The sequence below is a fragment of the Ptychodera flava genome, unplaced genomic scaffold (assembly GCF_041260155.1).
Source record: "Ptychodera flava strain L36383 unplaced genomic scaffold, AS_Pfla_20210202 Scaffold_56__1_contigs__length_877210_pilon, whole genome shotgun sequence".
Taxonomy (NCBI): domain Eukaryota; kingdom Metazoa; phylum Hemichordata; class Enteropneusta; family Ptychoderidae; genus Ptychodera; species Ptychodera flava.
Genome location: NW_027248378.1, coordinates 3087 through 75175, shown reverse-complemented (window position 1 = coordinate 75175; position 72089 = coordinate 3087).

The window sequence follows — 72089 nt, the reverse complement described above, 5'->3', positions numbered from 1 at the left end:
GATTGCAACTGTCTTTTAGTTAGCTTGCGTTTTGAAGACACATAGTTAACTCTGACTTCAGTCTGGCTAGCTTATCTTGAGGTAGCCTAACTTCAATTGCAATTGAGTCTAGTTCGATACCTAAAAATGTAATAATCTGTGCAGGTCCGCGCACCTTGGACCAACTGATATAGAAACCCAGATAACGTAAAAGACGAATCAGTGTACGTTGTGCTTGTAAGCAATCATTGTACGATTTGCTGATGAGAAGGAAATCGTCTAAATAGTTCACAATAGTAAAACCACGTTTTCTCATCATACGTGCGATGGAGTTCGAGACGCGAGTGAAAATACTAGGTGCACAGGAGAGACCAAAGCAAAGACAATTGTCAATGTAATATAGGTATTGCTTAGCATCATGAGGTCCGAACATCCATTTGAAGCCTTGCAAAGTGCGGTGCTTGGGGTGTACAGGTATAGACCTATACGCCTTTGAAATGTCCACAATAGCAAAATAACAATTTTTTGACATACTGTCCATCACATTGTCGATCGAGCTGTAGCTGGTTTTTGGCGGAGACATGTGATCGTTGATTGATTTGCCTAATGGTCGTGAGCAGTCTGTTATAGGCCTATAATCATCAGAGTCTTTTTTGGGACAGCCCCATAGGCGTGCACACAATGGGGTTTCTGTGACCCCTGACATGTAATTTTCCCTTGTTCAAGTTCGGACAAAAAGAGTTTATCCAGCTTAGGTTTGACTTCTGCATTGATGGCTGATTTGTAATTGTCACACTCGTAGCTTTCAATGTGATTGGTATCATCCACTATCTTACAGCCATGCCGAATGCCGTCAAGTAAAAAATCTTTGTCTGGGTCGTCAGCTAGTTCATTTTCCCAAGCGTGGGTATTCAGCTGAGACCATGGTAATGTATAGCGTTGAGAATCGTCGACTACGTTAGCGTTCATCGTTGGCGGAACCTTGGTGTCAAAGTGTTCACACAAAGTAGCATTTTTTGTAACTCCAGACGGGGTGTACAACACAGCGGTGTTGTCAAGGTCATCAAGACAGTGCTTTTGAAAGTCACTCCGTTCTGACAAGCAGACTTGACTTGGCTTGAATTATCACAGAGTGTTCACTTATCAGTCTTTTTCTTGCTCTCCGCCGTTTTCTTGGTATATGTGGTACAATCATCTTTTCGGTGACCGTGTTCGCTACATAGCAGGCAAACATGGGCATAACGACATTGTGATGAGTTGCAAATCCCGGTGTGAAGCGTATACAAGCGTTCGTTTTGTCGTCTTTCTTCCCCTTGGAGGATTCTTTCCCTTTACGAGTACGAAATCGTGCGAGAGTGTCACTTGGGCCAAAAGCGACGTTGTTAGCATCTGAATTTAAAGGCCCCCATTTGGCACCTGTACACTCGAGGTCGTCACGGTACGTGTTGTCATATAACATGCAGGAACTGGCTTTGTGCTGAACGTAGCCCCGAATTTCGTCTGATTTCTGGTCGACCAGAATACTTAAAATCTTCATATTTCCTTCCCATAATTGAGCCCAATGATTTCATCAAAGCCTTTCGCTGGTTTGCCGTTTTCAAGGCGAATGAATTTATGAGGTCGTGGTACAGATCGACGTTTTGGCGCGAAAGTTGTAGCATTGCAAATGTAACTGAATTTTGATAACTCACCAGCGTCGCTTTTCGATGACGTTGGAAGGCGACTCAGTAACCCTTCTATATTATCCAGTTCCTGTAGTGAGGGCACATCACTTTGTGGCTGATTCTGACCTTTCTCCCGTTTGCTGGGGTTCATGTTCTCAACGTCGACACGGTTGGCCGACGCGCCAAATTTGTCATCGATGGCTGAAGTTTTGGCGGGCTGAGCTGCGGTCGAACCGACTGATGGTGGATGACCCGTTTTCTCCATCTTCCTGGTTCTAGGTGTACTCGCCTCATCGGTAGTCTGTAAGGAAGTAACCGCCTCACGTACTAGACAGCGCTGTCCAGGCAAAATATCCAAGTCACAAAGATCTTGCTCTTGTATCGCTCTCAAAGTTCGGAAGGTAGTGAAGCCATTCCGAACAAGGCATGCGATGGTATCTTCAGACAGACCAAATTCATCCTTTGCAAGTTTCTCCATTCGTGTCAGTTCCGAATTCAATTGGTTGAGCTGCCTCTGATGACGATGGCTTCATTACTCTTCGACGACTCCTGGCAATTTTTGTCGTCATTTTAGCGTATTGATAACGCATAAACTTCTAAAGCTGAACAAGACTCACGCCATACAGGCAAACAGATACAAATCACGTGACCAAATATAAGACGTCATCATGAATAATCAGGCTCATTATAATATTATAAGCAGGCTTATAGTACTCATATGTGGAGGGGTGATTTTCAGCGATGTAGCATTGTAAATAGGCTGTTTTATTTGTTGCATAAAATGTGCAATATCTGAAAAATAATTTATGTGAAACTAAACAAAATTGTTGGATTGGACACTGGACAAAGTGCTTGATATGTGCTTAGCATATTTACGTATATTGACGTATATGGAACACAATATTAATTGCATACGTAACGTATCTTTGTATATGGAACATTCCAATGCATTGATATGTGTAGCTTACTTCTATGCAGATCATTAGTATATGCAATGCAGATCTTCGCACACTAAGTGTACACTGTAGGTTTGCAATTTATTAGTATACATACTTGTATACATGACGTATTTGACACATGTCCATAATCAGTATATGTGTATGTATTGTTGTATATCAAGCATTTTACCCGGTGGGAATAATTCTACAAAGTATGCATAAGGCGTGGTAATTACTTTTAAGTTTGCGACAGCTTAAACTGTTATTTTGGAGGGCCTGAGAAGTGATAATGTAAATTCTTATGTGGTTCACATTAAATAAAGAAAAAGTGCAGCCTTTCAAGAAAGGAACTGAACGTAAAATATCGAGTTGGACAACACGTAATTTTGACAAAGGTTTTTTCTCCTTCCGTGCCATGTATTTGTCCTTTGACAGTGTTAAAGGGCAAAGACCAGCGCCGTTAGCCCACAATAGGCAACGTTGTAGTGACGTTGGTTGTTGGCAAACACTGGGCGGGATTGTCAAACACTGGCCGAGCTGTCAGCTTATCAAAACGTAAACTATCTGTTACACCCGGGCTCGATTATCACCTTTGCCTGAATATAACGGAGGTGTGACATCGACACGCACGATTCAACTCTAGCTCTGAACAAGGTAAGGCGAAAAAAGTAGTGACCGTGTCGGAACAGTTTCTTCAATGCTGTAATCAAAGAGTGTCGCTGACAGACCTTTCTCGATGAATCGAGAATCTTGTCCGAAAGTGAACTTCAAAGTGCGGGGATTAGGACATAATGTGAGCTTCTAAAGGAAGAAAGACTGAAAATCTCGGCCGTTGTGGCCCTATGGGCATTGTGGTCCTACGAGAGTCTCGTTATCGTGTTCGGTACAGCAGTCATGTCCACTCTGACCGTTCCGTCTGTACAGAGTAGACAGATCGACCCCATTGTACAGTCACAAGCGTGAACACTGGAGCGCCGGCTCGTGCGACGATTAGAAGCCAGCCAACAGGGCTCGTTTGTCTTTACATGCACGCAAACACAACAGGAAAAGCCAACGCACGGCCCGATGGCTACAATAATAAACAAGCTAGCGGAAAGTCTAGCAAAAAATGTACAGTCTCTAATGTACGGCAGCAGATCAAGTAAAGTGTTTAGCTACTACTAGAAACAACTTTGCAAACCAATTCCAGTAGTTGGACAACATAGTGATCAACTTAGTCGTTCGTACTTCCATGAAAGCAGTTGAAACGCGATTGATTTGCTGCAGAAATTTGTAGCAGATTACGCTAAACAGAAACAATGAATAGAAGAAAAATAAAATTAAATTCGAGACAATGTGATAACACAACGATCTATCGACCAATCTATCTATATATCGACCAATTTCTGAATCGATTGATCGATTGATCATTCTATCGATATTCTATCGATTAATTGATCTATCATTTCATAGAATTGATAGATCTATCGTACGGGGGATCGTCTGTCGATCAGTCTACTGACCATCGAACATCAATAGATAGATTTATGGATTTAGTGACCGAGATATCTATCGATAGATCGATCGACCTATCCATCTATCTATCTATCTATCTATCTATCTATCTATCTATCTGTTTGTCTGTCTGTCTGTCTATCTGTCCATCTAGCTATCTATCTATAAATTGATCGATCTGTCGCTTCTGATAAATCGCTTGATAACGTACGTTATCGATAAATAAATGTTTTAAATACTGAGGTAAGTAAGAAAGAAAAATTGACAGAAGTTTAATCGTTTTACAAAGTCAATCAAAAATGAACTTTTTGCTGACTTGAAAAGGGCTATCTTTTCACTCTTCAACACACTGCACGAATCAACTAGATGTACAAAAGCCATACCAAATATACCTATAATATCATACATTCGCAACAGACATCTTTGCGATGAGAAACTCGGTCTGGCAGACCAGGGTATAAACTCCTCATCACAGCATTTGACTTATATGTATTCTATGTTGAAAATCCCCGAAATCAAAACAAACCCATATCGCAAATGACTCTGAGAAATTTAATGCTCCTCTGAAGACATTTCGTAGCAAAAGAACTGGAGGGTCACAGTCAGTAAAATTGTAACAACTATAAGCTCGAACCATATTTTTGATAGTAGGGATTTAACTGAGCGGCACTATCTGTTGCTGCGGTGTTAGGTGACTGGAAACCGTATCGCGAAAAAGCACTAATTTTACACCTTGGGAGTTATCTCATGGTCGATGTTTAAGAGGATCAATAAATATGATCAAGGAGCAGTGGACTGAGAAAAGATCACCGACGGAAAACTTTTGGCAATAGTAAATAACCATGCACAAAAAAAGGAATCGTCAGAGAGAACATAGCAAAAACCTCAGGCTGACAAATAAGGTTGTGCGTTGATAAAAAATCGTTAAACATTCTTTTAAAAAAGCGGGGAGCTAGTACTCTTACCCTTCTCCTTTGATTACACATTCAGCAAGGATTTTATCATACTAACATGCTAAAAGTATGCATGATAGGAAAAGAAATTAGTGCATTTTTGAACTTTTGATACTGTTTGCGAAAAAGGTAAAATATATATGTAATATACACCAAAAGATCAAGCAAGAGAATTGTAGAGGAACAGCTTGCACAATTGCTATGCTAACAGGAGGAATACAGACGCGTTTTTCTGGTGTACCTAGTTCTTCTGGTAAGTTAGGAAATGTATGTGACAAATACTGATAAACCCTCTAATTGTCACAAGTCATGTTGTCTATCCGGGGCAGCTGAACAGACGGATAAAGGATAAACTAAAGGAAAGTGCTGGCCACAGGAAACAATTCTGAGTCAGAATGAGCATTGGCATCGTATATTCTGTTGGTCAAGAAAGATTGTGCTGTAAGCACAGTGGGCCAAAAGGATGCCCGAATAAGAAATATTCCATGAAGCATTTCTAGTTGACAGCGATTTCAGCCATCGCTTTTGATGACAGCGGACACTGTATCAATTCATTTTCAACGGAAAATCGATCAAAATCTGCTCGCATTCCGCTCGTGTGTTAAGGAACATCATAAATATTTCCACTGTAACCCATATATTGACTCATGTACTGTAACATTAACGTATCCATTATTTTCTTGCACTCAAATTAAATCGACGACACTTTTTTCAGCTTTGGTGATACTTATTTTACAGAATAATTTGGCGCACTTTGGCTAAGTTTGGCGCAATTGTGATCTGGGAACGACATGCGAGTGAGCAAGACAACAATACATCAATTTCGGATAACAGACTATCGATCGATAACGTTCACTACAGAATTACAGTCGACGTTCTGCGCCCGTTTGCCTCCGTTCTGTGTTATTTTTCCAATTTACTTCATTTTTTATATTTCATATTCCCCGAAATTGGTATAAATTACAATAGCGTGACTGGTATTTGGTCTGTACAACTCACGAGACACTTACGTCAAATTAAGAGTCGTGTTCTGCATGTTCAAACGCCGTCAGATCGCAATGTTATTTAGGGCAGGAGTATGTTTTAGTGATCGGGATAAAAACATTGAAAATAAAACAAGTTGAGTAAAAAAATTCAAAATCTAAAACCATAGGAATTCTGAATGTCAGTCAAAGAACAACCATGCCACATTTTACCGTTATTGTTCAGCATTGTGAATTTTTAGCTTGCGAGAAGTGTGCAATATGTTCGGTACATCAGACGCAATGGTTTTTTTAAGGGATATTGAGCTTATTTGCCAGATTGTAAAATGAAAATACATCTGAGAAAAACCGTTAGGTTAACATTTTTCATTGCGCTGTTATTTTTTACAACATTTGAGATTTTACATCTTATGAAGATTAACTACGAGTCTAATGTTTAAATTTTTTCTGAGTTTTGTCTTATTTTTATGAAATGACGAGTTAACGATTGCTTGTACTGTCGGCTGTGTTTTCACCTATTTTTCATATGACTATTATCGCGAAAGCATTTTCGGAATTCCGCCGTGCAATTATTGCCAAAATATCATAAAGGATTGGTTACATATAAGGGAAATGGAATCTGCAACTCTTTCATCAATATTCAGCTGTGCGGGAGGAAGATCGGCAAAATTTACAACATGACGCAATAAGTTGATCTAACTCTCTGTACGCGAACACTACTTACGTGTGGCAAAAAGTTGGGACGCTATTAAATGGGATGCCTTCAGACCTCAGTGTATGGATTTTGTTGACAATTGAATAATGTAATTGGGTTATAGTATCGTGCGTATATCGTATGCCTAGACCAGATAAATTGGTTTGGGGAAATTTGTGTATAGAATGATATGTTTAGTGTCGATCTCTTTATGGTAATGTGCAAATTTCCCTGAGCAAGCATACATGGGAGAGGTCAACCTCCTTCATGCCTATTAGACTACAATTTTACAGTTATGTCATTTTGGATTAGAAATACGCCAGCCATATTCAAGAGGCTAATGTACAATAAATTTAATCAGAGAGAGAGAGAGAGAGACAGAGAGACAGAGAGACAGAGACAGAGAGAACTAACTTAAAAGGCTTGGTAAAACAAGATCAACAGTACTTAGTTTAAGGAGCATTCCATTCGGTTGTAATGTGATGCCACTGCGACCTCTTTGCCATTGATCATTATCCAGAGGATAGGGTTCCACAAACGGGTCGTCTATGTCTTCCAATTCGTGAAAATCATTGATCAGGCATCTAGTAGCAGAACTTGTTGTCTGCGATAAACTTGATATTTCAATATTTATAATTTCAATTGTTTTATATACGTTATAATGTCCATCAGCTTATAGAAGTCCTTCTAGAGTGTGTCACAGGCCTTGCTAAGCATATCATTGTTAAGCCTGATATTAAGCTGTTTATGAAAAATCATGAGTAAAGGTAATGCTGATCTTTGTACACCAAGTGTACACTGTATTTTTGCATTTTATTAGTATACGTACATGTATACTTAACGTATTTGACACATGTACAGAATCAGCATATGTATATATATTGTTGTATAAGCATTTTGCCCAGTGATGTTTCCTTTAACTAGTAAATGTCTATCTTAGCTTCTATCTTGTTAATACATAGCCTTGTACAAACCATTTCAAAAACAGAAAGAATCCGCCGACATATTCAGGGCCATTCCAGATAGAGTCCTTGAAAGGTACATGAACCAAGTCACCCGCAACCACGAATGTGGCTACTAACAAAGGATTATACATCACAACAGAGTCAGTGCAATCCAGCAGGGACATTGGCACTAACAGCCTCTTGATATCTGCGTCGATTACATTATGGGTGCCAGAATTAAAGAGATAATGCTCGAAAAGCTTTAGGCCCTCATAATAGGGTACGCAATGACATTGATATCACACTCTGAGCTTCAAGTCAATCATAGTTTTTATGAGTCCAAAGTGCTTCAGGACTATGAAAACTAAGCATGCACCATGGACATCAGAGTAATTTATTATGGTTTTTCTTTGGAAGGGTCAGTGCCTTTGTGCACTAGGTAACTGCAATGAAGTGCATTCAGGCATTAGCTGGGAGGACAGTGGCTAGCATCTTTATTAAATGGACTAATTCACATGAAACACAGAATTATTCATCCTCAGCGAAGCAACTCCCTGTTCATCTCTGGCATATAGCATAAAGTATACTCCCAGCATATGTAGTGAAGTATCTTCCGTTTGGGCTGATCTTTGAAGCTGCGATTACGAGCTGGGAAAACTGACGCCTGACCAATTAAAATAGTTTGAGTGTTTATCATAGAATTACTGTGACTCACGGAATATGATTGCTGTTACATCAATGTGGAAACTATCAGGGCCCAAGCTGCCAAGTTCTTGTGTCACAGCATTTTTATTCTTTAACCAGTCCAGAAGTGCAACTAAGGTATCCCAACTTACTTTTACTGCAGTTCCGAATCAAGATAGTGTACGTATATAAAATATGGTAATATTGATTGCTGTATCTTGGCCATTGTTCCAATATATGCTTCTTGATTTCCCTGAGGACATGGGCGTAGTCAATACCTTGGTAAACTCGTTATTCAGGAAAGTTTACATCTTGTTCAAGCTCTAAATAGGTCTACTGGGTAAATCTTAAGAAATATTTCATCAACACAACCACGGATAGTTCCATCTCGTTCGTAGTACTTGTGAAATACACTGTTGGGTAATCTAGTGGGAAAATTGCTGAGTCCATTCAATGGGACATAATTGGGTAAAACATTATTATTACGTATGCCTCACAAGATATGCTATCTTAGTACTTTGTTATACTCACAAATAATATTGAATAACAGTGCATAATCATCTGTGTAGATAGAAAGACTGAAGTTAACAGTAAGGGGTTAACCACTCTAAGTAATGATGTACATCAGTATGGTCACATACAACTGCTTCGGTGCATTATAACTCATGGTGAAATAAATTTCTTACAGAAGCACGATAAAGGTGAAGGTTGGGCTGGTCAGTGCACTATAAAGACACTTCTACAAGGAAGCTGTAACACTAATTCTCTGGCAGATGCAATAGGCCAAAGAAATAAAAACCATGTATCAATCGTGCCAAAGACTTGAAAGTTGACTAAGACTGGCATAAGCTTGTCTGGTTAAATTCATTGTTTTCTAAACTAAAAAAAATGATGTAGCGGGTGTTTGGATGTAAAAGTGGAAAAAGGCTCCACAGCTAGCTATGTTTTGTGTTGCATTGCTCTCTATTTATTACACATCACAAATGATAATCAGTTCTGCCATATCATCGAAAATTTCCATAAAAATATTTCAATTACAACCTAAAGTCAGGATAAGATTCAAGCAAATAAGATGTTAATAAAGCAGACAGTGTTGTAAAAATATAACTGTAGTTTTCATTTAGTGTACTCACTCTGTAAAATTTGTTTGCAAAGATGCACCTCATTTAAACACATTGTTGATGAAATATGAATACGGCTACTGACGAGACTAAGAGAGAATCATTGGTCTTATAACTCAGCCGGTAATCCGTCGAGTACAGTCCGCATATTCACACATTAACAACTTTGGTAGTCAGCTTAATCACTGTTTATGACTCAGTCGGTGTAATAACATATAGAAAGTTTTCCCAGCTGAACTCTCATTAGTACAGCCTGTGTCTGGTCAACAACTTCAAAAGCTGAGTTGTCTTTGTTTGAAACAAATGTATCACTGAGTTTTAGCAGAATCAAGAAATGCAAAAAATATGCTTGTACGGTAAACATTGTCCAGCACAGCTGGAATTGCAATGTGTCTGTATAACGGCCAGTGGCCCACCATCCTCAGGCTCTGGTCTGCTTTATGTCAGGCCGTCAATACAAGGTAGCCTCAATATGCATTTCCTTCCGTGCAAGTGTTTTTCCATACAAAGTTTCACTTCTTTCTCTATCGCATTGCAAGAGTCTCCCAATAAAGGCACTACCCTTCCACTTCTGTCGTGCTCAGTGTCATCAGAAGAAACACACACAACTATTAAAATATCTTCAGCTTCATGACAGAGAGTCCTTCATGCTAGTCCTTGGATAGCCCAATTTGTACGTTCTTCTGTTCATGTAAATAATGATACACAAAATAAATCATCAGAATTGTACATTATCTATTTTGTTTGCTTTTGTTTAAATCTGCGTATTTATAGACGTTTTAAGAGTCCATTTAAAGTTCTTCATTAGACTAGAATGGTTAGAAGTTGTTATGTATGCAAGAAATTCGATTTCTGAATTTCACCGAAATGTAGACTAAGTACACATTTGAGTCTATGAGAAAACTATGAATATTTTTTACAATGCTTAACAAACACAATCTGTAGTTTCTGAGATGTTTGACAAGTGATACAAATGTACTTGATTCAAAAAAGGGTGTTTGAAGGTTTACATATGTACAACAATTATGATATTGGAATTTCAACTAAATGTATTTCACTTTTCAAGGTACAAGTAGTCTACAGGTCACTGTTAAATATTTTCCCTGACAAAACTTGCTATATCTCTAATACGTAAGTAATATAAATTGTTCATTGCCCTCTGTGAGCTCGATTTACAATGAGACAAGTCTCAGAATCGACAAGGCAAGATGTTCATGTGACAGATATTTATACTTTTGTTTAGATTGACAGTTAAATGGCTACAGGGAATTATATTATCTCCAAGAATATTTTTGAACACTGAAACTGCTTTTTAACAGGACAAATACTTATGAACATTAAGTGACCCCAGAGCTGTTTGAAAAATACAGATCATCCCTTTGCAATTTTTAGATTTAAGGTGAACCCCTCCCCCTCCAACTTTTGCTGGCTTACCACCGGCTACAATAACTGAATGCTCCCTTGTCGAATAAACTGGTCATCTATGTACTGATTCACATCAAACAGACAAGTTTATGCCTAAATATACAAATATGAAGACAAAAAGTCTTTTTTTTCACTGATCCATTTACTTTGTTATTGACTAAGTGTTCCTGTTTTTGTTAGGAGAGACTGTAACATCAATGTATCTCCCAGACTTACAGAGTATGGTCATGCTTTCAATATTAATTTTGCAAAACATATCATCAATTATGCGCTTTAGCGAATGGACTAAGTCTTTGTACGTTGGTCGAGAACTAATACAGTGGGACCTATATGTTAGAATGGCTTTGATCTACAGTGCCTTGTAACATACACATATATTGAACTAAAAGAGGGAATGTTACGCTGGGGAAGCACCCAAATCAAAGACTGAACTGACGCGTATTGGTGCCAGTGTGGATTAATAGTTAATCCGTCGGTACTTGATCGAGAAGTCATCGCTGATGACATAGTCCCCGCTGGATAATGGCGTTTGAATTACGGTAATTGAATAACATGCTTGATAGATTCATTACATGGGAGAGGGGGGAATATGTTAAATGTTGGGAAATTACATGATAGTGGTCTATGGGGGTCATGTTTGTGTACTTGGAAAAATTAAGTTATAACTGTTGGTGTTTTCCATTGCAAGATCAAAAGTAACATTCACTTAATTAATGTGTACCAATATTGAATGGAAGTGGTTCTGGGATGGTTGAGTAATGATTCAAGAAACATGACAAAACATGAAATTTGACATGGCTAAGCTCCATAACTATCCATTAAATCTGTAGCTTCAAGAGAAGATTATGAAAGCAGATTTTGTCGTGTTAGGTTGTTAGGTGCTCTGCAAATATAACCAAACATAAAAGTTCAATTTAGTAAAATTGTCATACTTGTGTCGTAATGGTTCTGCTTGAACATGGTCATGTACTATAATTCACTAACACTAGTGTTTTGATTACCTCGACGTCCTTCAACGTTCACGACTGTAGACTAAAAACTTATCAGTGCAGACTTTGTATTACATACCCCTCTTATTCTTCCCTGTTGTTGGCATGCAATTTTGTATGACTCTGTCTTTCTTGGCGCACTACCCTTTCCCTATTTTTCAACACATAATAAATATCTTCAGGGGACCTGCAACTTGCAAGGATATAAATAAAAGACTTAAAAATCCTACAGTGAAAAATCAAATTATCTCAAACGCAGATGGAGAATCATCATATTTCAAGCGACAATACTGACGATGAAAAACCATATTAATCTGACAGTTCATTGACACACACTTGAATCAGACAATATAAAGCATTTGCATGGCCTAAAAAGGCTCAACATCATTGGATTCACACTGCAATATGCATTCCTCAGAATCTCAGAACCGTGGATGAAAAATTGACTTTTTACATCCATGGTCATATAAAAATCTTAAATGTGCATGTTGAAAATAACACCGCATTTCATTTTCAACAGAAAAAGTTCGAATTTAGAAAGTTACAAATGAAATGATGCAAAATAAAATGACATATCATGTTTACGTAAGATCAGAAATATTTTCATGTTAACTGAAAGCCCCACTAGCTGTATCTTTAAAGAGGCACTCCCACTTGGTAATATTTTTAAAACAATTTTTTTACTGCCAATGGTCGATATTTGATGTGGCAACTGCGCGCGGATCGCGAGATATCGATAAAAAACATGTCCTCAAAAAAGTAGAAGTTTGAATTCCGATGGCCTACCTAGATTTAGCTTCCGAACATCGAAGTTCGGCACTGGTGCCATTGTCAACTAAGCTATGGAGTACGAGTCTACGCTGACGCTGTTTTACGCCACAGTACTACTCGCATCGGTGATGATGGTGGGAAAAGCTGAGTCTTACTGACTTGGCAAAAACCGTCACACAAAGTTTGATCTTTCAACCAAATTCGCATAGGTGACTAGCACATTTACGTGCGGTTGAGCAGTCGCCGCGTGGGATGCATAGATGCATACCACGCAGCAGCCGCTATTTATCGAACCACACCTGACCATATGTAACAATGTGGCAGACGACAAAATGTTGTCATCAGAGGTGGCTAATATTCTACAAGTAAAAATTGATATCAATGTGGTATTGGTTAAAAATATAATAAAACAGATTGAGAATAATGAAAACGACAGAAACTAAATAGAAGTTTTAAAAAAGCTTGCCTGAGGTAAAGGCACAATGCTGTATATAAAGTATGAGCAGTGGGAGGAAATTAACTGCGTCGTTCGAAGTTATTATGGACTCCCTAGAATATCGTCAATCAGCACTGCAACAAACCTTGGGAGGACTTCGGGTCATAATCAGAAAGGATCGTAAAACTTAAGGATGAGAAAAATACTCTCGGAAAATTAGATGTTTTTATCGATATCTCGCAATCCGAGTGCAGGCGCCACGTCAAATATCAACCTTTTGCATTTAAAACATGTGTTTAAAAATGTTACCAAAGGGGAGTGCCACTTAAAGCATTATTTTTATGATTTTACTTACAAGCTGAAATAAGTTTGAGAACGTATAAGGTGGTGCGTAATCAGCTAGGTAGATAGGACTTGTGTAGGGTCAACAGTGCATTGGAGCTGTGGGCTCGTGACATGGCCAATGACTGTAAACAACGCCAGTAGCCTTTACATAATGGGGATAGGCTAGTCGCGACTGGAAGTTTTAATGCAAGTGTTTGATGAACCCCTTTTTTAGATAAAGATGAAGAGGCATGCCGTCACATGGAAACGCCTGCAACTTCTACTGTCCATACAACCGTTGAACAGTACAAGGAAAACACTAAAATGGTCCCCTTGGGACAGGAGTAGGTGCCCACAGTGGCCCAGTTTTGACATCCTAGATTGAACACTGACAGAGATGAATGTTTTCAAATGTGAAAATTGCATGTTTTGTTTCCTTGGTAATATTGCCAATGTTTGAAAATTGGGGAAAATCAAAACAACTGTTAAAATTTGAATTTTCTCATTATATATCTCATTAAGTGATGGTTTCCTTCTGCAGTAAAAGCCAATATCCTTCAGAGCCGAAATAAGTTTGTGAAAATATACTACTTTTGGTGTGTGTGTGTGTGTGTGTGTGTGTGTGTGTGTGTGTACACTTATTATTAATTACCATCTGGGACAGTATATGATATTTTGCACAATATAACGATTGCGCTGTGATTAAATATTTCCAAAACATGCAAACACCACTGATACTGTGCATATCTACACTAAATTCTTCTCATAAACTGCACAGAGTAGTCCAATGTAATGCACAGCAGTGAATGTTTTCAACTGAGACATTGTATGTTCTATTTGCCTTGTAATATTACCAATTTTTTTAAATAAGGAAAATCACATTTAAGGTTAAAATATTAATTAACTCGTCAATGTTTCACACAGGAATGGTTTCCTAAAGCATTAAAAGCCCATATTCCTTCAGAAGGTCGAATTCAGAGAAGATTAGAACAGAATTAGAAGATTTTTTGAGGTCAACAAATTTCAAGAGTTGCAGCTAGTGGGGCTTTTAACATGCTACTTCATCTTACTTTGCATTATTTCTAACCTTCTTAATTAATACTATTTCCACGACAAAGGAAATAAATGGACAACATGGATAAAATATCCCCAATGATCATTGAAAAAGATCAAGGTCAAGGGCTCTTTTCCATCATTAAGCCATAATACATACATAAAATGTGAGCTACAAGAATCAGGAGGCTTGTGGGATTCAATTCAAATTTCTACCAACATATTCAAATAATTGCAGTTTCAAAAGAACATGAAGGATAACAACATCTCATTAATTTCGAATTCAGCCATTTTGAGTAGATGTTCAACAAACGATAGAAGGTAAAACAATCATGTATTCCTGTGTTTACTTTTTATGGGGCTTGCACAGAAATACAGGGAGGGCACAGCTTTTGGGGTTGCTATTGTTCACAACAATATTTTTGAAGGGTCACAGATGCCTTTGGGGCAGGTTCATCATTTTTGCGCACCTATCGCAACTATACGAAAACAAGATGTGACCGATACAGTCCTTCACTGAAAAATATCAAATCATAATTCATTGGAATCTGTTTGGCAAAATATTGACAATTTTGCTCTATAAAACATGCGTTATATGTACATTTATACATGTTTGATTATTTATGTAGTGTTTTTATTTTGAATGTGGGGGAAATGCATCTGTGTACAACGAATTTGGATTTGCCTTCCATCAAAAATGTTTATTCGTTATACATTGTAGTCTATGAGGAAACTACAAAATCTTATTTTTCAATACAAAAACACCCACATCTGTGTATTTACAGATGATTGCTTATTGATATTAATGTACTTGATTAGACTGAACTGCTAACTAGGGAATATTTGTGCAAGAAATTTGATTTTGGAATATCAACAGAGAGTTGATTCACTATACATATACATTCTCATCTCTGAAAAAAACTGAATAGATATTTTAAATACATCACAAGTTAAAGCCACACTTTTCAATCCCCTGTTCTTGCATTAGTGGAGTTCTCCTTCCAGTCAAACACTTGGCCAGTACGATGTTTGATTTCTATGACCTTAATTACATAAACTGCTCTCAACTTTTTGTCACCTTTTGCTTATCCTTCAAACAGAGTTTATACAAGCGTTTGATTAACGGTCGTTTTAAATCGCAAACGGTCATTGATTCCCCACCAGAAACGCTCGAGTTTCCTAAACAATTATCTTCCAGTCACGTTAGACCTTGAATATAACAACAGAGTTCGATCGGTAGCAACTTCACACTGACTGCTTGGCAGTCTGTCTGCGTTTTTGTGGCAGATGAAAACTAAAAAGTGGCATTTTCTGGAGCTTATGCCCGCGTGTTGCCTGTTTGGTGTCCACTTACACAATGAACGCCGCCATAGCTTCGCGTCCTTTTAAAGAGAAGTTCCACCTTTAAATTTGTCCTTTTACAAATGTTTGATAATTGATAGAAATGCACATGGTAAGAAAAATGTTTGAAAGTTGATGTGAACGACAAATATGATATTAGACTTTCAGCCAAGTGATTACATTGCATTTCTAAAGCTTTAAAGGTATTCTTTGAAAATTCAAAGGTCAAATTAGAAAATTATATGTCAATTGTTAAGATATCATTCATACAGAATGTGACATACAGGCTGGATGAAAACTGGGGTCAATCTTTTTCCTGAAAACACTTTTGAAGGGTCATTATTCTTCATTTTCGAAAAAAAAACAACAGCTCCCCCCCCTTTAATTTCTGTACAGTCCCTGACAGGGATCAACACTCATCCCGGATCTATTGCACGATGAACACGAACAGGTCATATTAGCATAAAGTTCCCTGGGAATTAGATGTTCATCGTTCATTTGAAAGTATCAGCAATATCGATGATTTAAACAAAACAAACTTTAGATACTTTGCCAGATAAAGACATTTATCCGATAAGGAGTAGACGTATCTAAGGTACTTGGGATGGTTAAGAATAAGAGGGCAGCTATGCATACCTGGTATACTGGACACGACCGCTGTCCAGCTCAAGCAGGACTATACAGTGATCGAAGCCTTAAAGTGTGTGTAGACCTGTCGCTAGTGTGGAAAAGTTGCTCTCTTCTGTTCATTTGCTAAAAATGGGTTGTCGAAATTCGTCCCGGTTAAATGGAGAATAGTACTAGTTGCTTGTCGAACCATGGAGCTTTTCATAGCTTTAAATTTGTCCTTTTACAAATGTTTGATAATTGATAGAAATGCACATGGTAAGAAAAATGTTTGAAAGTTGATGTGAACGACAAATATGATATTAGACTTTCAGCCAAGTGATTACATTGCATTTCTAAAGCTTTAAAGGTATTCTTTGAAAATTCAAAGGTCAAATTAGAATTATATGTCAATTGTTAAGATATCATTCATAAAGAATGTGACACACAGGGCGAATGAAAATTGGGGTCAATCTTGTTCTTGAGAACACTTTTGAAGGGTCATTATTCTTCATTTTCGAAAAACCAACAAACAACCCCCCCCCCCGTATTTTCTGTACAGTCCCTGACAGGGATCAACACTCATCCCCGGGGCTATTGCAGGGCGAACACGAAATGGTAACATTAGCATCATGTTCCCTTGGAATTAGCTGTTCATTTTCCTTTTGAAATTATTAGGAATATCGATGATTTGAAGAAAACAAACTTTAGATACTTTGCCAGATAAAGACATTTATCCGATGAGGAGTAGACGTATCTAAGGTACTTGGATGGTTAAGAATAAGAGGGCAGCTATGCATACCTGGTATACTGGACACGACCGCTGTCCAGCTCAAGCAGGACTATGCAGTGATCGAAGCCTTAAAGTGTGTGTAGACCTGTCGCTAGTGCGGAAAAGTTGCTCTCTTCTGTTCATTTGCTAAAAATGGGTTGTCGAAATTCGTCCCGGTTAAATGGAGAATAGTACTAGTTGCTTGTCGAACCATGGAGCTTTTCATAGCTCTATGGTCGAACTGGATAACGTAGCTTGTGATGACACAATCTACAACTCACCACTGGCACTAGATTAAGATTTACAGAATAGTCGTCAAGATGGTGCAGGATTTCAAGGGTAGACTCTTTAGCACATATTCCTAAACACCAGTGGGACATGTCAGTAAACCCTAAAAGATGACAACTGAAGATTTTGATATTAAGAATATGATTGTTGACGGTACGGCGTAAGCTATGCAACGCTAACAGCTGGCATGCTGTCAACTTGACCTTTGACCGTTATTCTTTACAGCTCCTTAAAGCCGCCATTCTCACTCCCAGGATCGCGCATTAGCGGAACTCCACCCTGTCAACATAGTATCATTTTCACTATTGTGCGTCAAACGCCGCTATATTAGCAGAATTATAAACATAGATTGTCATCTGCCTTGAAACTGTTTGTATGATTGATAAGGATTTTAGAGATCAGGGTCGCTGCAACTGTAGTTGAAGCCAAACAAGTCTGATGTCTTCGAAGACATGCGTACGTGGCAAGCTATTCTGTTGGACGCTAACTATGTGGCGTTCTATGGGAAACCATGCTACCTCCATGGGGAAACATACACTGAGAAGCCACGAGATAGTCCTGTAATAGATATGAACGCGTTGGAATACATACATTTTGGCAGTTTTCACCGTACGTGGTAGGTTCCAGTTACAGATTTCACTAGCCCTTCGTACTGTGCCATGTGTTTCCAGTGTTATACGGCCTCCCACCAGCGATAATGCCGGGAACACACAGCAGGGTACGCATGGCTACAGTATGTCGCTAGAGCCGGACAGTTTCCTCGAAGTACAAACTGACCACTACCGGTATGCTATCCGCATCGCTCTAATAGCTCCAATTATTGGAACTATCGTCTGTTTTCATTCAATTTGGAAACGTGATGTCGAAATAACATTAAAACGACTAATTTCGGAAGATTGAACTGGGGCAATGAAGTCTATAGTGCCTCGTACAGTATTATCCATCTCTCGACGTAAGTTACGAACCCTGAAACCTGCCTATTCTGATCTCCCTGTTCCATTTTCAAAGTTTAAATCTAAATTCTAAAATCTATCTTTAAAAACAGCTATAAAATAAACTTTTTGCTCAAAATCAAAGAAACTGTGATAGCGATAAAAATATTGATATGCTGAAAAACGAAACAGCGTAATTTAAAATACTACCAAATAAGACTAGATTACAAAGAAAAAATTGCAAAGCAAGTAAATAAACTCTTGGTAAAAAATCACAAGTACTAACTAACTTCAACTTTCAAAAGTATATCTGACAATAAGAGCGTTTTATGATAAATTTACCTTGTAGCAAAACAAGCATACAGTGATGCAGGGTGAAGAGATCACGGATGAGTATGATGCAAACTTGGTTTTTATGTTCTAAATTCAAGTCTCTCACGTGACTAACAAAAGTATGAAAAGTCGCGATTGCCTTTCATTCAGCCTGGCGCCAGTTTTATCATGGACCCTGGGCCCAGGGAAGTGACGGTAGTACGATAGAACAAAACAGAGGAAGTAAAATAAACATTCGGTTGATTAGGGCACAGACAAGTCCTTGTCTGTGATTAGGATACTCAAGGAGCCTGAGGTCCAAGCGACACTCCATGGGAAACTAAACTCTGATATCGTACAGCTTCACACCTCTGTGACGGGGTATAGCGCAGTTTGCATTTGAAGGTTTTTTTACTACTGGTAAATATAGCTGTTCACGTGCGACATCGGACAGTTACTGTTGCTTGAAATTCGGACAAATTTTATCAATGTTGAATTCATGGCTTTTTTTGCACCTTGTACTCTGATTCGTGAATATGTCTTTGAGTATTCATAACAGTCTCCTAATAGCGTTGATCGTGATTTAAGGGTTGTTACTAAATATAGCTGCACGCGCGCGACTTTCGGACAAGGCTGCCTAAGAATCGACAAACTTTGTTTTTGTATGTGCCGCTATTGTTGCAGGTTGTAGTCTTAGCCATAAAATACCACAAACTAGCGTGACATTTAGTAATTATTGTAACGCAAGCAGGTTTTATTGTCGTTGTTCATGCTGAAAATGCAGACTAATATTTATGTTTGCATATTTATGATAGAGAACAGTGACGTCATTTGTGATCAGTGCTATTGGATGTATTTTCGTCGTTCTTGCATGCGTAATTTTCAAAAGCGTGATGTAAAAATCCGGATGCACCTTTTAAATTCCTCAATCAAAACAAGCTGTCGTAATTTGTCATAATTCTGACTGACCTTTTCAGAAGAACACCAACGATCGTACAGTTGTTCTTTTGTACGAGCAAATTCAACATAGGTTTGATCTTCACCTTCTCACAATCCCTAAATTTCTGATGGTAAGCTTCAGGCACCAACTCATAGCCCTTGAGAATTAATCCTTCACAGAATCATAATCTGAAGCCGCTCTACTGACAACTGAATGTAAATTTCTCTGGCTTTACCCACCAAAGCACTCTGCAAAAGTATGGACCAGGACTCCTTAGGCCAATTCAGACTCTGAGCAATTTTCTCAAAATGAAGGAAATAATTATCAACATCCTTTTCTTGGAAAGGGGGAACTAACCTGAAATGCTTAGTGATGTCAAAACTGTCTGAAGGAAGAATTTTCCTGACTGTCCAAGCTCTAAACGTCTCATTTCTAACTGTAGTCGATGTTCTGCTAATTGTCTTTCCTTTTCTTTTTCCTCTCTTTCTTTCTCTCTTTGTCTTTCTTCCATTTCTAATCTTTCCTGCCTATCTTTCTCTCTCTGTCTTTCTTCCATTTGCAATTCTTTTTCTTTCATTTGTAATTCTTTTTCTTTCTGTCTTTCTTCCATTGCTAACTTTTCACGTGCCAAATCTGCCTGTATTTCTAACTCTAATTCTCTGAGTTCAAAGGAAGACTCAGGTTCAGAATCTTTTAGGGCAGGACTCCTCAAAATGGCCTGAATTAACTAAATGTTTTGCAATCTTGAACTGTATTTCTCGCTTGCGCATAGATCTTTTAACTTCTAGTTTAAGGAAATCGGCCAGTGCGATGAGATTGTCTTTTTTGAGGGAATCAAATGCGTCCTGATCAAGGTCATCCATAAATTCGTCTGGCTTGAATTCCGCCATGATTGGATTTTGATGAGTTCACAGTATACAGTAGTTTTGAAAAAGGCAGGCAAAATGTTGTAAAACGGCTCAAAATATTCGTATCCCGGACAAGCTCCCAATTTGTTACGTGCAGAGAAAACGAACAAAAGGGTGAACTCAACATTTTCCGTTTAAACAAAAAACCTCTGATTTTTGCCTTTAAATTTCTGCAGAAAAACAAGAGGGTTGTGATCAATATAAACCACTATTGGCTGATTTGAAGAAGTGACATAAACTTCAAAATGATGTAAAGCTAATACCACAGATAAACACTCTTTTTCAATTGTAGAGTAGTTTCTCTGGGATTTGTTAAATTTACGTGAAAAATAGCAAACAGGATGATCTATACCATGACTCTCCTCTTGCAATAAAACAGCACCAGCAGCCATATCACTAGCATCTACATTAATTTGAATGGCAAAGTGAAATCTGGTGCAGACAACACTGGGGCACTTTGCAGTATGGCTTTAAGTGTATCAAATGCCTGTTGGCATTGCTCTGACCAAACAAACTTTACTTTCTTTTTAAGTAAGTTAGTCAAAGGCTCAGTAATTGTGGAGAAATTTGGACAGAATTTTCTGTAGTAACCAGCCATACCGAGAAAGCGAATCAGTCGTTGTTTGCAGTTTGGTATGGCAACTTGAAATGGCACTGATTTTGGCATCAACAGGTTTTACCTCACCCTGTCCTACAGTATGTCAGAGGTAAGTCATCCTCGCCCCGACCAAACTCAGATTTGGCAAGGTTGACAGTCAACATTGCTTAACTCAGTCTCTCAAAGAACTTCCTTATGAGCTTGATGTTTCCTCCCAAGTGTCACTATACAGGACGACGTCGTCAACATAAGCTGCACATTCGTCTTGCCCGGATATGACGTCGTTGATCATCCGTTGGAACGTTGCTGGAGAGTTCTTCATTCCGAATGGCATCACCTTGTACTGGAACAATCCATCTTGTGTAACAAGGCGGATATTTCACGAGCACGATCCGTCAGAGGGACTTGCCAAAATCCCTTCAGTAGGTCAAATTTCGTCACATACTTGGCTTTTCCCACTCGGTCGATGCAGTCATCAATCCTCGGGATTGGGAAAGTGTCTGTCTTTGTTAAAGTGTTGACTTTTTTAAAGTCCGTGCACATACGATAACTGTGATCTGATTTGGGAACAAGTATGCACGGCGAACTCCAGTTACTTTTACTTGTTCAATAAAGTCATTGTCGAGCAGGTATTTGACTTCTTCCTGGAGATATTTCGCTTTGTTGGATTCAATCTGTATGGATGTTGTTTTACAGGCTTACTGTCCCCAACATCAACGTCATGGTAGATGACGTTTGTCCTCGTCGGAACATCTTGAAATAGGTGTTTATATTCGTGGAGCAGTTCTTTCACCTGTTGTTGTTGTTCTGGCTGGAGGTGTGCCAACTTTGTAGACTCCAGCTTCTCCAGGATTTCTGAGTTCTGAAGCTTGACCGAGCCCAGCTTTGAGTTTAGAGTATTTTCACTCAAGTCAGTTTCAGTATCATTATCTTCATAATGGTTTGAACTGACTGCACTGACAGGCTTTGTTTTAGTAGGATTATCCCTATCCAAATATGGCTTAAGCATATTTATGTGACATAGCTGTTTTTGTTTTCGCCTGTCAGGTGTTATTATGATGTAATTTAAATCACTCAATTTCTTATCAATTAGATATGGCCCAAAGTAACGAGCATGGAGTGGTTTGCCAGGAATTAGAAGTAGAACAAGAGCCTTTTGACCTGGTTCAAACTTCCGTTTTGAGGTGCTTTTATCATATTTGATTTTCATTGACTGCTGAGATGACTCAAGATTTTCTCTGGCTAATTCATATGCTTTAGAGAGTTTTGTACGAAAATCTGACACATATTGCAAAATATTCAGACAATCATCATCGCCTGATAGGAATTTCTCTTTAACGAGCTTAAGTGGGCCACGACTGTATGTCCAAATACAAGCTCAAATGGGCTAAAACCAAGAGACTCTTGAATTGACTCTCTAACAGCAAAGAGCAGAAAATGAATTCCTTCATCCCACTGTTCTCTGTGTCAAAACAGTAGGTCCTAATCATGTTTTTCAGGTTTGATGAAATCGCTCAAGAGCACCCTGACTTTCTGGATGATAGGCGGATGACCTATACTGTTTAATGCCTAGCTGATCCATTACTTGTTGAAAAATACCAGACATAAAGTTGGAGCCTTGATCGGACTGGACACATTTAGGGAGGCCAAATGAAGTGAAAAATTGGACTAAAGCTCTCACTATAGTCTTTGTGTTTATATTTCTCAGTGGTATGGCTTCGGGGAACCAAGTTGATGTACACATTATTGTCAGCATGTACTCATTTCCTGATCTTGTTTTTGGTAGGGGTCCAACACAGTTTATGAGTATCCTACTAAATGGTTCTTGAAATGCAGAAATTGGCTGTAAAGGGTCATTTGGAATGGTCTGATTTGGCTTTCCTATCATTTGACATGTGTGACAAGTTTTTCAGAAATGTGCTACATCCTGCCTGAGATTAGGCCAATAAAAGTGACTGAGAATTTTATGATAAGTTTTCCTGACTCCTAAATGACCAGCCCAGGGGGTTTCATGGACCAGGCGCAATATTTCAGCACAATAGGGCTTTGGAACCACAATTTGATGTTTTATAGCCCAATCGTCATCAACCAAAACGTCTGGAGGTCTCCATTTACGCATGAGAATACCAGATTTTGTATAATAGGAAACAGAGCTATCTGAAGTTTTACCTTCATCATCTACCCTGTCAAACAAAGACAAAATATCTGGGTCTTTGTGTTGTTCTGCAATGAGATTTGATCTAGAAAATGTCTGACTTTTGTCAGCAGAAGTTTTACTGGAAGTTTCAAATCCACGAGGGATAACGGAATGATCCGTGTCAAACACCTGACTGAGAAAGGTGTCATTTAAGTCAACATCTGTGACATTATTTTTGAGAGTATTTTGATTCTCAGACGTTTTCTTTGATATGGCACATGAAGGGAAAACACCGGGAATTTCTTCCACTATTGGCTCTGGATTCTGATCTAAACTAGGATTATCAATCACAAGTCGAGTTAATGCACAGCAGTGAATGTTTTATATGCGATTGTGATTACTAAAAGACATGTGTTAGCTGTGGTTACGCAGCGGTGTGTGGCATATCGATCGCGCTCGGGTCAAGGGTCATCGCCACAGTTTTGCGGTGATGACCCTTGACTCCAGTGCGATCGATACGCGTTGGCCAAAAACAACGCTGCGTATTCACAGCTAGTGTATGGTATACCAGCCACTGAAAGAAAAAAAAGGTTTCTTCACGTATTTTAGCAATTCAAAGTACTACACAAATAATTTCAAAGGATAATAATACACATCTTTTACTATTTTGGAGAGAAAACTTACCCTTCTGGTATTGCTTCGGCACGATCACGACTTTAGCGTGCGTGTACAAGAAAAATATCGCAACTTCCGTTTTGATGCATGACGGGATAAGAAGAGGCACCAAACTTGAACACCAAGTTTAAGGAGTAGAACGCCTCTTGCACGCCGATGTTAAAATTAAAACGTTCATGGTGGTTTTCTGATTTTCTTTTCCAAATTTCAACCCGTAATAAATGTGTACAATTATTTTGTATCCTTTCTTTTTTAGAAAAAAAACATGTTTTCAGTAATTTTAGACCGGAGATATTTTCACTTAGTGGGAAATTCGTTACATCAAAATCCGTGTACTTTTGCCTAACAGCGATGTAGTAGTAAATTTAATATAGCCATAGTTATGTAAAAACCATTAAAGATTGTTAATTGTTTTATAGTATTGCAAAATTTCTGTAATGCTGAGTTTTTGAACACTTGAAGGAGATGGTTGTTAACACTACGTATTCAGGTTTAGAACATCATTGTTAATAATATGAACACTAGTGTTAACAATATTAACACTAGCCGTTCAAATTTGAACACCTACATCTACATTTTGAACGCGTAAAGACGCGTCCGCTATTTTAGTCGCCACGGACACCGTCCGGGGGGACTTATAGGTTTGGTCATGTCCGTGCGTCCGTGCGTCCGTCCGTCCGTCCGTCCGTGCGTCCGTCCGTTCACGCAAATATCTCAGAGACGCCTGGAGCGATTTCGTTCAAACTTGGTACAAGGATAGTACCATACCTCATACAGATGCACGTCGATTTGTTTCACAATGCGATCAAATTTGGCCGTGGTAGAGGACTTTTTAGTTTTCACCTCCATAGACTCCCATGTATAAGGCAGACCATAGACTCCCATGTATAAGGCAGACCATAGACTCCCATGTATAAGGCAGACCATAGACTCCCATGTATAAGGCAGTCCATAGACTCCCATGTATAAGGCAGTCCATAGACTCCCATGTATAAGGCAGTCCATAGACTCCCATGTATAAGGAAGTCCATAGACTCCCATGTATAAGGCAGTCCATAGACTCCCATGTATAAGGCAGTACATAGGCTCCCATGTACCGGTATAAGGCCAAGATAAATAAAAATTTAGTTTCTCATCGTATTCATATTGCAAAAAGGATGCAGTGACACAGTTTTTAGTCCCCACAGATAAAGTCCAGGGGGCTCATAGATTGGGTCATGTCAGTCCGTGAGTCCATCCGTTCACACAGATATCTCAGACACTTTGACAAAATGTCATGTGACCTTGGTGACCTTTGACCTCGAATATACATATTTGTCCATAACGCAGTAACCACAAGTGGTAAACCTTTCATATATGGTATGATGGGACACCCTATGACGCCACATATTGTACCTCATTAATTATGTGCATATCTAATTTTGAGCGAGCCAATAGAGCTAGAGGTCTGATTTTTGGTATATATGGATGACTTAGCAATACAATTTTTTTGACAAAATGTCACGTGACCTTGGTGACCTTTAACCTCAAATATACATATTTGTCCATAACTCAGTAACCACAAGTGCTACACCCTTCATATTTGGTATGATGGGACACCCTATGACGCCACATATTGTACCTCATTAATTATGTGCATATCTAATTTTGAGCGAGCCAATAGAGCTAGAGGTCTGATTTTTGGTATATATGGATAACTTAGCAATACAATTTTTTTGACAAAATGTCACGTGACCTTGGTGACCTTTAACCTCAAATATACATATTTGTCCATAATTCAGTAATCACTTATGCTACACCCTTCATATTTGGTATGATGGGACACCTTATGACGCCACATATTGTACCTCATTAATTATGTGCATATCTTATTTGAGCGAGCCAATAGAGCCAGAGGTCTGATTTTTGTATGTAGGGATAACTTAGCAATAAATTTTTTGACAAAATGTCAAGTGATGTCAATGACCTTTGACCTCAATATACATATTTGTGCATAACTCAGTAACCAACCAGTGTGCGAAATTAACGTCGGTCCGACGGTCCGAGACCGACAGATTTCTCGTCGGGCCGAAAGTTTTTAGCAACATGTCGGTCCTTATGACCGACGGAAATTTGGAATAAATGATGAAAATTTCTCCGTCAAGACCTGTAACAGATGCAGATGATGACTGACTTTGAATCATGTGATTCAGACTTGAATGCCATGCATCTATCAATGTTTTCCGCCGAGGGAGTGCGGGGCAACAGGGGATATTAATCGCACTTCATGTCCTGGTAGTGGGGAATTCAATCTCTATGGTACGCCAGACTGGGGGGTTGACAATGTCGCAACTTAGTAATTTTTTGTCTTGCGACTTTTTACATTTACGAAGAGTCTAATCCCTCCGATCGACGCGCATAGCACGGTGCAGCTGATTACATTCAGGTCAGTGTGAATTACGTCCGTGCATGCAGATTCTAGCAATGGAATGGATTGATTTTGGTGCCACAATGCGATACAATATTATAATAATACTCGTCTAGTGAGTGTAACCCTGGTAATGTTAGCATATCTGTGTCATATGACAACAACACCCAGTATCACTTCACTAGTTCCACACTTTAAGTGTTCGGAATTTACATGTACACAAATGTACATAATACATCCCTTCATTTTATCAAACTGACTCCGTTTTCTTTGCTTTGATTTTCAATTGAAGCGTTCAAAACATAAACGGTTCATAGAAGAGTTTAAGACAAAAACCTACTACGAGAACAGTGCTGTTGATTACTAATAAACATATTTGATTTTGAACATGGAGGTATTTTTTACCTCTATGGTTTTGAACTACGCCCGATACAAGGACTAGATGTTACACGACAGCCCAATTGTGCTACCTGCAGTCAAGTTCACGTTTCGCTGCATTTACGGACCGCTAGAACATCTTGCTTGCTCATTCATCTTTAACCAAAGTTCGCAAGGCCGACTGTTAGAACGATATATCGACGTGATAACAAGTGTACATTTTATAAAACAGAGCCGCCTTATCATAACCGTTTTGTCGAGTTGCACGTTCCGTCGCGTATACTCTCAGAGCCCGAGAGTATAGGGCTTCAAATTGTTTCGATGTATACCGTTTTACGACAGGCATGCAAAACTCAGCGTCATCCTGGACTGTAGGCCTAAATGTCGCAAAAAATTGCGTTTTTTAGAATTTTACGGTATCATTAACTGATTAACCTATTAACTGATTAACTGATCGTGGTTTTCAGCAATATCGAGTGTCTGTCAAACTTTTCAGAGTCATTTTAATAACTTTATGCTTTCAAAGGGCGATGAGACCCAACAATCGCTCAGGCAAAACTTTTCGATTAGAAAATGTGCATTCATTTCCGCGAGTGGCGACGTGTTCATGTTGTCTGCAATTTCTATAATCGAGAAAAAGTTACGATACTTGTCCTTTTAATTAAAAGTATAACTTCATCTGTTTCTTCATGAATGCAACAGAAGCCACATTTAAGCATATTTATGTTTTTTGAAAATTTTGAAAAAAATCCATATGTCATATCGAAATACATACCAAGTATTTTCTCCCTTCTGTTTTACATTACAATGAAAAAGACGTAGTGATCAATGTTTGCATAAAAAAATTGTTCATATACTCCCCTTACTCATGACTGTTTCCAGAATACTAAGCTATTCACTCACTCCTCTACCACTCGCGTTTGCTAATTTCAGAAGTGATTTTCAGCTCTCCAGCCATTTTCAAATCACAATATAACATGCCCAGGTGCAGTGTACAATTGTACACAGCAATTTAGAGAACACCATTCCCCATTGAAAGTCATGAGAGACAAACTTTCTCGCTTTCATGATCCACATGTATTGCCAGTGCATGAGCCTGTATTCCCCGGCCCCTGGGTGTTTGACATCATCTTATAGTCCGAGAGTGGGGGATTTGACATGGCTACCGGAGAAAAAAATGTCAAATTCTCGTGTTAGTCCCATAGTCCCCCCATGGTGGAAAACATTGATAAATGTGTGCGCGTTACAGTGAGGAAGATGAGGTTTGTGATCTTTTTCAGATCCCAGATTATGTAGATGAATGATTCATGATTATTCACTTACACTATTCTGCAATCTATCTGAACAATAGTCCTTTTGAGTGAATACTTATTGACTGTATTGATAAAAGGACATGAAATATTACAACATTCCAAAGCATAGTATTGGTGGAGAAGTTGACTTTAATTGTCGTTAACAACTGCATTTATTGAGGACCGGCAGTTCTCTGTAAGGACCTGAAGCTTTGGCTTGGTGCTGGCCCTTATGACCTGAAGCTATTTTCTCTTAATTTCGCACACTGGTAACCACAAGTGCTACACTCTTCATATTTGGTATGATGGGACACCTTATGACGGCACATATTGTACATCATTAATTATGCGCATATGTAATTTTGAGCGAGCCAATAGAGCTAAAGGTCTGATTTTGGTATATAGGGATTCTTTCAAACTTTGCACAAAAATAAAAATTTAGTTTCTCATCGTATTCATATTGCAAAAGGATGCAGTGACATAGCTTTTAGTCCCCACGGATGAAGTCCAGGGGCTTATAGATTGGGTCATGTCCGTCCGTGAGTCCATCCGTTCACGCAGGTATCTCAGATATTTTGACAAAATGTCACGTGACCTTGGTGACCTTTGACCTCAAATATACATATTTGTGTCTGCGTGCGTGCGAGTGTGCTTCCGTCCATCCGTCCGTCCGTCTGTTCATGCAGATATCTCAGACATGCCCAGGTCAATTTCTTTCAAACTTTGCACAAGGATAGTATCCTACCCCATACAGATGCACGTTGATTTGGCCGTGTTAGAGGACTTTTTAGTTTTCATCTCCATAGACTCCCATGTATACGGCAGTCTCCATAGACTCCCATGTATAAGGCAGTCCATAGACTCCCATGTATAAGGCCAAGAAAAATAAAAATTTAGTTTCTCATCGTATTCACATTGCAAAAAGGATGCAGTGACATAGCTTTTAGTCCCCAAGGATGAAGTCCAGAGGCTTATAGATTGGGTCATGTCCGTCCGTGAGTCCATCCGTTCACGCAGATATCTCAGATATTTTGACAAAATGTCACGTGACCTTGGTGACCTTTGACCTCAAATATACATATTTGTCCATAACTCCCTTCATATATGGTATGATTGGAGAGCTTATGATGCCACATATTGTACCTCATTAATTATGTGCATATCTAATTTTGAGCGAGCCAATAGAGCTAGAGGTCTGATTTTTGGTATATAGGGATAACTTAGCAATACAATTTTTTTTTCAAAATGTCACGTGACCTCGGTGACCTTTGACCTCAAATATACATATTTGTCCGTAACTCAGTAACCACAAGTGCTACACCCTTCATGTATGGTATGATGGGACACTTTATGACGCCACATATTGTACCTCATTAATTATGCGCATATCTAATTTGAGCGAGCCAATGGAGCTAGAGGTCTGATTTTAGGTATATAGGGATAACTTAGCACTACAATTTTTTTGACAAATGTCATGTGACCTTGGTGACCTTTTACTTCAAATATACATATTTGTCCATAACTCAGTAAACACAAGTGCTACACCCTTCATGTATGAAATAATGGGACACTTTATGAAGCCACATATTGTACCTCATTAATTATATGCATATCTAATTTCAGCGAACCAATAAAGCTAGAGGTCTGATTTCTGGTATATGGGGATAACTAGGGATATACAATTATTTTGACAAAATGTCATGTGACCTTGGTGACCTTTGACCTCAAATTTACATATTGTCCATAACTCAGTAACCACAAGTGCCACACCCTTCACATATGGTATGATGGGAGAGTCTGACTTCTTGGTATATATTGTACGTCATTAATTATCTTAGATCTAATTCTGAGCAAACCAATAGAGCTGGATGTCTGATTTTGGTATATAGGGATAACTATAGGATAGGAATTTTTTGACCAAATGTCATGTGACCTCGATGACCTTTACCCTGAAATATACGTTTATGTCGATAAATACATAACTACAAGTGCTATGTCCTTTATATTTAGTAGGGTGGAAGACCTTATGACAACACACTATTTACGTCAATAATTATGCACACATCTAATTCTGGGCAAGGGAATAGAGCTAGAGGTCTGATTTTTGGCATATAGGGATTAATTAGCAATACAAATATTTTTCAAAATATCACGTGACCTTACGACCTTTGACCTTGATTGTATATATATATATATATATATATATATATATATATATATATATATATATATATATATATATATATATATATATGTGCATAACTCGGTAACCACAAGTTCTATACCCTCCAATTCTGATAGGATATTAGACCTTAAGATGTCACATCTTGTATCTCATTATTATGCGCATATGTATTTCTTGGCTGGCCAATACAGCTAGAGGTCTGATCTTTTTTCCCGATTTAGAACCATAACTTAGACATGCCTCATGTGTTTCAAATTGGGAACAACGACATAGACCTATGTGCCCATAGATCTTAACATATACACTCCAGTGATACTTCTCAGTGACCACATTTCCCTGCCCATCAAGACTAATACTCCTATTACAAGTGGGGACTATGTCATTGTCAATGACTTGTCTGTGATATGTTTCGAAATTCCTAAACTTAATGCTCAGGGCTAGATTTGAACTCTATACAGTGCCCAAGGGATTTCTCTCCTGAACTAAGTCAAGACTTCCATTTGCATCTTCCTTCCTAAGCACGTAGTTTGTCCATCTCGACGACTGGTTTCCATCACAGTGCCTTCACATTCAAATCACTTGCTGCTGTTATTGTTGTAAGAAAATAGTCGTTCCATGTTCGAAAGCTATGATTGAAAACCGGCTCCCATTGAAAATTGCAACAGAATATGCACGCGAAGTTAGCAGAAATTCAGAGATGTATTGAAAGCGATGCATCGTTGTAGTTTTACCGAGTAAATGTATAAAAATTCGTCTCCGAACACGGCGATACGTGCGCGGACATTCTCTTCCATAACTTCCTATATTTCTATTGCATACCACAGCGGCCATCGGTGTCTATCGAAACATAAACGACTGTGATTCGAATTCAGTAAATTTCGATTGGATTCAAACTCACAACGTGTGGCATCCAGTCAACTAGCGACGACATCACAGTCGAGGAAGGTCTGTTGGCCATACCACAGCCAATCGGCTACTCCACAAACCCTAGTTATAAGCTACGCTCGAATTGTGTGAACCCCGCACACTTTTGTAATATTGAGGCAAAGTGATAATCTATAGGCCCTGGTGTTACAGATATTTTATGTTTCTCTAATAAGCCAATGACTAAGCAAGTATTTAACTGTCCTGCCCAGTGTTTGCGAACAACCAATGTAACAACTACGTTGCCTATTGTGCGCCCACGGCGCTGAACTTTGCCCTTTCAGTATCGTTGGAAAGTATAAGAGCAACGCTGCAAATCAAGCCATCTAATTTGCTTGAGTTTTTAGAAGACATTAAAGGCTCTTAAATATGATAGAAGAATGTATAGATTACTGCTCAGATTTTAAAGTTCTCATAAAGTCATTTGCTAACTTAAGCAGGTCAGATATTGTCACTAGTCAACAAAAAGTTCGTGTCCATAAACTTGTGGCAAAGTTGCAGCAACATGTTAGACAATGTAAAAACTCGGCTATTTCTATACATGGGAAGTAAAATCGTTCTTGTTTTTGCTTGTCTAATGATGGCACGTTTCATTTCTTGGAACGTAATGGTTGCCATGATTCTTTGAAACGGTATAATATTTTGTCTTCGCGGAAGTCCAATCACTATGCTGATTTTTACTTTATACAAGAAACTAATTCTACAGTGGCTTATCAGGCTCAGTGGCAAGTAGTTAGGCGCGCGCCTATTTACTTCTCACACGGTACAAGTAATTCTGGTGGGGTTGCAGTGCTGTTTCCACGAAACAAAAATGTTGATGTTGTTTCCGTAAAAAGTGTCGTCCAGGGTCGTCTACTTCATTTGCATATTAAGATGGATGATGCTTCCTTTCATTTGCTCAATATTTATGCTCCTTCAAGTGGAGATGACCGTTGTATTTTCTTTCAAAGTCTTCGTAAATTTCTCCTTGATTTTGATCTTGACAATGAAAATATTGTCATAGGGGGCGACTTTAATTGTACTCAATTCCTGATTTCGATAGGTCGTCTCATATTGAACCACATTTAAAGTCTTCGCAAGTTTTTTTTTTTTTTGTTCATCGCTGTAAGCTTTCTGATGCCTGGAGTTATTTTCATAGGCAGGCTCCAAATTTTACGTGGCAGAGAGGAGAGCAAAAAAGTCGAATTGATACTGTCTTCATCAACAAGAGGTCGACTTCGAAAATTAAATTTGTGTCTATTGACTCTCCTACAGATTTATCTGATCACTCTCTTGTTTCTCTTGTTTGAACTATGAATTCGAGTGTCAACAAAAATCCAGTTGTGTGTTTCAATACAAGTCTTCTTAATGATGAAAATTGCTGTACTTTAATTAAGGATTTCTGGGAAAGTTGGCGTAATGAAAAGGATAGCTTTTCTTCTCTTCAGTCTTGGTGGGATATAGCAAAACAAAAGATTGAAGAATTTAGTCAGCAGTACAGCGCTGAACGAGTTCATCACTTTAAACGTTCAAAACAAAAGCTTATTGAGGGAATTTGTACTTTAGAAATATTGATTCATACTCAGCCTTCCCTTTAAACAAGATATCATCACCAAAAAGATCTGTTAGACAGTTTTGAGGATCTTGATACCAGAGGTGCAGTTATTCGTGCTTGTTTTCACACCTCCATTATTCTGATACTAATTCACAGTTTTTCTTTTCTTTTGAAAAACACAAAGGCTGTCGTAAATCCATTACTCATCTCCAACGTGAAGATCAAACAATTACTGAACATCAGAGAGAAATTCGTCAACTTACTCGCCAGATTTATCAAAACCTGTTTACTGCTGAGCCTGTTTCACCTGAAGCAAAAAAAATACTTTGCTTCATGATCTCCCTCAATCACCTGCGGACAAAGTTACGCAACTTGATGAACCCATTAGTCTCGATGAGTACACCTTTGCACTCAAGAACATTGCGAATGGTTAAACACCTGGTGTTGATGGCATTCCTTGTGAATTTTATAAATAATTCTGCTCTCTATTGGGGAAAGATTTTCACCAGGTTTTTCAAAAGTCAATTTCCGATGGCCTTCTTCCAACGTCCTGTCGTAGAGTTGTTATCACACTCCTTCCTAAAAAGGTGATAACTCAATTCTTAAGAACTGGAGACCTATCAGTTTGCTTTTGCTCTGATTATAAAAATTTTCACTAAAGTTTTATCACTTCGCTTGAACCAAGTTTTGCAAGATATAATTCATGTAGATCAAAGTTATACTCTTCCAGGCAAACAGATTTTTGACAATATTCATTTAATAGAGATTGCATTCATTTTCATAATGACATGAATCTTCCCTTGGTATTCTTTCTGTGGATCAGGTAAAAACCTTTAGATCGTGTGAGTCACAATTATCATTTCAAACTCTGCATGCGTTCGGGTTTGGTGAAAATTTCATCAATTTTATTAAACTCTGTATACAGTGAAGACTGCTTCAAAAATTATTGGTTGTGAACTACCGTCAGTCGAGTGACTTAATTCTGTTCGCCTTCTACGCAGATCAAAGAAAATCATCAATGACATAACTCATCCGGCACATCACTTTTTTAAACTGCTTCCCTCGGGGAAACGTTTCAGGTCTTTTAAATGTAGAACTAACCGGTTTTTACATTGCTTCTTTCCAAAAGTAGTTCAAAACTGTCGTATTTAAAATATTGTTTTAATGAAGTATTATACAGTATGGTATTAACTGTGTACACATGTCTAAATCATCAATAATGAGGCCGAAAAAATCCAGTCAAAATTATTAAAAGCTGGGTTTGGCATTCATAAATATTGTAGAAGTACTTCTTTCCTGAAGGCAATTAATGTTATGAAAATTGATACGTCTCTTGAAATCAGTTCTCTTGATTTGATAAAATCCATCTTCAGTAATAAATCTCGTGCACGTGTTTTTACCTGCATCTTTTGAATATGCATTTATGTGGTAGATTGCATGGTCACACTGATTTAGTATCACGTGTTAATAGAATTTGTGTCAGAAATGGTATTTCACTATTGCGGTATATTTTTGACAAGCGATATTCTCAGTCGATCCTTGAAAATATGAAAAACATGTTCAAGGCCAGATGGGCTGACTGACAGCATTCGCCAGTTGTTACTTGCAAAAGATTTACACAGTCGTCATCTTCTTAATATGTTATTAAGACCATTTTAAACTTGGGATTTTTTTTGTCTTGTACCAAGTGTTTTCATTTAATACCTGATTTTTAAATTGTCATTGTATTAGTTTTGTATTTCTCTTCTTTTGAAGGCTTTATAATAAAATAATAATAATAAGAAGAAGAAGAATGCGGAGTTTTTATGAATTTTGTGCGATTGTAGCAACTTCCAAAAGTCTGTATTTTAGTTAAGTATGTGGTAGTGTGCTATGGCTTTTATATGTTGATAGCTTTTTGAGTGAAAGTGATTATAGCTACGCCAAGGCACATTCCTCTCGATTCTTATATATGTGTGTACTGTGTGTGTACTGTGTCTGTGTGTCGTCTGCTCCACGCATACCGTGTTGTTCGGTCGCGCACAGAATTGAAACATCTAAGTCGGTTACTGTGACCAACTCTTTTGGGTTGGAAGCAGTGGCCAACTGGTTTTGTGTGAGGCCTAGCAGCTAGGCGATGTTGCCGTGAGTGTGTGGGGGTTCGAATCCCGTTTGGGTTATAGTAAAATTTATATTTCTTTAACCTGAGTGGACAGTTCTGCTGGTGGATATTTACTTGTCCCCGAGTCTGTCTGATAGCTCAGTAAAAAGCTTTGTGCTTTTCCGATTACTATATATGTGTGTATACTGTGTGTGTACTGTGTCTCTGTGTCGTCTGCTCCACGAATACCGTGTTGTTCAGTCGCGCACAGAATTGAAACATCTAAGTCGGTTACTGTGACCAACTCTTTTGGGTTGGAAGCAGTGGCCGACTGGTTTTGTGTGAGGCCTAGCAGCTAGGCGATGTTGCCGTGAGTGTGTGGGGGTTCGAATCCCGTTTGGGTTATAGTAAAATTTATATTTCTTTAACCTGAGTGGACAGTTCTGCTGGTGGATATTTATGTCCCTGAGTCTGTCTGATAGCTAAGTAAAAACCTTCGTGCTTTTCCGATTACTATGTGTGTACTGTGTTTGTGTACTGTGTCTGTGTGTCGTCTGCTCCACGCATACCGTGTTGTTCGGTCGCGCACAGAATTGAAACATCTAAGTCGGTTACTGTGACCAACTCTTTTGGGTTGGAAGCAGTGGCCGACTGGTTTTGTGTGAGGCCTAGCAGCTAGGCGATGTTGCCGTGAGTGTGTGGGGGTTCGAATCCCGTTTGGGTTATAGTAAAATTTTCATTTCTTTAATCTTAGTGGACAGTTCTGCTGGTGGATATTTACTTGTCCCCGAGTCTGTCTGATAGCTCAGTAAAAGTTTCGTGCTTTTCTGATTACTATATATGTGTGTACTGTGTGTGTGTACTGTGTCTGTGTGTCGTCTGCTCCACGCATACCGTGTTGTTTGGTCGCGCACAGAATTGAAACATTTAAGTCGGTTACTGTGACCAACTCTTTTTGGTTGGAAGCAGTGGCCGACTGGTTTTGTGTGAGGCCTAGCAGCTAGGCGATGTTGCCGTGAGTGTGTGGGGGTTCGAATCCCGTTTGGGTTATAGTAAAATTTATATTTCTTTAACCTGAGTGGACAGTTCTGCTGGTGGATATTTACTTGTCCCCGAGTCTGTCTGATAGCTCAGTAAAAAGCTTCGTGCTTTTCCGATTACTATATATGTGTGTACTGTGTGTGTGTACTGTGTCTGTGTGTCGTCTGCTCCACGCATACTGTGTTGTTCGGTCGCGCACAGAATTGAAACATCTAAGTCGGTTACTGTGACCAACTCTTTTGGGTTGGAAGCAGTGGCCGACTGGTTTTGTGTGAGGCCTAGCAGCTAGGCGATGTTGCCGTGAGTGTGTTGGGGTTCGAATCCCGTTTGGGTTATAGTAAAATTTATATTTCTTTAACTTGAGTGGACAGTTCTGCTGGTGGATATTTACTTGTCCCCGAGTCTGTCTGATAGCTCAGTAAAAAGCTTCGTGCTTTTCCGATTACTATATATGTGTGTACTGTGTGTGTGTACTGTGTCTGTGTGTTGTCTGCTCCACGAATACCGTGTTGCTCGGTCGCGCACAGAATTGAAACATCGAAGTCGGTTACTGTGACCAACTCTTTTGGGTTGGAAGCAGTGGCCGACTGGTTTTGTTGTGAGGCTAGCAGCTAGGCGATGTTGCCGTGAGTGTGTGGGGGTGCGAACGCCGTTTGGGTTATAGTAAAATTTATATTTATCGACTGGCAATAGAGATTATATTATTATTATTATTATTATTATTATTATTATTATTATTATTATTATTACAAGTTTAGGGGCTATAAGTATTGTATAGAAATCTAAAAAACAGTCATTGAAGCTGTGGGACTTCTGAAAAAAAGTGTTGTTACTCCTGAATGGCTGCCATGGAAACATCTCACATTAAAATGAGTGTGATTTTTTGTGTGCTACCTGAAAACCCTTTATTATCATTGTTTTACATCAATTAATAGTTCTTTAATAGGAATTAGGGAAAAAGTAACATTTCAATCCCAAAATAGTTACTATGGCAACTCGAAACATTAAAATAAGTCTGGCATTTGTGTTCTCTGACCTGAACTTCCCCACTAGATAATTTTCATATCAATCAAAGTAACTTTTCATGGGATATGAGAAAAAGTGAAATTTTCAAGACCTAAAATGTTTACCATGGGAACATGGAGCAGTGAAATCAATATCATATTTGGTCTTTTTGACCCAAAATACCCTTATGGTGAAATTGTCACGGAAACTGAAAACATTATTGTTCGTGTTATTATTTCTATATACTACTTTATTAATTATCATTACTATTATTACAAGTTTAGGGGCTATAAGTATTATATAGAAATCTAAAAAACAGTTTATTGAAGCTGTGGGACTTCTGAAAAAAAGTGTTGTTACTCCTGAATGGTTGCCATGGAAACATCTCACATTAAAATGAGTGTGATTTTTTTGGTGTGCTAACCAGAAAACCCTTTATGATCATTGTTTTACATCAATTAATAGTTCTTTAATAGGAATTAGGGGAAAAGTAACATTTTCAATCCCAAAATAGTTACTATGGCAACTCGAAACATTAAAATAAGTCTGGCATTTGTGTTCTCTGACCCGAACTTCCCCACTAGATAATTTCATATCAATCAAAGTAACTTTTCATGGGATATGAGAAAAGTGAAATTTTCAACACCTAAAATGTTTACCATGGAAACATGGGGCAGTGAAATCAATATCATATTTGGTCTTTTTGACCCAAAATACCCTTATGGTGAAATTGTCACGGAAACTGAAAACATTATTGTTCGTGTTATTATTTCGATAAAATACTTTATTAATTATCATTACTATTATTACAAGTTTAGGGGCTATAAGTATTATATAGAAATCTAAAAAACAGTTCATTGAAGCTGTGGGACTTCTGAAAAAAAGTGTTGTTACTCCTGAATGGCTGCCATGGAAACATCTCACATTAAAATGAGTGTGATTTTTTGTGTGCTAACCACAAAACCCTTTATGATCATTGTTTTACATCAATTAATAGTTCTTTAATAGGAATTAGGGGAAAAGTAACATTTTCAATCCCAAAATAGTTACTATAGCAACTCGAAACATTAAAATAAGTCTGGCATTTGTGTTCTCCGACCCGAACTTCCCCACTAGATAATTTTCATATTAATCAAAGTAACTTTTCATGGGATATGAGAAAAAGTGAAATTTTCAACACCTAAAATGTTTACCATGGAAACATGGGGCAGTGAAATCAATATCATATTTGGTCTTTTTGACCCAAAATACCCTTATGGTGAAATTGTCACGGAAACTGAAAACATTATTGTTCGTGTTATTATTTCTATATAATACTTTATTAATTATCATTACTATTATTACAAGATTAGGGGCTATAAGTATTATATGAAAATCTAATAACAGTTCATTGAAGCTGTGTGGGAATTCTGAAAAAGAGGTGTGTGTAGTCTGGCAGAGACCCTGCATGATGCGACTCGCGTTCTTCTCTGTAGAAACACACGCGCGCCCTTCAGAGACGTGATGCGAATCTTAGAGTATGCGCAATTGTAAGTGCATGCGTGTGACAGTAGAACGTCTCCCATCTCGTGCTATCGTGTCGTTGAGCTTTCACTGCAGCCCAAAAGCCCCTCATTTTGTCTGATGAAAGCGTCCCCAACTTTTTGCCACATATACGCGAAGTACACGTACAGAGGGTCGAATCCACCTTCCACGTCATGTTAAAAACTTCGCCGAATTTCCTCACTGCAAAGGTAAATATTTATGAAAGAATTGCAGATTCCATTTCCCTTACATGTTGCCCTTTCCATTATAGTATTTTGGCAAGAATTTGAAGGAGGAATTCCAAAAATACCCAAGCGATACTAGTCATGTGCAAAAATAGGTGAAAATACAGTCAACAGCGGAATGATCTTTAACTCGTCATCTCAGAAAAACAAGAGAGAAACTCAAAAAAGTAAAATCATAGACTTATAGTTAACCTCCAAGAGAATAGTAATCTGAAATATTGTAAGAAATAACAGCGAAATGAGAAAGTTAAGTCAGCGGGTTTTATAGATGTACTTTTCATTTTACGATTTGGCGAATAAGCTCGATTTCCCATAGAAAACAATGACTACTAATGTACCGAACAGGTTGCACACTTCTCTCAGGTTCAATTTTTTCAAATATGAACGAATGATGGTGAAAAACGGAACGGCGATCCTTTGATTGACATACAAATTCCTGTGGTTTTAAAGTTTTGAATTTCTTCACAAAACTTGTTTTATTTGCATTTTATTTATTCCGATCACTGAAATATACTCTTGCCCAGAATACAATGGCGATCTGACGGCGTTTACATACAAAGAATAAGGGTCTCAAATTGGCGCATTGTAATCAGTAAGCGTCTCTTAAACCGGTGTGCGGGATATAAAAGACCCCTAACTCATCGAAAATTCATAATGGTGCTTGAGTGACAACTGGCAACAGCAAGGTAGACCGCTTTGTGAAAATCAGCCGAAGCGATTCTCAAACAAACATTATTGGCACACCATAAACATAGACTGTTTCATACACACGTAGGCCATACAGGTATCCGCAAAGTTTCACAAAGTTTTTTAAAATTACGATGATAAGGGGAATTAAATCTGCAAGCAGCGTTGGCGGGGCCCAAGCGGTTAACATTGTTTTGAAGTTCTTCAACTGATCATAATATGTACAAAATTTGAGCTTGGTAAAATCTTTTGCATCTTGTTAAGAAGAAAATTGAACATGGTTTCATAGTAACTGTTGGTTTTCTAGTAAACGTAAGTTTTACGCAAAATCCAATATGACGGCAGAACCGCTTGACAGATCCAAATGTCTTTTGCAAGCATGAAAGAGATCACTCTAAGGATGACATGAGTAAAATTTCAGCTCAATCGGTGGTTTATTTTTGAAAAAGAACAATTTTGAAGATTAAAGTACGATTTCCACAAAATCCAAGATGGCGGCCAAACCATGACTAAGATATGTGCATATTTAATGGGGTGCATGATGTGGTGTCATAAGGTCTCCCAATCCTACCAAATGTGAAAGGTTTAGCACTTGTGGTTACTAATTATGGACATATATGTATATTTTAGGTCAAAGTTCATTGAGGTCATGTGACGTTTGGTGAAAAAAATATTATCCCATACTTATCCCCATATACCAAAAATCAGACCTCTAGCTCTATTGGGTTGCCCAAAATTAGATATGTGCATATATAATGAGGTCACGGATATGGCACCATATGGGTGCCTCCCATCATACCAAATATGAAGGGTGTAGCACTTGTGGTTACTTAGTTATGAACATATACGTATATTTAAGGTCAAAGGTCATTGAGGTCACACGACACTTCGTCGAAAAAATTGTATTGCTAAGTTATGCCTACATACCGAAAATCAGACCTCTAGCTCTATTGGCTTGCCCAGAATTAGATATGTACATATTTAATGAGGTACCCGGATATGGCACCATAAGGTCACCGAGCATACGAGATATGAAGGATGCAGCACTTGTGGTTCCTGAGTTATGGAGGTATAAGTATATTGAGGTCAAAGATCATCAAAATCATGTGACATTTTGGGAAAAAAATATTATCAAATACTTATCCCCATATACCAAAAATCAGACCTCTAGCTCTATTACCTTGCCCAAAATTAGATATGTGCATATTTGATGAGGTACCGGATATGCCACCATATGGTCTCCAAGCATACGAAATATGAAGGATGCAGCACTTGTGGTTCCTGAGTTATGGACATATATTTATATTTGAGGTCAAAGGTCATAAAATCATGTGACATTTTGTTAAAAAAATTGTTTTTTTTTTGTTATCCCTATATACCAAAAATCTGACCTCTTGCTCTATTAGATTGCCAAGAATTAGATATGACTCTTACATAGGCCAGAATAAGCCATTTGTATAGCTTAGCTGCAGAGGTATAGGGGAGGTCAAAGGTCATTGAAAAATCAGAAAAATAATACTTTAAAAATCTTCTTCTCAAAAACTGCCAGGTCAATTTCCTTTGAATTTATTATATAGCATCTAGTAGTATGGCCTATAAAGTTTGCGAAAAGATTTTGGTTTCAGTTCTGGAGAAGAAGATTTTTGAAGATTAAATTGGTATTTTTCGAAAATCCAATATGGCGACCAAATCACATGACCGATCCAAATGTCTTTCGCAAACTTAAAAGAGATCACTCTAAGGATGACATGAGTAAAATTTCAGTTAAATCGGTGTGTTTGTTCTGGAGAAGAAAATTTTTAATGATTAAATTGCAATTTTCGTAAAATCCAAGATGGCGGCCAAATCATGTGACCAATCCAAATGTCTTTCGCAAACTTGAAACAGATCACTCTATGGATGACATGAGTAAAATTTCAGTTAAATCGGTGTGTTTGTTCTGGAGAAGAAGATTTTCAATGATTAAATTGCGATTTTCGTAAAATCCAAGATGGCGGCCAAATCATGTGACGGATCCAAATGTCTTTCGCAAACTTGAAAGAGATCACTCTAAGGATAACATGAGTAAAATTTCAGTTAGATCGGTGCGTTTGTTCTGGAGAACAAGATTTTTAATGATTAAATTGCGATTTTTGTAAAATCCAAAATGGGGCCAAATCACGTGACCAATCCAAACCTCTTTTGCAAACTTGAAAGAGATCACTCCAAGGATGACAAGAGTAAAATTTTAAATCGGTGTTTTGGTTCTGGAGAAGAAGATTTTTAAAGATTAAATCACGATTTTCGCAAAATCCAATATGGCGGCCAAACCACGTGACCGATCAAAACGCCTTTCGCAAACTTGAAAGAGATCACACTTAAGATGTTACATGTGAAATTTCAGTCGAATCAGTGTGTTGGTTCTGGAGAAGAAGATTTTTAAAGATTAAATCACTATTTTCGCAAAATACAATATGGCGGCCAAGGTCACGTGACCGCTAAGAATTTTATTGGTCAAGTTTAAAGGGCAAAGGGCAAGCATGCCACACACCAAATTTGGAGATGATTTGCCCTGTGGTTTTTCAGTAGTAGTGATTTAGATATTTTCATGAAATCCAATTGACGGAAGAAGAAGAAGAAGAATTAAAAGCTGCAAGCAGCGTTTAGGGCCGAGCAGCTCGCATAGTTGATGAGAAACATTAGGCGTCATCTTGAGATCTGCAATCATAACAAACATGAAGGTTTTTGTACTAATTGTTGCTCACGTTTAGGTACATACGTACATTTGGGGTCAAGATTATAGCACTGTTGATTACAGAGTTATGGACAAATATATATATTTGAGGTCAAAGGTCATTGGGGTCACGTGACATTTTGTCAAAAAAATGTTTCCCATACTGATTCCCATATACAAAAATCAGACCTCTAGCTGTATTGGCTTGCCCAAATTAGATATGTGCATATTTAATGAGGCATGACATATGGTACCATAAGGTCTCCCATCATACCAAATATGAAGGATATAGCCCTTGTTGTTACTGAGTTATGGATAGATATGTATATTTGAGGTCAAAGGTCATCAAGGTCACGTGACATTTTGTTGAAAAAATTGTATCCCATAGTTATCCCTATATACACAAAACCAGACCTCTAACTCTATGGCTTGCCCAGAATTAGATATGTGCATATTTAATGAGGCATGACCTATGGTACCATAAGGTCTCCCATCATACCAAGTATGAAGGGTGTAGCCCTTGTGGTTACTGAGTTATGGACATATATGTATATTTGAGGTCAAAGGTCATCAAGGTCACGTGACATTTTGTCAAAAAAATTGTATCCCATAGTTATCCCTATATACAAAAAACCAGACCTCTAACTCTATTGGCTTGCCCAGAATTAGATATGTGCATATTAAATGAGGCATGACCTATAGTACCATAAGGTCTCCCATCATACCAAGTATGAAGGGTGTAGCCCTTGTGGTTACTGAGTAATGGAGATATATTTATATTTGAGGTCAAAGGTCATTTGGGTCACGTGACATTTTTATCAAAAAAATTGTTTCCCATAGTTATCCTACATACCAAAAATCAGACCTCTAACTCTATTGGCTTGCCCAAAATTAGATATGTGCATATTTAATGAGGCATGACATATGGTACCATAAGGTCTCCCATCATACCAATATGAAGGATATAGCCCTTGTTGTTACTGAGTTATGGACATATATGTATATTTGAGGTCAAAGGTCATCAAGGTCACGTGACATTTTGTCAAAAAAATTGTATCCCATAGTTATCCCTATATACCAAATATCAGTCCTCCAGCTCTATTGGCTTGCCAAAAATTAGATATGTGCATATTAAATGAGGCATGACATATGGTACCATAAGGTCTCCCATCATACCAAATATGAAGGGTGTAGCTCTTGTGGTTACTGAGTTATTGACAGATATGTATATTTGAGGTCAAGGGTCACAAGGTCATGTGACATTTTGTGAAAAAAATTGTTTTCAATAGTTATCACTTTATACCAAAAATCAGACCTCCAGCTCTATTGGCTTGCCCAAAATTAGATATGTGCATAATAAATGAGGTTTAGAAACATGATAGGGTCATAGGTCAAGTTCATCTTCAAAACATTGATTTGCAGTTTGATACCCTGTTGGTCATTGTTCAGTAGTGATAACCCCCTGGCCCCCAGGACACTCACATAGGCCAGAATAGGCCATTGGTATAGTTTAGCTGCAGAGGTATAGGGGAGGTCAAAGGTCATTGAAAAATCAGAAAAATAATACTTTAAAAATCTTCTTCTCAAAAACTGCCACATCAATTTCCTTGAAATTTAGTATATAGCATCTAGATAGTATGGCCTATAAAGTTTGCGAAAAGATTTTGGATCGGTCAAATTTTATGGAAATGGGACAGTAAAAAACATTTTCATTTCAAAATTGTAGCCAGGTCACATGACTAATTAAATATTCAAGACTAACATGCACTACCTCTCATTGACCTTAAACATTGTACCAAGTTTCAAAAAATTTCATTGAGCAGTTTCTGAGATTAGGACGGACAAAAAAACGGCAGAAGAAGAAGAAGAAGAAGAATTAAAGCTGCAAGCAGCGTTTTAGGGGCCGAGCAGCTCGCATAGTTGATGAGAAACATAAGGCGTCATCTTGAGATCTGCAATCATAACAAACATGAAGGTTTTTGTACCAATTGTTGCTCATGTTTAGGTACATATGTACATTTGGGGTCAAAGGGTATAGCACTGTTGATTACAGAGTTATGGACAAATATTTATATTTGAGGTCAAAGGTCATGGGGGTCACGTGACATTTTGTCAAAAAAATTGTATCCCATACTGATTCCCATATACAAAAAATCAGACCTCTAGCTGTATTGGCTTGCCCAAAATTATATATGTGCATATTTAATGAGGTACCGGATATTGCACCATAAGGTCTCCCTTCATACCAAATAAGAAGCGTCTAGCCCTTGTGGTTCCTTTGTTATGGACAAATATGTATATTTGAGGTCAAAGGTCATCGAGGTCACGTGACATTTTGTTGAAAAAATTGTATCCCATACTTATCCCCATATACCAAAAACCAGACCTCTAACTCTATTGGCTTGCCCAGAATTAGATATGTGCATATTAAATGAGGCATGACCTTCAGTACCATAAGGTGTCCAATCATACCAAATATGAACGGTGTAGCCCTTGTGGTTACTGAGTTATGGACATATATGTATATTTGAGGTCAAAGGTCATCAAGGTCACGTGACATTTTGTCAAAAAAATTGTATCCCATAGTTATCCCTATATACCAAAAACCAGACCTCTAACTCTATCGGCTTACCCAGAATTAGATATGTGCATATTTAATGAGGCATGACCTATGGTACCATAAGGTCTCCCATCATACCAAGTATGAAGGGTGTAGCCCTTGTGGTTACTGAGTTATGGACATATATGTTTATTTGAGGTCAACGGTCATCAAGGTCACGTGATATTTTGTCAAAAAATTGTATCCCATAGTTATCCCTATATACCAAAAACCAGACCTCTAACTCTATTGGCTTGCCAAGAATTAGATATGTGCATATTTAATGAGGCATGACCTATGGTACCATAAGGTCTCCCATCATACCAAGTATGAAGGGTGTAGCCCTTGTGGTTACTGAGTTATGGACATATATGTTTATTTGAGGTCAACGGTCATCAAGTCACGTGATATTTTGTCAAAAAATTGTATCCCATAGTTATCCCTATATACCAAAACCAGACCTCTAACTCTATTGGCTTGCCAAGAATTAGATATGTGCATATTTAATGAGGCATGACCTATGGTACCATAAGGTCTCCCATCATACCAAGTATGAAGGGTGTAGCCCTTGTGGTTACTGAGTTATGGACATATATGTTTATTTGAGGTCAACGGTCATCAAGGTCACGTGATATTTTGTCAAAAAATTGTATCCCATAGTTATCCCTATATACCAAAAACCAGACCTCTAACTCTATTGGCTTGCCCAGAATTAGATATGTGCATATTTAATGAGGCATGACCTATGGTACCATAAGGTCTCCCATCATACCAAGTATGAAGGGTGTAGCCCTTGTGGTTACTGAGTTATGGACATATATGTTTATTTGAGGTCAAAGGTCATCTCGGTCACGTGACATTTTGTCAAAAAAATTGTATCCCATAGTTATCCCTATATACCAAATATCAGACCTCTAACTCTATTGGCTTGCCCAGAATTAGATATGTGCATATTTAATGAGGCATGACCTATGGTACCATAAGGTCTCCCATCATACCAAGTATGAAGGGTGTAGCCCTTGTGGTTACTGAGTTATGGACATATATGTATATTTGAGGTCAAAGGTCATCAAGGTCACGTGACATTTTGTCAAAAAAATTGTATCCCATAGTTATCCCTATATACCAAAAACCAGACCTCTAACTCTATTGGCTTGCCCAGAATTAGATATGTGCATATTTAATGAGGCATGACCTATGGTACCATAAGGTCTCCCATCATACAAGTATGAAGGGTGTAGCCCTTGTGGTTACTGAGTTATGGACATATATGTTTATTTGAGGTCAAAGGTCATCAAGGTCACGTGACATTTGTCAAAAAATTGTATCCCATAATTATCCCTATATACCAAAAATCAGTCCTCCAGCTCTATTGGCTCGCCAAAAATTAGATATGTGCATATTAAATGAGGCATGACATATGGTACCATAAGGTCTCCATCATACCAAATATGAAGGGTGTAGCTCTTGTGGTTACTGAGTTATTGACAGATATGTATATATGAGGTCAAGGGTCACAAGGTCATGTGACATTTTGTGAAAAAAATTGTTTTCAATAGTTATCACTTTATACCAAAAATCAGACCTCCGGCTCTATTGGCTTGCCAAAAATTAGATATGTGCATAATAAATGAGGTTTAGAAACATGATAGGGTCATAGGTCAAGTTCATCCTCAAAACATTGATTTGCAGTTTGATACCCTGTTGGTCATTGTTCAGTAGTGACAACCCCCTGGCCCCCAGGACACTCACATAGGCCAGAATAAGCCATTGGTATAGTTTAGCTGCAGAGGTATAGGGGAGGTCAAAGGTCATTGAAAAATCAGAAAAATAATACTTTAAAAATCTTCTTCTCAAAAACTGCCACATCAATTTCCTTGAAATTTAGTATATAGCATCTAGATAGTATGGCCTATAAAGTTTGCGAAAAGATTTTGGATCGGTCAAATTTTATGGAAATGGGACAATAAAAAACATTTTCATTTCAAAATTGTAGCCAGGTCACATGACTAATTAAATATTCAAGACTAACATGCACTACCTCTCATTGACCTTAAACATTGTACCAAGTTTCAAAAAATTTCATTGAGCAGTTTCTGAGATTAGGACGGACAAAAAAACGGCAGAAGAAGAAGAAGAAGAAGATTAAAGCTGCAAGCAGCGTTGGCGGGGCCGAGCAGCTCGCATAGTTGATGAGAAACATACGGCGTCATCTTGAGATCTGCAATCATAACAAACATGAAGGTTTCTGTACTAATTGTTGCTCACGTTTAGGTACATACGTACATTTGGGGTCAAAGGGTATAGCACTGTTGATTACAGAGTTATGGACAAATATATATATTTGAGGTCAAAGGTCATTGGAGTCACATGACATATTGTCAAAAAATTGTATTCCATACTGATTACCATATACAAAAAATCAGACCTCTAGCTGTATCGGCTTGCCAAAAATTAGATATGTGCATATTTAATGAGGTACCAGATATTGCACCATAAGGTCTCCCTTTATACCAAATAAGATGCGTCTAGCCCTTGTGGTTCCTGAGTTATGGACAGATATGTATATTTGAGGTCAAAGGTCATCGAGGTCACGTGACCTTTTATTGAAAAATTGTATCCCATACTTATCCCCATATACAAAAAAATCACACCTCTAGCTCTATTGGCTTGCCAAGAATTAGATATGTGCATATTTAATGAGGTACATGATGTGGCGTCATAAGGTCTCCAATCCTACCAATTATGAAGGGTGTAGCACTTGTGGTTACTGAGTTATGGACAGATATGTATATTTGAGGTCAAAGGTCATCGAGGTCACGTGACATTTTGTCAAAAAAATTGTATCCCATAGTTATCCCTATATACCAAAAAACAAACCTCTAACTCTATTGGCTTGGCCGAAATTAGATGTGTGCATATTTAATGAGACATGACATAGGGTACCATAAGGTCTCCCATCATACCAGTACGAAGGGTGTAGCCCTTGTGGTTACTGAGTTATGGACATATATGTATATTTGAGGTCAAAGGTCATCGATGTCACGTGACATTTTGTCAAAAAAATTGTATCCCATAGTTATCCCTATATACCAAAAACCAGACCTCTAACTCTATTGGCTTGCCCAGAATTAGATATGTGCATATTTAATGAGGCATGACCTTTGGTACCATAAGGTCTCCCATCATACCAAGTATGAAGTGTGTAGCCCTTTTGGTTACTGAGTTTTGGACAAATATGTATATTTGAGATCAAAGATCATCAAGGTCACGTGACATTTTGTCAAAAAAATTGTATCCCATAGTTATCCCTATATACCAAAAATCAGACCTCTAACTCTATTGGCTTGCCCAGAATTAGATATGTGCATATTAAATGAGGCATGACCTATAGTACCATAAGGTCTCCCATCATACCAAGTATGAAGGGTGTAGCCCTTGTGGATACTGAGTTATGGACATATATGTATATTTGAGGTCAAAGGTCATCAAGGTCACGTGACATTTTGTCAAAAAAATTGTATCCCATAGTTATCCCTACATACCAAAAACCAGACCTCTAACTCTATTGGCTTGCCCAGAATTAGATATGTGCATAATAAATGAGGTTTAGAAACATGCTAGGGTCATAGGTCAAGTTCATCCTCAAAACATTGATTTGCAGTTTGATACCCTGTTGGTCATTGTTCAGTAGTGACAAGCCTCCGGCCCCCCAGGACACTGACATAGGCCCAGAATAAGCCATTGGTATAGCTTAGCTGCAGAGGTATAGGGGAGGTCAAAGGTCATTGAAAAATCAGAAAAATAAAACTTTAAAAATCTTCTTCTCAAAAAACTGCCAGGTCAATTCCTTGAAATTTAGTATATAGCATCTAGATAGTATGGCCTATAAAGTTTGCGAAAAGATTTTGGATCGGTCAAATTTTATGGAAATGGGACAGTAAAAAACATTTTCATTTCAAAATTGTAGCCAGGTCACATGACTAATTAAATATTCAAGACTAACATGCACTACCTCTCATTGACCTTAAACATTGTACCAAGTTTCAAAAAATTTCATTCAGCAGTTTCTGAGATTAGGACGGACAAAAAAACGGCAGAAGAAGAAGAAGAAGAAGAAGAAGAAGGAAGTAGAACTTGAGCAATACCAATAGGGGCCTCGCCCATGAGGGCGCTCGGCCCCTAATTAAAGCTGCAAGCAGCGTTGGCGGGGCCGAGCAGCTCGCATAGTTGATGAGAAACATACGGCGTCATCTTGAGATCTGCAATCATAACAAACATGAAGGTTTCTGTACTAATTGTTGCTCACGTTTAGGTACATATGTACATTTGGGGTCAAAGGGTATAGCACTGTTGATTACAGAGTTATGGACAAAAATATATATTTTGAGGTCAAAGGTCATTGGAGTCACGTGACATTTTGTCAAAAAATTGTATCCCATACTGATTCCCATATACAAAAAATCAGACCTCTAGCTCTATTAGCTTGCCAAAAATTAGATAAGTGCATATTTAATGAGGTACCAGATATTGCACCATAAGGTCTCCCTTTTATACCAAATAAGAAGCGTCTAGCCCTTGTGGTTCCTGAGTTATGGACAGATATGTATATTTGAGGTCAAAGGTCATCGAGGTTACGTGACTTTTATTGAAAAAGTTGTATCCCATACTTATCCCCATATACAAAAAATCACACTTCTAGCTCTATTAGCTTGCCCAGAATTAGATATGTGCATATTTAATGAGGACATGATGTGGCGTCAAAAAATCTCCAATCCTACCAATTATGAAGGGTGTAGCACTTGTGGTTACTGAGTTATGGACATATATGTATATTTGAGGTCAAAGGTCATCAAGGTCACGTGACATTTTGCCAAAAAAATTGTATCCCATAGTAATAACTATATACCAAAAACAGACCTCTAACTCTATTGGCTTGCCCAGAATTGGATATGTGCATATTTAATGAGGCATGACCTTTGGTACCATAAGGTCTCCCATCATACCAAGTATGAAGGGTGTAGCCCTTGTGGTTACTGAGTTATGGACATATATGTATATTTGAGGTTAAAGGTCATCAAGGTCACGTGACATTTTGTCAAAAAATTGTATCCCATAGTTATCCCTATATACCAAAAACCAGACCTCTAACTCTATTGGCTTGCCCAGAATTAGATATGTGCATATTTAATGAGGCATGACCTATGGTACCATAAGGTCTCCCATCATACCAAGTATGAAGGGTGTAGCCCTTGTGGTTACTGAGTTATGGACATATATGTTTATTTGAGGTCAAAGGTCATCTCGGTCACGTGACATTTGTCAAAAAATTGTATCCCATAGTTATCCCTATATACCAAATATCTGACCTCTAACTCTATTTGCTTGCCCAGAATTAGATATGTGCATATTTAATGAGGCATGACCTATGGTACCATAAGGTCTCCCATCATACAAAGTATGAAGGGTGTAGCCCTTGTGGTTACTGAGTTATGGACATATATGTTTATTTGAGGTCAAAGGTCATCTCAGGTCACGTGACATTTTGTCAAAAAAATTGTATCCCATAGTTATCCCTATATACCAAATATCAGACCTCTAACTCTATTGGCTTGCCCAGAATTAGATATGTGCATATTTAATGAGGCATGACCTATGGTACCATAAGGTCTCCCATCATACCAAGTATGAAGGGTGTAGCCCTTGTGGTTACTGAGTTATGGACATATATGTATATTTGGGGTCAAATGTCATCAAGGTCACGTGACATTTTGTCAAAAAAATTGTATCCCATAGTTATCCCTATATACCAAAAATCAGACCTCCAGCTCTATTGGCTTGCCCAGAATTAGATATGTGCATAATAAATGAGATTTAGAAACATGCTAGGGTCATCGGTCAAGTTCATCCTCAAAACATTGATTTGCAGTTTGATACCCTGTTGGTCATTGTTCAGTAGTGACAACCCCCTGGCCCCCAGGACACTCACATAGGCCAGAATAAGCCATTGGTATAGTTAGCTGCAGAGGTATATGGGGAGGTCAAAGGTCATTGAAAAATCAGAAAAATAATACTTTAAAAATCTTCTTCTCAAAAACTGCCTGGTCAATTTCCTTGAAATTTAGTATATAGCATCTAGATAGTATGGCCTATAAAGTTTGCGAAAAGATTTTGGATCGGTCAAATTTTATGGAAATGGGACAGTAAAAAACATTTTCATTTCCAAATTGTAGCCAGGTCACATGACTAATTAAATATTTAAGACTAACATGCACTACCTCTCATTGACCTTAACATTGTATCAAGTTTCAAAAAATTTCATTGAGCAGTTTCTGAGATTAGGAAGGACAAAAAACGGCAGAAGAAGAAGAAGATAGAAGAATTAAAGCTGCAAGCAGCGTTGTAGGGCCGAGCAGCTCGCATAGTTGATGAGACACATTATGTGTCACCATCAGATCTGCTATAATACCAAAGATGAAGGTGTTTGCACTAATTGTTGCTCATGTTTAGGTACATACGTATATTTCAGGTCAAAGGGTATAGCACTGTTGATTACAGAGTTATGGACAAATATATATTTGAGGTCAAAGGTCATTGGGGTCACGTGACATTTTGTCAAAAAATTGTATCCCATACTGATTCCCATATACAAAAAATCAGACCTCTAGCTGTATTGGCTTGCCCAAAATTAGATATGTGCATATTTAATGAGGTACCGGATATTGCACCATAAGGTCTCCCTTCATACCAAATAAGAAGCGTCTAGCCCTTGTGGTTCATGAGTTATGGACAGATATGTATATTTGAGGTCAAAGGTCATCGAGGTCACGTAACATTTTGTCAAAAAATTGTATCCCATACTTATCCCCAGATACCAAAAACCAGACCTCTAACTCTATGGCTTGCCCAGAATTAGATATGTGCATATTAAATGAGGCATGACCTATAGTACCATAAGGTCTCCCATCATACCAAATATGAAGGGTGTAGCCCTTGTGGTTACTGAGTTATGGACATATATGTATATTTGAGGTCAAAGGTCATCAAGGTCACGTGACATTTTGTCAAAAAAATTGTATCCCTTAGTTATCCCTATATACCAAAAACCAGACCTCTAACTCTATTGGCTTGCCCAGAATTAGATATGTGCATATTAAATGAGGCTTGACCTATAGTACCATAAGGTCTCCCATCATACCAAGTATGAAGGGTGTAGCCCTTGTGGTTACTGAGTTATGGACATATATGTATATTTGAGGTCAAAGGTCATCAAGGTCACGTGACATTTTGTCAAAAAAATTGTATCCAATAGTTATCCCTATATACGAAAAACCAGACCTCTAACTCTATTGGCTTGCCCAGAATTAGATATGTGCATATTTAATGAGGCATGACCTTTGGTACCATAAGGTCTCCAATCATACTAAGTATGAAGGGTGCAGCCCTTGTGGTTACTGAATTATGGACAAATATGTATATTTGAGGTCAAAGGTCATCAAGGTCACATGACATTTTGTCAAAAATATTCTATACCTTAGTTAACCCTATATACCAAAAAGTCAGTCCTCCAGCTCCGTTGGCTTGCTTAAAATTAGATATGTGCATATTTAATGAGGCATGACATATGGTACCATAAGGTCTCCCATCATACCAAATATGAAGGGTGTAGCCCTTGTGGTTACTGAGTTATGGACAGATATGTATATTTGGGGTCAAGGGTCATCAAGGTCATGTGACATTTTGTGAAAAAAATTGTTTTCAATAGTTATCCCTTTATACCAAAAATCAGACCTCCAGCTCTATTGGCTTTCCCAGAATTAGATATGTGCATAATAAATGAGGTTTAGAAACATGCTAGGGTCATAGGTCAAGTTCATCCTCAAAACATTGATTTGCAGTTTGATACCCTGTTTGTCATTGTTCAGTAGTGACAAGCCCCCAGCCCCCAGGACACTCACATAGGCCAGAATAAGCCATTGGTATAGCTTAGCTGCAGAGGTATAGGGGAGGTCAAAGGTCATTGAAAAATCAGAAAAATAATACTTTAAAAATCTTCTTCTCAAAAACTGCCAGGTCAATTTCCTTGAAATTTAGTATATAGCATCTAGATGGTATGGCCTATAAAGTTTGCGAAAAGATTTTGGATCGGTCAAATTTTATGGAAATGGGACAGTAAAAAACATTTTCATTTCAAAATTGTAGCCAGGTCACATGACTAATTAAATATTCAAGACTAACATGCACTACCTCTCATTGACCTTAAACATTGTACCAAGTTTCAAAAAATTTCATTGAGCAGTTTCAGAGATTAGGACGGACAAAAAAACGGCAGAAGAAGAAGAAGAAGAAAGTAGAATTTGAGCAATACCAATAGGGGCCTCGCCATGAGGGCGCTCGGCCCCTAATTAAAGCTGCAAGCAGCATTGGCGGGGCCGAGCAGCTCGCATAGTTGATGAGAAACATACGGCGTCATCTTGAGATCTGCAATCATAACAAACATGAAGGTTTCTGTACTAATTGTTGCTCACGTTTAGGTACATATGTACATTTGGGGTCAAAGGGTATAGCACTGTTGATTACAGAGTTATGGACAAATATATATATTTGAGGTCAAAGGTCATTGGAGTCACGTGACATTTTGTCAAAAAATTGTATCCCATACTGATTCCCATATACAAAAAATCAGACCTCTAGCTGTATTGGCTTGCCAAAAATTAGATAGGTGCATATTTAATGAGGTACCAGATATTGCACCATAAGGTCTCAATTTTTATACGAAATAAGAAGCGTCTAGCCCTTGTGGTTCCTGAGTTATGGAAAGATATGTATATTTGAGGTCAAAGGTCATCGAGGTCACATGACCTTTTATTGAAAAAATTGTATCCCATACTTATCCCCATGTACAAAAAATCACACCTCTAGCTCTATTGGCTTGCCCAGAATTAGATATGTGCATATTTAATGAGGTACATGATGTGGTGTCATAAGGTCTCCAATCCTACCAATTATGACGGGTGTAGCACTTGTGGTTACTGAGTTATGGACAGATATGTATATTTAAGGTCAAAGGTCATCGAGGTCACGTGACATTTTGTGAAAAAAATTGTATCCCATAGTTATCCCTATATACCAAAAATCAGACCTCTAACTCTATTGGCTTGCCCAGAATTAAATATGTGCATATTTAATGAGGCATGACCCTTGGTACCATAAGGTCTCCCATCATACCAAGTATGAAGGGTGTAGGCCTTGTGGTTACTGAGTTATGGACAGATATGTATATTTGAGGTCAAAGGTCATCAAGGTCACGTGACATGTCAAAAAAATTGTATCCCATAGTTATCCCTATATACCAAAAAACAGACCTCTAACTCTATTGGCTTGCCCAGAATTAGATATGTGCATATTAAATGAGGCATGACCTATAGTACCATAAGGTCTCCTATCATACCAAGTATGAAGGGTGTAGCCCTTGTGGATACTGAGTTATGGACATATATGTATATTTGAGGTCAAAGGTCATCAAGGTCACATGACATTTTGTCAAAAAAATTGTATCCCATAGTTATCCCTATATACCAAAAATCAGACCTCTAACTCTATTGGCTTGCCCAGAATTAGATATGTGCATATTAAATGAGGCATGACCTATAGTACCATAAGGTCTCCCATCATACCAAGTATGAAGGGTGTAGCCCTTGTGGTTACTGAGTTATGGACATATATGTATAGTTGAGGTCAAAGGTCATCAAGGTCACGTGACATTTTGTCAAAAAAAATTGTATCCCATAGTTATCCCTATATACCAAAAACCAGACCTCTAACTCTATTGGCTTGCCGAGAATTAGATATGTGCATATTTAATGAGGCATGTCCTATGGTACCATAAGGTCTCCCATCATACCAAGTATGAAAGGTGTAGCCCTTGTGGTTACTGAGTTGTTGACATATATGTTTATTTGGGGTCAAAGGTCATTAAGGTCACGTGACATTTTGTCAAAAATATTGTATCCCATAGTTAACCATATATACCAAAAATCAGTCCTCTAGCTCTGTTTGCTTGCCCAAAATTAGATATGTGCATATTAAATAGGCATGACCTATGGTACCATAAGGTCTCCCATCATACCAAATATGAAGGGTGTAGCCCTTGTGGTTACTGAGTTATTGACATATATGTATATTTGAGGTCAAAGGTCATCAAGGTCACGTGACATTTCGTCAAAAAAATTGTATCCCATAGTTATCCCTATATACCAAAAACCAGACCTCCAGCTTTATTGGCTTGCCCAGAATTAGATATGTGCATAATAAATGAGGTTTAGAAACATGCTAGGGTCATAGGTCAAGTTCATCCTCAAAACATTGATTTGCAGTTTGATCCCCTGTTGGTCATTGTTCAGTAGTGACAAGCCCTTGGCCCCCCAGGACACTCACATAGGCCAGAATAAGCCATTGGTATAGCTTAGCTGCAGAGGTATAGGGGAGGTCAAAGGTCATTGAAAAATCAGAAAAATACTAAAATCTTAAAAATCTTCTTCTCAAAAACTGCCAGGTCAATTTCCTTGAAATTTATATATATAGCATCTAGGTAGTATTGCCTATAAAGTTTGCGAAAAGATTTTGGATCGGTCAAATTTTATGGAAATGGGACAGTAAAAAACATTTTCATTTCAAAATTGTAGCCAGGTCACATGACTAATTAAATATTCAAGACTAACATGCACTACCTCTCATTGACCTTAAACATTGTACCAAGTTTCAAAAAAATTCATGGAGCAGTTTCTGAGATTAGGACGGACAAAAAAACGGCAGAAGAAGAAGAAGAAGGAAGAAAAAAAAAGTAGAACTTCAGCAATACCAATAGGGGCCTCGCCCATGAGGGCGCTCGGCCCCTAATTAAAGCTGCAAGCAGCGTTGTAGGGGCCGAGCAGCTCGCATAGTTGATGAGACACATTAGGCGTCACCATCAGATCTGCTATAATACCAAAGATGAAGGTGTTTGCACTAATTGTTGCTCATGTTTAGGTACATACGTATATTTCAGGTCAAAGGGTATAGCACTGTTGATTACAGAGTTATGGACAAATATATATATTTGAGGTCAAAGGTCATTGGAGTCACGTGACATTTTGTCCAAAAATTGTATCCAATACTGATTCCCATATACAAAAAATCAGACCTCTAGCTGTATTGGCTTGCCCAAAATTAGATATGTGCATATTTAATGAGGTACCGGATATTGCACCATAAGGTCTCCCTTCATACCAAATAAGAAGGTGTCTAGCCCTTATGGTTCCTGAGTTATGGACAGATACGTATATTTGAGGTCAAAGGTCGTCGAGGTCACGTGACATTTTGTCAAAAAAATTGTTATCCCATACTTATCCCCATATACCAAAAACCAGACCTCTAACTCTATTGGCTTGCCCAGAATTAGATATATGCATATTAAATGAGGCATGACCTATAGTACCATAAGGTCTCCCATCATACCAAATATGAAGGGTGTAGCCCTTGTGGTTACTGAGTTATGGACATATATGTATATTTGAGGTCAAAGGTCATCAAGGTCACGTGACATTTTGTCAAAAAAATTGTATCCCTTAGTTATCCCTATATACCAAAAACCAGACCTCTAACTCTATTGGCTTGCCCAGAATTAGATATGTGCATATTAAATGAGGCATGACCTATAGTACCATAAGGTCTCCCATCATACCAAATATGAAGGGTGTAGCCCTTGTGGTTACTGAGTTATGGACATATATGTATATTTGAGGTCAAAGGTCATCAAGGTCACGTGACATTTTGTCAAAAAAATTGTATCCCTTAGTTATCCCTATATACCAAAAACCAGACCTCTAACTCTATTGGCTTGCCCAGAATTAGATATGTGCATATTAAATGAGGCATGACCTATAGTACCATAAGGTCTCCCATCATACCAAGTATGAAGGGTGTAGCCCTTGTGGTTACTGAGTTATGGACATATATGTATATTTGAGGTCAAAGGTCATCAAGGTCACATGACATTTTGTCAAGACATTTTGTCAAAAAAATTATATCCCATAGTTATCCCTATATACCAAAAACCAGACCTCTAACTCTATTGGCTTGCCCAGAATTAGATATGTGCATATTAATGAGGCATGACCTATGGTACCATAAGGTCTCCCATCATACCAAGTATGAAGGGTGTAGCCCTTGTGGTTAACTGAGTTATGGACATATATGTATATTGAGGTCAAAGGTCATCAAGGTCACGTGACATTTTGTCAAAAAAATTGTATCCCATAGTTATCCCTATATACCAAAAACCAGACCTCTAACTCTATTGGCTTGCCTAGAATTAGATATGTGCATATTTAATGAGGCATGACCTATGGTACCATAAGGTCCCCCATCATACCAAGTATGAAGGGTGTAGCCCTTGTGGTTACTGAGTTATGGACATATACGTTTATTTGGGGTCAAAGGTCATTAAAGTCACGTGACATTTTGTCAAAAATATTGTATCCCTTAGGTAACCCTATATACCAAAAATCAGTCCTCCAGCTCCATTGGCTTGCCCAAAATTAGATATGTGCATATTTAATGAGGCATGACATATGGTACCATAAGGTCTCCCATCATACCAAATATGAAGGGTGTAGCCCTTGTGGTTACTGAGTTATGGACAGATATGTATATTTGGGGTCAAGGGTCATCAAGGTCATGTGACATTTTGTGAAAAAAAATGTTTTCAATAGTTATCCACTTTGCCAAAACTCAGACCTCCAGCTCTATTGGCTTTCCCAGAATTAGATATGTGCATAATAAATGAGGTTTAGAAACATGCTAGGGTCATAGGTCAAGTTCATCCTCACAACATTGATTTGCAGTTTGATACCCTGTTTGTCATTGTTCAGTAGTGACAAGCCCTAGCCCCCAGGACACTCACATAGGCCAGAATAAGCCAGTGGTATAGCTTAGCTGCAGAGGTATAGGGGAGGTCAAAGGTCATTGAAAAATCAGAAAAATAATACTTTAAAAATCTTCTTCTCAAAAAACTGCCAGGTCAATTTCCTTGAAATTTAATATATAGCATCTAGGTAGTATTGCCTATAAAGTTTGCGAAAAGATTTTGGATCGGTCAAATTTTATGGAAATGGGACAGTAAAAAACATTTTCATTTCAAAATTGTAGCCAGGTCACTAGACTAATTAAATATTCAAGACAAACATGCACTACCTCTCATTGACCTCAAACATTGTACCAAGTTTCAAAAAATTTCATTCAGCAGTTTCAGAGATTAGGACGGACAAAAAAACGGCAGAAGAAGAAGAAGAAGAAAGTAGAATTTGAGCAATACCAATAGGGGCCTCGCCCATGAGGGCGCTCGGCCCCTAAGAAGAAGAAGAAGAAGGAAGTAGAACTTGAGCAATACCAATAGGGGCCTCGCCCATGAGGGCGCTCGGCCCCTAAAAAGCCAATGAAAGCAATAGGGGAAAGCTGTAGGCATATGGGCCATGGTACACATAGACAGGGATATGCTGTTGAGATGCTTAGGTCAAAGGTAGAGCTACTAGGTCAAAGGTCATCCGTTACCCACGAAGATAGTCCGGTTCAAAAAATAGTGCGTGTCTTTATGCTTGAATAGGAGTGATCGCACTCAGCTAGTGGCTTACAAAGATAGAGCATGGGTTGTAAGTTGATTTTAGAGCCAACATGAGATTCATTCCAAAATCAGATCAGTGTTTCAGAATGTGAAGCAAGCGAGCTTTCATCTGATTGAGTTACGTACGAGGCCAGCCTACAGCTTATGATAGGGAATATGCTCAGCCAGCATACTGCACAGGGGCTGCTAATGCCAATGCTGGGCAAGCCAATAGAGCTAGGGGTCTGATTTTTGGTACATGGGGAGACGTGTGGAAGCAAAGATTTTGGGCAAAACGTCACGTGACCAGGATGACCTTTGACCTCGATTTCACGAATAGGCTTGTAAATCAGTAACCACAAGTGCTACTGCCTTGATATTTGGTAGGATGGAAGACAATATGGTACCACATCATGTAGCTCATTAATTATGCGCATATCTAATTCCGGGCTAGCCAATAGAGCTAGGGATCTGATTTTTGGTACACAGGGAGAAGTAAAGGAGCAAAGTGTGTTGACAAAATGTCACGTGACCAGGATGACCTTTGACCTCGATTTCACGAATAGGCCTGTAAATCAATAACCACAAGTGCTAGGGCCTTGATATTTGGTAGGATGGAAGACAATATGGTACCACATCATGTAGCTTGTTAATTATGCGCATATCTAATCCGGGCAGCCAATAGAGCTATGGATCTGATTTTTGGTACACAAGGAGAAGTACAGGAGCAAAAGTGTGTTGTGACACATTATTAATGAGGCAGACCTATGGTACCATAAGATCTTCCATCATACCAAGTATGAAGGGTGTAACACTTGTGGTTACTGAGTAATGGACATATATGTACATTTGAGGTCAAAGGTCATCAAGGTCACGTGACATTTTGTCAAAAAAATTCTATCCCGTAGTTATCCCTATATACCAAAAACCAGACCTCTAACTCTATTGGCTTCCCCCAGAATTAGATATGTGCATATTTAATGAGGCATGACCTATGGTACCATAAGGTCTCCCATCATACTAAGTATGAAGGGTGTAGCCCTTGTGGTTACTGAGTAATGGACATATATGTATATTTGAGGTCAAAGGTCATCAAGGTCACGTGACATTTTGTCAAAAAAATTGTATCCCATAGTTATCCCTATATACCAAAAACCAGACCTCTAACTCTATTGGCTTGCCCAGAATTAGATATGTGCATATTAATGAGGCATGACCTATGGTACCATAAGGTCTCCCATCATACCAAGTATGAAGGGTGTAGCCCTTGTGGTTACTGAGTTATGGACATATATGTATATTTGAGGTCAAAGGTCATCAAGGTCACGTGACATTTTGTCAAAAAAATTGTATCCCATAGTTATCCCTATATACCAAAAATCAGACCTCTAACTCTATTGGCTTGCCCAAAATTAGATATGTGCATATTTAATGAGGCATGACATATGGTACCATATGGTCTCCCATCATACCAAATATGAAGGGTGTAGCCCTTGTGGTTACTGAGTTATTGACAGATATGTATATTTGAGGTCAAAGGTCATCAAGGTCACTTGACATTTTGTTAAAAATATTGTATCCCATAGTTATCCCTATATACCAAAAATCAGTCCTCTAGCTCTGTTTGCTTGCCCAAATTAGATATGTGCATATTAAATGAGGCATAAACATATGGTACCATAAGGTCTCTCATCATACCAAATATGAAAGGTGTAGCTCTTGTGGTTACTGAGTTATGGACATGATATGTATATTTGAGGTCAAGGGTCACAAGGTCATGTGACATTTTGTGAAAAAATTGTTTTCAATAGTTATCACTTTATATCAAAAATCAGACCTCCAGCTCTATTGGCTTGCCCAGAATTAGATATGTGCATAATAAATGAGGTTTAGAAACATGCTAGGGTCATAGGTCAAGTTCATCCTCAAAACATTGATTTGCAGTTTGATCCCCTGTTGGTCATTGTTCAGTAGTCACAAGCCCTTGGCCACACAGGACACTCATATAGGCCAGAATAAGCCATCGGTATAGCTTAGCTGCAGAGGTATAGGGAGGTCAAAGGTCATTGAAAAATCAGAAAAATAATACTTTAAAAATCTTCTTCTCAAAAACTGCTGGTCAATTTCCTTGAAATTTAGTATATTGCATCTAGATAGTATGGCCTATAAAGTTTGTGAAAAGATTTTGGATCGGTCAAATTTATGGAAATGGGACAGTAAAAAACATTTTCATTTCAAAATTGTAGCCAGGACACATGACTAATTAAATATTCAAGACAAACATGCACTACCTCTCATTCACCTTAAACATTGTACCAAGTTTCAAAGAAAATCATTCAGCAGTTTCTGAGATTAGGAAGGACAAAAAAACGGCAGAAGAAGAAGAAGAAGAAATTAAAGCTGCAAGCAGCGTTGGCGGGGCCCAAGCGGTTAATCATGTGACCGATCCAAATGTCTTTTATAAACTTGAAAGACATAAGCCTAAGGATGACCTGAGTAACATTTCAACTGAACTGGTGTTTTACTTCTCAGAAGAAGCTTTTTAAAGAGTAAATTGGTATTTTTCGAAAATCCAATATGGCGGCCAAATCACGTGACCGATCAAAATGCCTTTCGCAAACTTGAAAGAGATCACACTTAAGATGTTACTTGTCAAATTTCAGTCCAATCGGTGCATTGGTTCTGGAGAAGAAGATTTTTAAAGATTAAATCACGATTTTCGCAAAATCCAATATGGCGGCCAAACCATGTGACCGATCAAAACGCCTTTCGCAAACTTGAAAGAGATCACACTTAAGATGTAACATGTAAAATTTCAGTCGAGTAGGTGTGTTGGTTCTGGAGAAGAAGATTTTTAAAGATTAAATCACGATTTTCGCAATAATCCAATATGGCGGCCAGACCACGTGACCGATCAAAACGCCCTTTGCAAACTTGAAAGAGATCACACTTAAGATGTTACATGTCTAATTTCAGTGGAATCGGTGTGTTGTTCTGGAGAAGAAGATTTTTAAAGATTAAATCACGATTTTCGCAAAATCCAATATGGCGGCCAAACACGTGACCGATCAAAACGCCTTTCGCAAACTTAAAAGAGATCACACTTAAGATGTCACATGTAAATTTTCAGTTCAATCGGTGTGTGGTTCTCGAGAAGAAGATTTTTAAAGATTAAATCACGATTTTATTAAAATCCAATATGGCGGCCAAGGTCACGTGACCGCACGCGATTTTATTCGCCAATTTTTAAGACCTTAGGTCATGTTTGCTATGTAAAAAATTTCAAACTGACTAGACCCCTAGGTCAGCAGAAAAAGGCATTTTAGGTTTTTGGAAAATCCAATATGGCCGCCAGGTCACGTGATCAATCACATTTTAAGGATAACATGCACTAGTACCCATTAGTACCTATTAGCCCTGTAAGTTTGAGAACTTAACGTTAAGCGGTTCCTGAGATCAAGAGGGGCAAAAAACGGCGGAAGAAGAGGAAGAAGCGGAAGAAGAAGAAGAATATTGAACTCCTACGAAACCAATAGGGGCCCAGCCGGTAGGCTTGGGCCCCTAATTAAAGCTGCAAGCAGCGTTGGCGGGCCGAGCAGCTCGCATAGTTGATGAGAAAACATACGGCGTCATCTTGAGATCTGCAATCATAACAAACATGAAGGTTTCTGTACTAATTGTTGCTCACGTTTAGGTACATATGTACATTTGGGGTCAAAGGGTATAGCACTGTTGATTACAGAGTTATGGACAAATATATATATTTGAGGTCAAAGGTCATTGGAGTCACGTGACATTTTGTCAAAAAAATTGTATCCCATAGCTGATTCCCATATACAAAAAATCAGACCTCTAGCTGTATTGGCTTGCCAAAATTTAGATATGTGCATATTTAATGAGGTACCAGATATTGCACCATAAGGTCTCCCTTTATACCAAATAAGAAGCGTCTAGCCCTTGTGGTTCCTGAGTTTTGGACAGATATGTATATTTGAGGTCAAAGGTCATCGAGGTCACGTGACCTTTTATTGAAAAAATTGTATCCCATACTTATCCCCATATACAAAAAATCACACCTCTAGCTCTATTGGCTTGCCCAGAATTAGATATGTGCATATATCTAATGAGGTACATGATGTGGCGTCATAAGGTCTCCAATCCTACCAATTATGAAGGGTGTAGCACTTGTGGTTACTGAGTTATGGACAGATATGTAATTTAAGGTCAAAGGTCATCGAGGTCACGTGACATTTTGTCAAAAAAATTGTATCCCATAGTTATCCCTATATACCAAAAACCAGACCTCTTACTCTATTGGCTTGCCCAGAATTAGATATGTGCATATTAAATGAGACATGACATATGGTACCATAAGGTCTCCCATCATACCAAGTATGAAGGGTGTAGCCCTTGTGGATACTGAGTTATGGACATATATGTATATTTGAGGTCAAAGGTCATCAAGGTCACGTGACATTTTGTCAAAAAAATTGTATCCCATAGTTATAACTATATACCAAAAACCAGACCTCTAACTCTATGGCTTGCCCAGAATTAGATATGTGCATATTTAATGAGGCTTGACCTTTGGTACCATAAGGTCTCCCATCATACCAAATATGAAGGGTGTAGCCCTTGTGGTTACTGAGTTATGGACATATATGTATATTTGAGGTCAAAGGTCATCAAGGTCACGTGACATTTTGTCAAAAAAATTGTATCCCATAGTTATCCCTATATACCAAAAATCAGACCTCTAACTCTATTGGCTTGCCCAGAATTAGATATGTGCATATTAAATGAGGCATGACCTATAGTACCATAAGGTCTCCCATCATACCAAGTATGAAGGGTGTAGCCCTTGTGGTATACTGAGTTATGGACATATATGTATATTTGAGGTCAAAAGTCATCAAGGTCACTTGACATTTTGTCAAAAAAATTGTATCCCATAGTTATAACTATATACCAAAAACCAGACCTCTAACTCTAATGGCTTGCCCAGAATTAGATATGTGCATAATAAATGAGGTTTAGAAACATGCTAGGGTCATAGGTCAAGTTCATCCTCAAAACATTGATTTGCGTTTGATAACCTGTTGGTCATTGTTCAGTAGTGACAAGCCCCCAGCCCCCCAGGACACTCACATAGGCCAGAATAAGCCATTGGTATAGCTTAGCTGCAGAGGTATAGGGGAGGTCAAAGGTCATTGAAAAATCAGAAAATAATACTTTAAAAATCTTCTTCTCAAAAACTGCCAGGTCAATTTCCTTGAAATTTAGTATATAGCATCTAGATAGTATGGCCTATAAAGTTTGCGAAAAGATTTTGGATCGGTCAAATTTTATGGAAATGGGACAGTAAAAAACATTTTCATTTCAAAATTGTAGCCAGGTCACATGACTAATTAAATATTCAAGACTAACATGCACTACCTCTCATTGACCTTAAACATTGTACCAAGTTTCAAAAAATTTCATTGAGCAGTTTCAGAGATTAGGACTGACAAAAAAACGGCAGAAGAAGAAGAAGAAAGTAGAATTTGAGCAATACCAATAGGGGCCTCGCCCATGAGGGCGCTCGGCCCCTAATTAAAGCTGCAAGCAGCGTTGGCGGGGCCCAAGCGGATAACATGGTTGAAAGATCTTGCACTAATGATATTATGTGCAAAATTCGATCTTGGAAAAGTATGATTTTGAACATCATGTCATAGTTACTGTACGTGTCAGTGGGAATTGCATGTTTTACGTAAAATCCAATATGGCGGCCAAATATGAAGGGTGTAGCACTTGTGGTTACTGAGTTATGGACATATACTCATATTTAAGGGCAAAGGTCATCGAGGTCACGTGACATCTTGTCAAAAAATTGAATTGCTAAGTTATCCCTAAATACCAAAAGACAGACCTCTAGCTCTATTGGCTGGCTCAGAATTAGATATGCGCATAATTAATGAGGTACAGGATGTGGTGTCAAAAGGTCTCCCATCATACCAAATATGAAGGGTGTAGCACTTGTGGTTACTGAGTTATGGACATATACGTATATTCAAGGTCAAAGGTCATCAAGGTCACGTGACATTTTGTCAAAAAAATTGTATTGCTAAGTTATCCCTATATACCAAAAATCAGACCTCTAGCTCTATTGGCTGGCTCAGAATTAGATATGCGCATAATTAATAAGGTACAGGATGTGGTGTCATAAGGTCTCCCATCATACCAAATATGAAGGGTGTAGCACTTGTGGTTACTGAGTTATGGACATATACGTATATTCAAGGTCAAAGGTCATCGAGGTCACGTGATATTTTGTCAAAAAAATTGTATTGCTAAGTTATCCCTATATACCAAAAATCAGACCTCTAGCTCTATTGGCTGGCTCAGAATTAGATATGCGCATAATTAATGAGGTACAGGATGTGGTGTCATAAGGTCTCCCATCATACCAAATATGAAGGGTGAAGCACTTGTGGTTACTGAGTTATGGACATATACGTATATTCAAGGTCAAAGGTCATCGAGGTCACGTGATATTTTGTCAAAAAAATTGTATTGCTAAGTTATGCCTATATACCAAAAATCAGACCTCTAGCTCTATTGGCTTGCCCAGAATTAGATATGTGCATATTTAATGAGGTACCAGATATGGCACCATAAGGTCTCCCATCCTACCAAATATGAAGGATGTAGCACTTGTGGTTAATAAGTTATGGACGTATATGTATATTTGAGGTCAAAGGTCATCGAAGTCATGTGACATTTTGTTAAAAAATTGTTTTTCGTAGTTATCCCTATTTACCAAAATCTGACCTCTTGCTCTACTAGATTGCCAGAATTAGATATGACTCTTACATAGGCCAGAATAAGCCATTTGTATAGCTTAGCTGCAGAGGTATAGGGGAGGTCAAAGGTCATTGAAAAATCAGAAAATAATACTTTAAAAATTTTCTTCTCGAAAACTGCCTGGTTAATTTCCTTGAAATTTATTATATAGCATCTAGTAGTATGGCCTATAAAGTTTGCGAAAAGATTTTGGTGTTAGTTCTGGAGAAGAAGTTTTTGAATGATTAAATTGCAATTTTTAGAAAATCCAATGTGGCGGCCAAATCATGTGACCGATCCAAATGTCTTTCGCAAACTTAAAAGAGATCACTCTAAGGATGACATGAGTAAAATTTCAGTTAAATCGGTGTGTTTGTTCTGGAGAAGAAGATTTTTAATGATGAAATTGCGATTTTCGTAAAATCCAAGATGGCGGCCAAATCATGTGACCAATCCAAATGTCTTTCGCAAACTTGAAAGAGATCACTCTAAGGATGACATGAGTAAAATTTCAGTTAAATCGGTGTGTTTGTTCTGGAGAAGAAGATTTTTAATGATTAAATTGCGATTTTCGTAAAATCCAAGATGGCGGCCAAATCATGTGACTGATCCAAACGTCTTTCGCAAAATTAAAAGAGATCACTCTAAGGATGACATGAGTAAAATTTCAGTTAAATCGATGTGTTTGTTCTGGAGAGAAGATTTTTAATGATTAAATTGCGATTTTCGTAAAATCCAAGATGGCGGCCAAATCATGTGACTGATCCAAACGTCTTTCGCAAACTTGAAAGAGATCACTCTAAGGACAACATGAGCAAAATTTCAGTTAAATCGGTGTTTTGGTTCTGGAGAAGAAGATTTTTAATGATTAAATTGCGATTTTCGTAAAATCCAAGATGGCGGCCAAATCATGTGACTGATCCAAACGTCTTTCGCAAACTTGAAAGAGATCACTCTAAGGACGACATGAGCAAAATTTCAGTTAAATCGGTGTTTTGGTTCTGGAGAAGAAGATTTTTAATGATTAAATTGCGATTTTCGTAAAATCCAAGATGGCGGCCAAATCACGTGACCGATCCAAACGTCTTTCGCAAACTTGAAAGAGATCACTCTAAGGATGACATGAGTAAAATTTCAGTTAAATCGGTGTGTTGGTTCTGGAGAAGAAGATTTTTAATGATTAAATTGCGATTTTCGTAAAATCCAAGATGGCGGCCAAATCACGTGACCGATCCAAACGTCTTTCGCAAACTTGAAAGAGATCACTCTAAGGATGACATGAGTAAAATTTCAGCTAAATCTGTATGTTGGTTCTGGAGAAGAAAATTTTTAAAATTAAATCGGTATTTTTCGAAAATCCAAGATGGCCGCCAGGTCGCGCGACTATTCAAATTTCTATACCAGGTGCACGAGATATCATAGGTACCTATTAGCCCTGCAAGTTTTAGAAGTTTGCAGTAAGCGGTGTTTGAGTTCTAGGTCGACAAAAAAAGAGCGGAAGAAGAAGAAGAAGTAGAATTAAAGCTGCAAGCAGCGTTGGCGGGGCCCAAGCGGATAACATGGTTGAAAGATCTTGCACTAATGATATTATGTGCAAAATTCGATCTTGGAAAAGTATGATTTTGAACATCATCTCATAGTTACTGTACGTGTCAGTGGGAATTGCATGTTTTACGTAAAATCCAATATGGCGGCCAAATATGAAGGATGTAGCACTTGTGGTTACTGAGTTATGGACATATACTCATATTTAAGGGCAAAGGTCATCAAGGTCACGTGACATTTTGTAAAAAAAATTGTAATGCTAAGTTATCCCTATATACCAAAAAACAGACCTCTAGCTCTATTGGCTGGCTCAGAATTAGATATGTGCATAATTAATGAGGTACAGGATGTGGTGTCATAAGGTTCTCCATCATACCAAATATGAAGGGTGTAGCACTTGTGGTTACTGAGTTATGGACATATACGTATATTCAAGGTCAAATGTCATGAAGGTCACGTGACATTTCGTCAAAAAAATTGTATTGCTAAGTTATCCCTATATACCAAAAATCAGACCTCTAGCTCTATTGGCTGGCTCAGAATTAGATATGTGCATAATTAATGAGGTACAGGATGTGGTGTCATAAGGTCTCCCATCATACCAAATATGAAGGGTGTAGCACTTGTGGTTACTGAGTTATGGACATATACGTATATTCAAGGTCAAAGGTCATGAAGGTCACGTGACATTTTGTCAAAAAAATTGTATTGCTAAGTTATCCCTATATACCAAAAATCAGACCTTTAGCTCTATTGGCTGGCTGAGAATTAGATATGCGCATAATTAATGAGGTACAGGATGTGGTGTCATAAGGTCTCCCATCATACCAAATATGAAGGCTGTAGCACTTGTGGTTACTGAGTTATGGACATATACGTATATTCAAGGTCAAAGGTCATGAAGGTCACGTGACATTTTGTCAAAAAAATTGTATTGCTAAGTTATCCCTATATACCAAAAACCAGACCTCTAGCTCTATTGGCTTGCCCAGAATTAGATATGTGCATAATTAATGAGGTACCGGATATGGCACAATAAGGTCTCCCATCATACAAAATATGAAGGGTGTAGCACTTGTGGTTACTTAGTCATGAACATATACGTATATTTAAGGTCAAAGGTCATTGAGGTCACATGACAATTTGTCAAAAAAATTGTATTGCTAAGTTATGCCTATATACCAAAAATCAGACCTCTAGCTCTATTGGCTTGCCCAGAATTAGATATGTGCATATTTAATGAGGTACCGGATATGGCACCATAAGGTCTCCCATCCTACCAAATATGAAGGATGTAGCACTTGTGGTTCCTAAGTTATGGACGTATATGTATATTTGAGGTCAAAGGTCATCGAAGTCATGTGACATTTTGTTAAAAAAATTGTTTTTCGTAGTTATCCCTATATACCAAAAATCTGTCCTCTTGCTCTATTAGATTTCCCAGAATTAGATATGACTCTTACATAGGCCAGAATAAGCCATTTGTATAGCTTAGCTGCAGAGGTATAGGGGAGGTCAAAGGTCATTGAAAAATCAGAAAAATAATACTTTAAAAATTTTCTTCTCAAAAACTGCCTGGTTAATTTCCTTGAAATTTATTATATAGCATCTAGTAGTGTGGCCTATAAAGTTTGCGAAAAGATTTTGGTGTTAGTTCTGGAGAAGAAGTTTTTGAATGATTAAATTGCGATTTTTCAAAAATCCAATGTGGCGGCCAAATCATGTGACCGATCCAAATGTCTTTCGCAAACTTAAAAGAGATCACTCTAAGGATGACATGAGTAAAATTTCAGTTAAATCAGTGTGTTGGTTCTGGAGAAGAAGATTTTAATGATTAAATTGCGATTTTCGTAAAATCCAACATGGCGGCCAAATCATGTGACCGATCCAAACGTCTTTCGCAAACTTCAAAGAGATCACTCTAAGGACGACATGAGCAAAATTTCAGATAAATCGGTGTTTTGGTTCTGGAGAAGAAGATTTTTAACGATTAATTGCGAGTTTCGTAAAATCCAAGATGGCGGCCAAATCACGTGACAGATCCAAACGTCTTTCGCAAACTTCAAAGAGATCATTCTAAGGATGACATGAGTAAAATTTCAGTTTAATCAGTGTGTTGGTTCTGGAGAAGAAGATTTTTAATGATTAAATTGCGTTTTTCGTAAAATCCAAGACGGCGGCCAAATCACGTGACCGATCCAAACGTCTTTTGCAAACTTGAAAGAGATCACTCTAAGGATGACATGAGTAAAATTTCAGTTAAATCGGTGTGTTGGTTCTGGAGAAGAAGATTTTTAATGATTAAATTGCGATTTTCGTAAAATCCAAGATGGCGGCCAAATCACGCGACCGATCCAAACGTCTTTCGCAAACTTGAAAGAGATCATTCTAAGGATGACATGAGTAAAATTTCAGCTAAATCTGTATGTTGGTTCTGGAGAAGAAGATTTTTAAAATTAAATCGGTATTTTTCGAAAATCCAATATGGCCGCCAGGTCACGTGACCAATCGAAATTTGTATACCCAGGTGCACGAGATCTCATAGGTACCTATTAGCCCTGCAAGTTTCAGAAGTTTGCGGTAAGCGGTGTTTGAGTTCTAGGTCGCCAAAAAAAGAGCGGAAGAACGAAAAGAAGAAGAATATTGAACTCCTATAAAACCAATAGGGGCCCAGCCGGTAGGCTTGGGCCCCTAATTAAAGCTGCAAGCAGCGTTTTAGGGGCCGAGCAGCTCGCATAGTTGATGAGAAACATAAGGCGTCATCTTGAGATCTGCAATCATAACAAACATGAAGGTTTTTGTACTAATTGTTGCTCATGTTTAGGTACATATGTACATTTGGGGTCAAAGGGTATAGCACTGTTGATTACAGAGTTATGGACAAATATTTATATTGAGGTCAAAGGTCATTGGGGTCACGTGACATTTTTCAAAAAAATTGTATCCCATACTGATTCCCATATACAAAAAATCAGACCTCTAGCTGTATTGCTTGCCCAAAATTATATATGTGCATATTTAATGAGGTACCGGATATTGCACCGTAAGGTCTCCCTTCATACCAAATAAGAAGCGTCTAGCCCTGTGGTTCCTTTGTTATGACAAATATGTATATTTGAGGTCAAAGGTCATCGCGGTCACGTGACATTTTGTTGAAAAAATTGTATCCCATACTTATCCCCATATACCAAAAACCAGACCTCTAACTCTATTGGCTTGCCCAGAATTAGATATGTGCATATTAAATAAGGCATGACCTTCAGTACCATAAGGTGTCCAATCATACCAAATATGAACGTTGTAGCCTTGTGGTTACTGAGTTATGGACATATATGTATATTTGAGGTCAAAGGTCATCAAGGTCACGTGACATTTTGTCAAAAAAATTGTATCCCATAGTTATCCCTATATACCAAAAACCAGACCTCTAACTCTATCGGCTTACCCAGAATTAGATATGTGCATATTTAATGAGGCATGACCTATGGTACCATAAGGTCTCCCATCATACCAAGTATGAAGGGTGTAGCCCTTGTGGTTACTGAGTTATGGACATATATGTATATTTGAGGTCAAAGGTCATCAAGGTCACGTGACATTTTGTCAAAAAAATTGTATCCCATAGTTATCCCTATATACCAAAAACCAGACCTCTAACTCTATTGGCTTACCCAGAATTAGATATGTGCATATTTAATGAGGCATGACCTATGGTACCATAAGGTCTCCCATCATACCAAGTATGAAGGGTGTAGCCCTTGTGGTTACTGAGTTATGGACCTATATGTATATTTGAGGTCAAAGGTCATCAAGGTAACGTGACATTTTGTCAAAAAATTGTATCCCATAGTTATACTATATACCAAAATCAGACCTCTAACTCTATTGGCTTGCCCAGAATTAGATATGTGCATATTTAATGAGGCATGACCTTTGGTACCATAAGGTCTCCCATCACACCAAGTATGAAGGGTGTAGCCCTTGTGGTTACTGAGTTATGGACATATATGTATATTTGAGGTCAAAGGTCATCAAGGTCACGTGACATTTTGTCAAAAAAATTGTATCCCATAGTTATCCCTATATACCAAAAATCAGACCTCTAACTCTATTGGCTTGCCCAGAATTAGATATGTGCATATTAAATGAGGCATGACCTATAGTACCATAAGGTCTCCCATCATACCAAATATGAAGGGTGTAGCCCTTGTGGATAGTGAGTTATGGACATATATGTATATTTGAGGTCAAAGGTCATCAAGGTCACGTGACATTTTGTCAAAAAAAATTGTATCCCATAGTTATAACTATATACCAAAAACCAGACCTCTAACTCTATTGGCTTGCCCAGAATTAGATATGTGCATATTTAATGAGGCATGACCTATGGTACCATAAGGTCTCCCATCATACCAAGTATGAAGGGTGTAGCCCTAGTGGTTACTGAGTTATGGACATATATGTATATTTGAGGTCAAAGGCCATCAAGGTCACGTGACATTTTGTCAAAAAATTAGTATCCCATAGTTATCCCTATATACCAAAAACCAGACCTCTAACTCTATTGGCTTGCCCAGAATTAGATATGTGCATATTTAATGAGGAATGACCTATGGTACCATAAGGTCTCCCATCATACAAGTATGAAGGGTGTAGCCCTTGTGGTTACTGAGTTATGGACATATATGTTTATTTGGGGTCAAAGGTCATTAAGGTCACGTGACATTTTGTCAAAAATATTGTATCCCATAGTTAACCCTATATACCAAAAATCAGTCCTCTAGCTCTGTTTGCTTGCCCAGAATTAGATATGTGCATATTTAATGAGGCATGACATATGGTACCATAAGGTCTCCCATCATACCAAATATGAAGGGTGTAGCTCTTGTGGTTACTGAGTTATTGACAGATATGTATATTTGAGGTCAAGGGTCACAAGGTCATGTGACATTTTGTGAAAAAAATTGTTTTCAATAGTTATCCCTTTATACCAAAAATCAGACCTCCAGCTCTATTGGCTTGCCCAGAATTAGATATGTGCATAATAAATGAGGTTTAGAAACATGCTAGGGTCATAGGTCAAGTTCATCCTCCAAACATTGATTTGCAGTTTGATACCCTGTTGGTCATTGTTCAGTAGTGACAAGCCCCCGGCCCCCCAGGACACTCACATAGGCCAGAATAAGCCAGTGGTATAGGGTTTCCTTGAAATTTAGTATATAGCATCTAGATAGTATGGCCTATAAAGTTTGCGAAAAGATTTTGGATCGGTCAAATTTTATGGAAATGGGACAATAAAAACATTTTCATTTCAAAATTGTAGCCAGGTCACATGACTAATTAAATATTCAAGACTAACATGCACTACCTCTCATTGACCTTAAACATTGTACCAAGTTTCAAAAAATTTCATTGAGCAGTTTCAGAGATTAGGACTGACAAAAAAACGGCAGAAGAAGAAGAAGAAAGTAGAATTTGAGCAATACCAATAGGGGCCTCGCCATGAGG